Genomic DNA, 72,089 nt, shown 5'->3' with positions numbered 1-72,089 from the left:
GTAATAACGTAAAAGCGTGAAACTCCGAATACGATACGATGAAACTGGGTAAGCTGAGATGAATACCTAGTTGAATTTTTTATCTCTGAACAGTTATTCAAACTGATCATTTGATCTAATGCCCTAGTGCACAGAATCTTCTTCAACCTAGTTGAATCAACGTTGGAATCTTAGCCGATAATTTAACCAAATAAGCGTTATTTAAACTAAATCAACGTTGAACTTCTTCAGTTCCGCTGGCACCGCTTGTTTTGCTTCCAGCCATCATTATAACAATCATATTCGCAAGCAGCGAGTGGAATCCATAGATATATTGAGAAGATAGTTAGGTTCAGTGACTACAGATATAGCACAAGTGGATGAGATGAAGAGTGGCCTCATATAAAGCACCAACAGATGTGAGGGGCTCTATATCGGACAGAGCTAGCCAGAGAAGCAGCGCTTGGCAATTATTTCAAATCTTAATAATGTACACTCACTTGCCGTCAACACACGGTCTTTGTCTGTCCATGCTCCCTACGCCCGATAATGATGCTGTAGTGCTAGTACAGTGCTCTAGTGGAAACTGTATGAAGAGGAGTGAAACAGGTCAGCGGCTGGTTGCAAAAATGAATTGAATATTTGGTTTAACGTGAAGACACATCTCGTAGAAACGTATAAATCGTGAGCTGAAATCTAACTGTAACTCTTGAAATTCACGAGAAGAGAAAAACCTTATACTTGAGAATCAGGAAAACTGAAAAATATTTTCAAGTTTTAGAGCTTATCAAGGAAAGTGGTACGAGAAACTCGAATGAATTTGAGAGACTCAGTGGATTTAAACGGTTAACACATTCAGCCAATGAAATCCTGGTAGTGTTTTCAGTGCTGAGGTTCTCATACCAATGGAGTATGATTATGAGCTAGAGTAGTAGGAGTTGAGCTATCGTGCCATAAGAGATGGCATGAATATCTAAGATTATCCATTATGGGCCGTGTTTATAAACGGCTTGTAAGAACGAAATCAACCAAAAGCCCATAAAAGGATATAAGTCCATAGCCCACAAATGCATGTACCTAAATGTATTCTAGGTACCTTGCATAAGAGTAGTTTGAGACTTGAGATGACTATTATGATTACTCTGTTAAAATGATTTTCATGGATTCACAAATATATCATTCTGAAATATACTCTTTCATATTATCCATAAAATAACATCAGGAGCCAGAGTATTGAGGATAATTTAAATATTCTCGTGAATTCACAAAAACATCTAAACTAATACCCTTATTATCATCATATCAAGTCCTCATCTACTTTTATGGATTGCATTAATTCAAATCTATTGCATCACTTCAAACTTTTTCGAAATATTCAATTACAGAATATAAAATACTTATATTCTAAAGTGTACTTTATTCTTATCACATTTGAAATAAAAGTCAAATACTAAATCTTGAATCTTCTTCCATTACATCAGATATCACAACCAGATTTTACCAAGCCTAGGTTTAGACTCCAGATCAAGTGTGGGTTCACAATAAGTGTTGGACACACGTAGTCTTTCATCTGTCCTGCGCTCAATAAGAACTTAATTTATATTTGATAAGTTACATCCTGGTGTGCTGTTGACAGTGTGAATACATCGGAGGCAGCTCCATACAACACAATGACCATATCCTCTGTGGAAAATGTTGAATTTTGCCTTAGGCCTTAATAACATGGTCGCGTGTTACATGACAAACATGAGAGAATGAGTAAGAGGGACAGAGAGTGAGGCACAGTTGAAGAGAGAGAGGGGTTGAGAGAGTAGGAACGATGAAGGGTCAGAAGAATGAACAGCTTTCACGTGTCTTCCACAAATATTTGCTCTTGTGAGAACTAGACAGGGAACGTAGAGATACTTTGCACTACTTTTTATTACAATCCTGCTCTCAGCACATGACGGCGCATGCTCGCACGTGTACAGAATAAGTCATTCCCTTGTGCTGGTCAGCTGAGCATACATTGAGCGACTGCTTGCAGAAATTGAGTTTCGCAAAGTTATGAATCGACATTTTAAAATAATAAGAATAGTTTTGTTTCGTTTGGGTTTGAATCCATTGATCCCATTGTAATAGAATAGATGATCAGTTATCAATACTTTTATGCATTTCAACTTCTCCTCACTCCCCAAAACTCTTCCATTTCATTTGTATCTTCATATTTGTTTTCAAATCAAATAAAATTTATTGTTCCCTTTCCATGGAATATACAATATGAAAATTATGAAACAATAGACATAAACATTTACTATAATGGAAATGGGAGTCACCATCAGCAAAAGTAGAACTTGATCGCTGATGGGAGTCTATCCTAATACTAAATTTAAAAATAAATCCAATATTTAGCAAAAAAGAAAGAGAAAATGAACCATAAGTTAAAAAATAACTAAAAATGAGTTTGACACATGTATTAATTTTACTAATACTATATTATGCAATAAATTACGATATGATCCTGATAAGGAATATAATATGTCAGTATACAATTAAAGACGAAAAAAAATAGAGAGCTGCTTAAATTATGAAAATATTCATCATCTCACCATAAATTATACAATCAACAAAATAAAGATAATTTTAATTATCATTGTCACGTGTGTATTTACGCAATATTAATATTACTGTGCAGGATATAATGTGAAATTAATTTGAAAAAATTGCAGAAAGCTCAATTCTTGGAAAAAATGATCTAAGATCCATTCATTCAGAGTTTCACCTCCCTGATAATTTGCTAGAAGGTCATCAGGTATTATGTTGATCAATTTAGAGCTAACATAAACAAGCTGTCTCTGGATCACACTCAAATTGCTGATAATATTTTGTGTTTTCTTATGATGTGTTTTCTAGGTCCAACTAAATGTATAAGAAGGTCTCACAGCTCCCTCGAAGTAATGTCTGTAGTATCGATGTATTTTATCAATATTTTTATGTACAATTATTGCATCATAGCACCGAAATCGTTGAATACTTGCTGACTAGGATAATCTCTGGGTTTCCGAAGTATACTCTTGATTTATCATGCTTTTTTAGATTTAATAAATATTTATACAGAAATAATGGGTGTTCGTATTTCTACACATCGACTTCCTTTAGTATACATAATATATCCTTTATGAGTAAATTTATATAATTCAACCTGTCATATGGGTTGATCAAATAATCAGCTGATTCGCTCAATATTGATTCTAATAATTATCGATTTATCCAAGATCGACTAATTCTTTTCAAAATGTAAACAAGTAACTCTAACCTCAATGTTCATGCATTTTATTTTTTATAATCCGCCAATAATAAGTAAGCCGCTTATAATTTTTTGATCTTACCAATGGTTCTCATAATTATTAAATCACAATTAAACATGTTTTCTTATCATTGTTGATAATGCTATTACTCCTAATCGCTAATAATACTTGATTTGAGTTGATTTATCCTTTGACTAGGTCTAACCTTCTTTCCAATTTTATAGTTCTATTATATTTCATTGGTTCATTTTAAAATATTTGGTGGTATTAATTTACCACGTGACAAGGTACCTTGCATAAGAGTAGTTTAAGACTTGAGATGACTATTATGATTTCTTTCAAATATATCATTCTGAAATATACTGTGTTATATTATCCATAAACCAACATCAGGAGCCAGAGTATTTGAGAATAATTAAAATATTCTCGTGAATTCACAAAAACATCCAAACTAATACCCTTATTATCATCATATCAAGTCCTCATCTACTTTTATGGATTGCATTAATTCAAATCCAAGTCTATTGCATCACTTCAAACTTTTTCGAAGTATTCCATTACAGAATATAAAATACTTATATTCTAAAGTAGTGTGCTTTATTCTTATCACATTTGAAATACAAGTCGAATACTAAATCTTGAATCTTCTTCCATTACATCAGATATCACAACCAGATTCTACCAAGCCTAGGTCTAGGCTCCAGATCTACACTAGGCTACACTCCAGATAAAGTGTGGGTTCACAATAAGTGTTGGACACACGTAGTCTTTCGTCTGTCCTGCGCTCAATAAGAGCTTAATTTATTTTTGATAAGTTACATCCTGGTGTGCTGTTGACAGTGTGAATACATCTGCCTAGGTCTAGGCTCCAGATCTACACTAGGCTACACTCCAGATCAAGTATGGGTTCACAATAAGTGTTGGACACACGTAGTCTTTCGTCTGTCCTGCGCTCAATAAGAACTTAATTTATATTTGATAAGTTACATCCTGGTGTGCTGTTGACAGTGTGAATACATCGGAGGCAGCTCCATACAACACAATGACCATATCCTCTGTGGAAAATGTTGAATTTTGCCTTAGGCCTTAATAACATGGTCGCGTGTTACATGACAAACATGAGAGAATGAGTAAGAGGGACAGAGAGTGAGGCACAGTTGAAGAGAGAGAGGGGTTGAGAGAGTAGGAACGATGAAGGGTCAGAAGAATGAACAGCTTTCACGTGTCTTCCACAAATATTTGCTCTTGTGAGAACTAGACAGGGAACGTAGAGATACTTTGCACTACTTTTTATTACAATCCTGCTCTCAGCACATGACGGCGCATGCTCGCACGTGTACAGAATAAGTCATTCCCTTGTGCTGGTCAGCTGAGCATACATTGAGCGACTGCTTGCAGAAATTGAGTTTCGCGAAGTTATGAATCGACATTTTAAAATAATAAGAATAGTTTTGTTTCGTTTGGGTTTGAATCCATTGATCCCATTGTAATAGAATAGATGATCAGTTATCAATACTTTTATGCATTTCAACTTCTCCTCACTCCCCAAAACTCTTCCATTTCATTTGTATCTTCATATTTGTTTTCAAATCAAATAAAATTTATTGTTCCCTTCCATGGAATATACAATATGAAAATTATGAAACAATAGACATAAACATTTACTATAATGGAAATGGGAGTCACCATCAGCAAAAGTAGAACTTGATCGCTGGTGGGAATCTATCCTAATACTAAATTTAAAAATAAATCCAATATTTAGCAAAAAAGAAAGAGAAAATGAACCATAAGTTAAAAAATAACTAAAAATGAGTTTGACACATGTATTAATTTTACTAATACTATATTATGCAATAAATTACGATATGATCCTGATAAGGAATATAATATGTCAGTATACAATTAAAGACGAAAAAAAATAGAGAGCTGCTTAAATTATGAAAATATTCATCATCTCACCATAAATTATACAATCAACAAAATAAAGATAATTTTAATTATCATTGTCACGTGTGTATTTACGCAATATTAATATTACTGTGCAGGATATAATGTGAAATTTAATTTGAAAAAATTGCAGAAAGCTCAATTCTTGGAAAAAATGATCTAAGATCCATTCATTCAGAGTTTCACCTCCCTGATAATTTGCTAGAAGGTCATCAGGTATTATGTTGATCAATTTAGAGCTAACATAAACAAGCTGTCTCTGGATCACACTCAAATTGCTGATAATATTTTGTGTTTTCTTATGATGTGTTTTCTAGGTCCAACTAAATGTATAAGAAGGTCTCACAGCTCCCTCGAAGTAATGTCTGTAGTATCGATGTATTTTATCAATATTTTTATGTACAATTATTGCATCATAGCACCGAAATCGTTGAATACTTGCTGACTAGGATAATCTCTGGGTTTCCGAAGAATAGTTTTGATTATAGCTTTTTATGTAATGAATAACTCATTCAAGTGAGAGTCATATGTCCCTCGCCATACTGTGATCCCATATTATGAAATCGATTCAACTAGAGCAAAATAAACAGCTTTATTGGTTTTCTATTGAGTATTTTATTGATTTTATAAAATTTAAAGTTTATAAATTTCAATTTCCCCACTAATGAAATTAAATGTTCTGTCTTGGTAATTCATGGCAAACAAATTTGATTTAATTCAATCAATCAGGGTTCTGTATAGTATTCATGCAAGTCGATTAAAATAAAATTCTGATTTCATAGAATACGGAGTAATCGAATACTTCTACAAAGGCTCGGCTCTGATCAAAGACGAAAGGACCGGGAATTTTCATTGACATGATTTTATAGGCTTCTATGCCTGTGCAACTTCTAAACGGTAAGTTCGGAGGCAACTCTTTGTTCTTTGTAGACGGTGTAGAAGTTACCGAAAATCAAGTCAAATCAGTGCACCAAAGAAATACAACCAAACCGATTGACCAATCATTCGGAAGACCAACTGGTCTCTCAGGCCAACTGCTTTGTGTCAAATTTCTTCTGCTGCGATCATTCGCCGAAAGTCCGGTTTGTATAGTCTTTTACGGTGAGATTCAATGTAAAGTGTCAGCATCACTTGAAATATAACATCATTGCTCCATATTAAAATAATACTGATAGTTTGAATCTGAGAATCTCACTTGAGGCAGCACTCCAAAAATGATTATTTCCGAAGAATGTGATAAAAAAAGTAATCCTTAGACATATTTCGGACAAACCTGGCTGGATAGAATTACGAATAATTTTTGTGAAAGGCCGGCCGGCCGGCCACGGAATAAATTATTGGGAAAGCATTGAATTTCATGAACTGATCAGATTTGGTTGATTAGTGTGACAAAGCGACCGCCTCCAGATCACGTGTGACAGCTGTGACGTCACGTGTCGAGTCACGTGACACACACGTGGCAGGTCCATGATGGCGAGCCCTTAATCCGTTCAAAATGCCCTTTGCCCACCGGCAAGGCTCATTGACATTTATTAAAAACAACAACCTTAGGGCACCGTTGGCGCGTCCCATGGGGAATGAGACCGCTGTTAAGATGAATGGATGCTCATATTAAAGACGACAGTCTCCCCATTTGATCAGTATACTAGATTGTCGGTGATGTACAGTACTATGACCAGTATCTAGATTGCTCCTACAAGCTAAGTTGTACCCTCTAAAGCGTTTTTAATTCGATCACGCATAACGTTAACAATGAATGACATAATTTTTTTTAACACATATTTCATTATCAATGCTAAATCTTCTAAATCTTGTGGCATGAGCACATGAACAGTTACTAGAAGTTGGAGAACGCTGGCCAATTCAAAACGGCAACATTGCGCATCTGTATCCCTCCCGCTGTATGATTTCTCTGCTGCGCATGTCCATCCCAAGTATGGACTTATTCTGTACAAAGTATAATACTTCACTTTATGTTTAATGCAATATAATATCATTGGTCAAACTCTATTTTTCTACTCAACAACTTGCACATTTATTAATTCAACTCTTGTTTCCTATTCAAATGTTTTTATAGCATTATTTTTTATGAAAATGAGTAGAAAGACTATTTATTGGAATAAAACCTTGTGAAAACTACTGACTATTCAACCACTAGTTGAAACTCTCACGCTCCTGTCACTGTCATGCGAATCGCAGCGGTTTGCACGAGGTTCTAGATGAATTTTGAAGTACAGTATTCTGAATTCACTACAAGATATTGTAGAAATACTGCGATTTGAATGAATAAGCTTGTGTAGCTTGTCCTACTTAAAAGATAACATCTATCATAATTCTGAACTGATCCTGATGTTTTTTGAAACTGGAACATCTCAAACGTAAATGAATATTCCACGTCACATGAATTGCATACTCATGAAATGATGAATGATTGATTGAAATAAAGTCAAGACTATAAGTTCAATATCATGGTGGAGTTATGCAAGATTAAAAAGGGTGAATGGGAGTAATCATTGATCAGAACAATGAAACTGGATATTATTGAAAATTCCTATCTTCAATACCTCCCCTCTTGCCACAAGAGATAATCCAGAGGACCCCTCTCATAAACTGGACCGACTGGAACCCTCATATAAAATGGAGAAGAACGAATGGAGCCAGAGAGTTGAGTTGAAAGAGAACGAAAAGGAGGAAGAGAAAAGGTATTTTAAATTTTAGCTGAGTTAGCTTCCATGGGAAATGATGAGAACCCTCGAAAGATATTGAATCTTGATTTAAAGCCATGTAATATGGGAACCGGGAGAGGACCAGGAAGGCGAAGGATATCCTGGTTACACAACCTTAGGGAATGGACCGGGAAGACATCTGTTGAACTTTTCCTAATTGCTGTGAACAGAGTCAGACTTGCCCTGCTGGTCGCCAACGTCCGAAAAGGATAGCGCACTACAGGAAGAAGAATATGGAAAAGGCAGTGATGAGGTGTGACAGAATGAAAAGGAACGGTAGGAGGCTAGGAAAAGAAGAAGATGATGTGAGGAAGAGGAGAAGTAGGATTATGAGAGGTTAGGAGGAGGAGGAGGAGGATGAGGTTGTAGGGAAGGAAGAGGAGGAATTGTAATGAAGGGAGGACAAGAAGAATATAAAAAGGAAGGAAGAAGAGGAGGAAGGAAAGATGATGAGTTGAAAGATGAGGAGAAGTATATAGATGAGTGGAAATAGGATAATTAGGAGAAGAGCAGTAGAATGTGAAGATGTATGAGCTGGAAGATATTGACTGGGAAAAAGGATATGATAAAGAAAAGAATGTTGTAGAGAAGGTGGGTGAGGAGAGAGAGTTGGTTAAGAAAGAAAGTAGAGAGTGAATAAGGGAATGAGAAATGAAAACATGAGAAAGGAAAAGCAGATTGAGAAAAACTAGAAGAAGATGAGTGAACGAGGGGACAAGATGATTAAATAGCTAGGCGCAATTGTAGATTGCAGTTGGCCAATATTACTTGCTGTTAATATTGGCGACGGCCCTGAGTCTCCCCTCTGGCTTTGTGTAGACCGCCTATATTGGTTTGAGAGGGTGGTGACGCTCCACGCTTATTTGCATAGATGGTGTTCACCATCATTGGCAGGTCCAGTAACAACTTGACAACGTCCTGTGACGTCACACAATTGCAAATGCTCTGTTTGTTTAGTCTTACAATGCAGAAGGAGCTCTGGTTCTCCAATACATAGTGCTTCACATTGATCCAATATAGTGAGATTCCCTTCAAACTGAACTGAGAATGAAGCAGTTGGCTTCGTGGTCGCGGTGATAGAAAAACAAAGAAATATAATTACAGTATTTAATATAGAAATAGAAATTCAATGATTGACATGGGACATTTTCTACAATCAACGTTATTCATTTATTTGAAAATATACATATTTGAGGCTCCAGGAACTAAATCCCATTGGCCTCATAACGCACACTGAGCAGTACAATTTGAGAAAAAATACATGGAAAGGGAAATAAAATAACTAATACGATTGAGTTTCAGGATAAAACCGAAAACAAAATAATAGAAAACCTTGCAAACATGAAACTTATAGTAGCAGATGGAAAAAAGATAGAAGTATGTAACTAATACTAATGAATTCAAGAAAAAATTCTAAGAACGACGATGAGATATTGATTTTATCGATGAGATATTGAAAATGCCTGTTACTTTTGACCACTTGAAGAGTCGACTTCTCTAAATCTGCACCCTTCAGTCGGCTAGCTCCAAGGATAGTGTATAACTATATACTATTCTTGGGCTAGCTCTACCGAGTTCGAATCCCGTCGGTAGGCATGCAAGTTTGATCACCTTACAAATCACCCTCACACTCGCTATTACCCTCACACAAGCAAAAATCACATGTCGGAATCATTCGCGATAAAAAAAAATGATTAGAAAAATCGCTTCCTGGTGGTTCGGAATGCACCTTCAGCTGTAGGTTCACTCATCTCTCATCATCATCCACACAAGCCTTAAAGCTCATGTTGTGGTCATCACCCTCAGAAAAGAAAACTGTCAGCATCCCCATTAAATATAACATCGATTCTACCCATTCAATCAATGGTGACAGTTTGAAGTGGAAGTCACCATAGCAAACTATGCAGCCGTAGCTAGTAAGTGTTATCAGTCAATCAAATAGTAATTGAAATATCACTGAAAGAAATGGATGTCTATATAATAAGAGAGAGTAGGGTTGTGTTTGTTCGTGTGTTCGTTTGTTCGCATCAAAACATGTCAACTTGTGGATTGCATACCGGAAAAATCTGGTGTGGTACACTCACACAACTTTCCTTGCTCATTCTCAAACGAGAATAATTTAGGGGAATAAAATCATGACAATATTATTGGCGGCAACATATTATTTGCAACTACGATCAGACTACTGTATATGTGTATATATAATTATTGTTTTCAGAGTACTTTTTCCTTCGTGTAAATTGTGAAATTCGATGATTTTTTTAAAAGTCGTCAAAACAGCTGTTCTACAGATGAAATATCTTGACTATGACTGTGTACTTTTTATAAACTGCTCTACCTACCTACCTACCTACCTCATGCACGAGATGGAGGTTACAAAGTCCATTTCTCAAGGATAGGGTGGACCCCCCATTAGTTTCCCAGGAAAAAGACTCATGCCAGTTGATAGATCTGATAAATAACTATACAGGGTATGAATTTGAAAAAAATCGTTAGAGCCGTTTTTGAGAAAATCGTGAAAAACATGGTTTTTAGTCATTATCCGCCATTTTTCTCAATAATATTACGGAGCTCCTGAAATTTCCCCAGAAATGAGACTCATGCCAGTTGATAGGGCTTATAGATAGCTATCTATGATATAAATTTGAAGAAAATCGTTAGAGCCGTTTTCGAGAAAACAGTGAAAACATGGTTTTTTCGTCATTATCCGCCATTTTTCTCAAAAATATTACAGAGCTCCTGAAATTTTCCCAGAAATGAGACTCATGCCAGTTGATAGGGCTTATAAATAGCTATGGTATGAATTTGAAGAAAATCGTTAGAGCCGTTTTCGAAAAAAACGTGAAAAACATGGTTTTTTAGTAATTATCCGCCATTTTTCCCGCCATCTTGAATTGAATTTTATTGAATTTCTTATTGTCGGATCCTCATGGTATAAGGACCTTAAGTTTAAAATTTCAAGTCAATCGGTTGATTAGGAATGGAGTTATCGTGTTCACAGACATACACACACACACACACACACAACACACACACACACACCACACACACACACACACACACACACAACACACACACACACACACACACACACACACACACACACACACACACTCACACACACACACACACACACACACACACACACACACATACACACACACAGACCAACACCCAAAAATCATGTTTTTGGACTCAGGGGGACTTGAAACGTATAGAAAACTTGAAATCAGGGTACCTTAATTTTTTTTTTGGAAAGCAATACTTTCCTTACCTATGGTAATAGGGCAAGGAAAGTAAAAACGGGAATGATTTATATCTCCATATTTTGCACATAGATTCTAAAAATATCAATCTCGTGCACATGGAAGCCCAAATTTTAATTTTTCTTCTACATTTTTCAGAATTAATGTTTAAATTTCATTAATGGTATATTCGATTTCATTAATAAATCACCAAATCATATGGTCGAAATTGAAAAAGGAAAATCTGTTTCTATATTGCTTTCTACCTGAAAAACATAGTTTTGAAACTTCGTTTTCCTGATGCGATGTTTGGGCCTACACGTGGCATGGATTATTAATTTTTCAGCTATAACAATTTTTGAGACAAAGTGCTAAATAAACGTCTACAGTTTCATCAATGCTGTATCGGCAATATGAAAACGCATGCAGTTAATAATTTGTCTTTGAATGAAGGTGTTGTTATTTACATAAAGAAATTATATTCTTCCATTTTTATTTAAATAAAATTTCAAAATTATTCGAGCCCTGATAGAATGACTGACTCATTGTACAGTCAGTCGAAAATTTTAATATTGGAATGAGGGGTATTTTGGCAAGCTGAGAAAAAAAATAAGGTCATATGCACCTTTTCGTTATACTATCTTCAAATTTAAAATGAGTTTTGTGGGTTGTCAAAACTCCCTCTAAAATGGAAACTATTCAATATATTCTTTCTTTTAGTAAAAAAGGAATGATCATCCATCCATGTATCATCTTCTATACTATAATAAAGGAAAGAACGGGATTATAAACGTAGCCTATACAGGTGTAAAGTATAGGAAAATTATGTTTGACGCATTATCACGTCAGAACTACTGGACTGATTAACTTGAAATTTTGCATATAGATTCTTGCTTAACCGTGGATGGTTATAGACCAATTTTAAATTCTTCAAAATTTGATTACATCAAGTTTTCAATAATTTGTCATGCTTCCAGTTTGTATGGAAGCAGCAGAAGATTTCTCTTAAAAGGGAAATTAGAAGATAGGTATGATTGGGGATCCTTTTCGAATGATAAAAACAGGTTTTCCGTCACACCCAAATTTTTTCCACCATTTTGAATCCAATTTCTTTTTACAATTGAAAGGTGGTCATACTGATTTACTTGAAATGCAGCATATAAATTCTTAATCAACCGAGGATTCTTATAGGCCTATTTTGAATTCTTTTAGATTTCATTACGTCAAGTTTTAAGAAAGACCCTTGCGAAGCACGGGTTACCTGCTAGTGGATCAATAAGAGGCAAAAGGTTTGTTTTTACTTGAATGAAAACACAAAAAGGTTTGTATTTACGACTCCAGAGTAGAATTACGAAGAGTAACCATCATGACAGGGATTAGGGATGGAATGCTAATTCATGTATTTCAATCGCATGGTATGAATCAAGACTAGTGAATGTAGTACCTATACATACATATACAATACCTACAGTTCCTATATATTATCCTTGGATATGAACATTGTGATTTGTGAAAAAGTGGATTGTTGATTATGACAGTTCACTGAGGAAGCCAAAATATTCTTCCATTTTTATTTAAATAAAATTTCAAAATTATTCGAGCCCTGATAGAATGACTGACTCATTGTACAGTCAGTCGAAAATTTTAATATTGGAATGAGGGGTATTTTGGCAAGCTGAGAAAAAAAATAAGGTCATATGCACCTTTTCGTTATACTATCTTCAAATTTAAAATGAGTTTTGTGGGTTGTCAAAACTCCCTCTGAAATGGAAACTATTCAATATATTCTTTCTTTTAGTAAAAAAGGAATGATCATCCATCCATGTATCATCTTCTATACTATAATAAAGGAAAGAACGGGATTATAAACGTAGCCTATACAGGTGTAAAGTATAGGAAAATTATGTTTGACGCATTATCACGTCAGAACTACTGGACTGATTAACTTGAAATTTTGCATATAGATTCTTGCTTAACCGTGGATGGTTATAGACCAATTTTAAATTCTTCAAAATTTGATTACATCAAGTTTTCAATAATTTGTCATGCTTCCAGTTTGTATGGAAGCAGCAGAAGATTTCTCTTAAAAGGGAAATTAGAAGATAGGTATGATTGGGGATCCTTTTCGAATGATAAAGACAGGTTTTCCGTCACACCCAAATTTTTCCCGCCATTTTGAATCCAACTTCTTTTTTTAATTGAAAAGTGGTCAAACTGATTTACTTGAAATGCAGCATATAAATTCTTAATCAACCGAGGATTCTTATAGGCCTATTTTGAATTCTTCTAGATTTCATTACGTCAAGTTTTAAGAAAGACCCTTGCGAAGCACGGGTTACCTGCTAGTAGATCAATAAGAGGCAAAAGGTATGTTTTTTACTTGAATGAAAACACAAAAAGGTTTGTATTTACGACTCCAGAGTAGAATTACGAAGAGTACGGTAACCATCATGACAGGGATTAGGGGGTGGAATGCTAATTCATGTATTTCAAGCGCATGGTATGAATCAAGACTAGTGAATGTAGTACCTATACATACATATACAATACCTACAGTTCCTATATACTATCCTTGGATATGTACATTGTGATTTGTGAAAAAGTGGATTGTTGATTATGACAGTTCACTGAGGAAGCCAAAAGAATCTTTCACTGTGATAATACATCCAACTCTATCTAGCGGCTGTAGCAAGAACTAGAAGAGAGTGAAACTTGGATGAGCAAGACAGCACTGAGGCTCGTTCAGCCAAAGAAGAAGGGAATAACGAATAACCTCTACTCAGTTGACATGAACTGTATTAAGTGAAAGTGATGCTTGGTTTCTAATTTTCCAAAACAAGAAAGAAAATATGAGATTTCCAAAGGCTTGATTCATTTACAATTTACAAGAGAAAGAAAACACTTGCATATTGTTCAATTCCTACATAAGAGAAATTCGTTCTGTACAGTCTATTTCAATTTCATAAGATAGACCTTATATAGTTCCTATTACAAAACTTAACGGGTCATTCGATTTTGAAAACTCCTCTAGTTCATTTCCATTGCATTCAAATTCTATAAATCACCACACGTCATAAGTCCGCAAAAATTGCATAAAAATATCGATGTACTCTTCAATGTCAAGCATACCGCAAACGAGTAATCTCCTTTACATAATTTGACTAGTTGTTTGAACAGTATTATAATAATGGACATATTGAAGATATACTCAATAAGTTATATTTTGCATTAATTCTTATTCCATAGATCTCATACATTGACTGTTACACACTGACCACGACTGATATGGAACACAGAGAACACGCTTACGATTATATTCTCCATTTCAATTCTCTAGTTTATTACACCTAATTCTAATGATTTGAAATGCTGGCTTGAGAAATGGATTTCGAAAAAATATGTAATTTTTAAAACTGCTAATAAGAAAAACGGATGAGGTGAAAATTAGGAGTCAATTTTGTTTCTGATTGCAATGTATGTTGTAACATATTAAAATCTGATGGGCAAGCAAAATCCCTATTTGAAAGAATTTTATAGGTCTGAAGTAAAATAGCTAGTCTATTATCGCCAAATGCGATAACAACTATTAAAAGATTATATAATAATGGGTACCATGGCTAAAATTAGAACAGCCGAATAGAAAAGAAAGTTATTTGCTACTTATATTATATTATATAAAGTATTGGAAAATTTGAGGTTAGGCTTAAAACACCTACTGATCGGCGACCTAATAATCGATCAAGTCGCATAATGTGAAATCTAGCCAGACACCTTGGCAAAAATTTATTGTAAACAAATGGTATGCAACTGGAGGACTTTGGAAAGCACATGGCTAATTGTTGTAAAGGGAGAAACAACTTATAAACCCCATAAAAAACTATTATCTGTAATGAATATACTTAAACCACCAAATAAAATTAAATTAGAATATTAAGGAAGTAGGATGTTCCTAGGCGCATGGATAAAGTAGTGAATTTGCATGAACAATCAAATTGCAGTAGTCGATGGGCGGCAATAGAGAGTGCTTGTTGCTCTTTACGTTTCCACATTTATCTGGTTTTTAATATTTATTCGTGCAATATATGTATCAAATATTTTATGGTGTATCCTTTATTTAATTCCCCAATACCATGCATGACAAATCTCATATCTATTTATCAAATTATCAGTATTGAATTATTAAGGAAGTTACCATCCGATTTTATCATTAATGGAATAACCTGGTTTACTCAGCAATATATTGCATTGTTAATCAAATCTCTGGAAATAATACATTCTAAAGATTTCTATAAATTGTCCAAGAGCAATAAACTGCAGGAGCTCCTGAGCGAGCCTATAAGGATTTTATCGAAGTTGTGTTCTAAAAAACTACAACCAGACTTATATATTTTTGCACTCATGCTTTACCGATTGCAGCCAAGCCAGGCAAATCGTTATTCATAAAAAATAACATCAGAATGTATATTGACTTCAAATTGAATTTGCATACTTTGATACTAATAAAGTATATTGACTCCGTTTCCAGAAAATTCTAGTGCAAAAATCCAAAGCAAAACATTCATTTTGAAAATTGCAACATATCACACTACCATTAATTGAGACATGGAATTAGTGGACCGACTACCCAGAATGAAGCTATAACAGCTTATCGACTTCGTTACAGCAAATTATGAAAATGAGCATACGTTCAGCGGTTGTTTGAAGGGAAACCCCTCTTCGATTGAAAAGATGAGGCATATCATTGACTAAGTTGACTCAAAATATATGACTATGATCTGCCACCATAATATATATGTTGATGTGTTGACTATGTGCAAGGTGATGGTGCATCTGGTACCAGGTGTGGATGGCACAGGTGTAACATATACGGATACACATGGCACATGCCTCAGTGGCACATGGCTTAGTCTGCAACTGACACATTGATCTGTTTAATTTCCCTGCTGCTGCTATATTTTTGTCTTCTTCCGGTTCCTCATTTGCCACTGTGACTGTTACCAACGAGCTTTCATAAATAAGTTGTATTGTCGTTTATGAGTCGGCCAAGATAAGTCATATTATTAGCTACTATGAATGGGGATTATTTTGGAAATATATCTTTCTTTACAATAGCTTACTTCTTAATATATTGGACTGGACTATTTGACATGAAATGATTCAATGTACATAATATAAACAATCAAGAATACTGTGATACTTATTGAATTCAGTGGAATTCTTCTTGTATTCATTCACATCATATTCATACTGACTACCATTTATGAGAAAGCTTATGAAGAAATTATAATACAGATAACCACTAAACCACATAATATTCCTAATGGCTTATCTCCCATTATAAAAACATTTTACAAAATTGGCAAATATTGCAAAATTGTGTTTCACCAATTATTATTCTTCTTATCAAACATTTTCAATTCACATACAAATTTATAATCCAAAATTGTGAATATTGGCAAAATTGTAATTCATTCACTCTACTTGTGGTTGATATGTACAAGTACTGAAATCATTGCCTATCTTATTGCACTGGAAATTGTACTGTAAGAATAATTCTTAGTAAATTAGTAGACTAAATTATAATTATTATAATTTACTGCTGAGGTTATAGACAGCGCAGTTGTAATGCAGTTGTATTGCTGCATTAGCGAATGTAAATTTTATTGAAACATCTTTGGCTACAAAAAAATTCAATAAAGATTGTACTGTACTGACGTGGATATAAAAGAGTATATAAGATATAGAGACTCACAAGAAGGAACTACAAAATTAAGACGTTTATTGGGATGTCTTAAACATTGGGAACTGGGTAAACTGATTTATGGCTATTCTGACGATTAAATGAAGTTAATCCACGAAATCGGTTAGCTGAACGGATAGCTCGTAAAAACTCTACTCTTTAAACTGTCAGTATTGGTTGAATGAGAAGCACTACCAAAGTATTTATAAGAAATGCTGACACTTTGGAGTGAATAGCAGAAGGTAAAACCCATCACTCTTCACGGAAATTACCCCGGTTTTCAGTCCGCTTATTGAACCGGTCCAAAATCGTAACTCTCCAGTTATGATATTAGGAAAAAATGGCCTGAAAAATCTCTGAGCCATAACGTTGAATCGATTTATAAATAGCTGAAGGAGCTGAGTCTTGATAGCTGAAGATCATCATTCAAGGATCATAATTCAAGATCCTGGAAGATACGGCGATTAGTGCGAGTATCGGGATTTATACTCGAATACTCCACATGTACTACTTTTTAGTACTAATGCACTACTTAAAAAAAAAAACAGTTGATCGACACTCTGATTCATTCAGAAGAATAGCAAACTATTACGTATCCTATCATGGTAATATTCTATAAGTATGGAAATTTGGAACAGAATATAATTATATGAAAAATTTGAATGAATTGTAGAATTACAGTACAATTATTCATCATATTTGATACAGGATCACGTTATGGAAAGATTACATATGAAGTTATCCACTTAGTAAATCAATCATGTTGGATGTGAAAGTCTGTGAAAACCGATCTTCAAATTCATTACACTACATTAATCAAAATACGTTTGAAATTGATAATCTCATGCGTCAGCGAGTTGAGGCTTAGTTTACATTCTTAAGATGGACTATCATTTTGTAGTGCTTTCAGATTTTGATTCTGATAAGTTTCAAATTCATTATAAAATAATTGATTATTGAGAAAAATATTTATAATGAATTTGGTATTTCTTAGGATCAATCCATTTTTAGAATCATCATTTGTCAAGAGAACAATACAAATTATCGATGTCTACGCCAGAAACTAGCTCTCATTGGCTGATGCATTTACATAATTGCATAGACTTCATTTTGTTATACGATACCAATCAGATCAATGTAATGCTATCTCACTAAATTTCCTATCTGTGAAATATGAGGAATTGTGATTATTACCACTAACAATTATTACGGAATTTGTTACTTAATTTTCTAGTTCAAATCTCTTATTTAGTATGCTTCTTACTCCTACTGAAGTGTGTAAGGACTTTGTATACTACTCAGAGCTAGACGAAATTTCTCTATTGGTAGATGTTGACATAGGCGATAACATTTCATTAAATTAAAAGTTATCTTCAAACCCCAATCTGTGAGAGATGAATGATATCGTGTCATTCATGGAGGAAATCAGAGTAATTGAAGTGTATCAGATTGTGTAATCGTGAATGTACTCATGACAACTACTCTAGTCACATTCAACTGGTTTCATCCCATAAAAAAGAATTCCACAGCTATTGAATTTGTAATTGGTAAGCCAATCATACTTATTTTATCATACTTTTTTCACTGTGTTCAATTGAATTGCAATTGTAGTTCTAGTTTCTACACTGATAAAAAAAAAATCATGCACCCAATTCATACATTTATTATCTTAAAATGTATGAATTCAGGGCTACTTTCTTTTATCTATAAATATCATAGTACCCTTTGAAATTAATAAAATAATAGAATACGAATACAATACATTTATTAATTCATACATTTAAATGTATTATCAACAGCCAAAAATCATAATACTGATTGAGAGAGCTCAAAAATGTCTCACTTTCAGCTAATCAATCGAATTCCACAGCTATTAGTTTCATTAACCAGCTATCATCTAATGCAAGCTGCTCATTTCAGTTCCAGCTTTCCAATCATTCTTGTGTTCCGGCCCAAAGAGTACTCACTCTTCAAACTGTCAGCGTTGGTAGAATGTGAAACGTGGATGCTATGAATGGGGAATGCTGACAGTGTTAGGCAAATCTCACCAGATGAATCGTCGCAGATCCAGGTGATTTGCTGGATAAAAGCTGGACGTTTTGTCCAGCTGCCGACAGATGACGCTTCCAGCCTTAGTTTAGACCAGAGTAGACCAAAGTAGATGAAAACTGCACCTGTAGACGCCGCTGCAATTGGGGTAAGCAAAGCAGCCAGCGTCTGTTAACCAAATTCCGTTCACCTGTATTGTCAGATCCACTTTAATCTGTCAGCATCGGTCCAGAGGGAAGCATAGATCCAATTCATAACGAATGCTGGCGGTTGTAAGTGTAACTGACTGTAGCATTTTACGCGGAACCAGATGGAGACCACGAAAGATGGTCACTGGATGACTTTTGAATGGTGTGTGGGTCTAATTAGACCGGTGTACCTTTGCTACACCACCTGTCATAAGAACTACCCCTTATCACCTGTGATGTTAAAAGGTGTGCTAAACATACTGCATCGTATCAATTTGGTTTGCAGCTTGAGTGATGTCTTCTCATTTCTAATTGGAGTGTTTGCTACTCATTGTTCAATTGCTCTGGAGTTATTAATTCTCACTAGATAATTCACTGATCAATTACTATGTAGAATTGTATAAAACATTTTCACATATTGACTGAGGATTCTCTCATTGTTGAATTCAATTTGTTCACAATCACAACACCCAAAAAATATAATGTGAAAAACAATATAGCATGGAAATAGTTACACCCAATGGGCCCTATCAATTGAACGGTTTTTATTCATTCATTGCCTCAATATAATATTCAAATACTATGGATTGTCTCTCAAATAATTGATTCTTATGACATTAGAAAGTTTGTAAGGTGGATCACCTCATGTCCTGTTTCAATATGAAAATCATATCCTTATGGCATAATGATAATATTCTATCAAATAGCAAATAATTTTCTCCTGCTGAATCATGGAAAATGTGTCGTATCGGTGTGTCGCCTGCTTTGAAAGAAGTCGAATTAAAACTTGAAATAAATATTATTTAACTCCCTTTGAATTGAAGGTTTAATAAGTTTCCTGCTTTCCTTAAGTATAAATTCATTACTGAAAAATCTTAGTTTAACACTGATTGGATTGATAAAAATGTTTTGGATAGAAAATACGTGATGAGGATGAGAATATGATTATGCTTACTCGATATAAAAGATCAAAGCATACTCGATCGACGGTTTTGAATCTTTAAAATTGGTTTTGCTCTTTTTTCGTTTGGACAATCTAGTTGATTTACTGACTAGTATCATACATACATATTCCAAATAATACCTACTTTAACACTATCATGAAATGATTACATTTTAATCAACATGATTAAAATACAACTATTGAATAGTTCAAATTTTACTCAAATGTATCGTTAATATTCCATATAATACTTTCACACCAATATTCAATCAACATGATCAAAATAAAACTATTGAATGTTTTAAATTCATCACAACCATTTTCGAACAATAAAAATTTAGCAACTCAATCTCCCTTAACAAGAATGTTAACAAAGATTCGAAAATAAAATATAAATATTTTTTTCAAAAACCACGCACAGGGCAGCATTCCTATGACGATAATGAGCATGACAGGTTGGGTGGTTCCCCGTTTATGGGGTAGAAAGGAGCCCACACATTGATTAGGGGAACTCGCTAAACACGTAACGTGTGATTTGATGCGTGTCAATGCTTGAAAAGCCGTTGACTACTGAAACTGAAGCAGCTTTCCGCCCCATAAAAAAGCTCTTTTAACGATCATTTCACGACTCTGCTTGCTACAAATTGATTTGTCCGCGATTGGGCTCTGAAATTCGAAAAAATAACAAGTCAGTAGGCCTGAAGACTAATTTGTCAATTTCTGTATAGTAGAAAGTGTGCAAATGAAATACTATTTCTCTATGAAAAGCGATACATTTTGTTTGTATGGAATAAGTCTACATCTCTGACAATAGTGTTGGAGATATTGAAGTTGAATTATGCTAAATTCTGTTCTTTTTAAAGTGTATGAATGTTGGAGTAGTATTTGAAAATTGGAGCTATCACTTGATGAATAACTGAATAACTTCAATTGATTTGCTGCTGTATTGGATTGTATCAGGTCTATCAATTTCACCTTAAATTAATTTATTCTATTCATGAAATAACATTATAGTACCCTTTTTGGAATAATTATAAAATAGTAGATAAAAAACACAAATTAAAACTACTAGTTTCGATGTTCAAAAAAATTTGAAATAGAACGTACATTTGAATTTTATTTAGAAAATGAATTTTCATTTCAAAAAATGGTACTATATATAATAATGCTATTTTATAAATAGAAATAAGTAGCCCTGAATACATACATTTCAATTGCTTCTAATTGATATTTCATTAAATTGAAACAGCTTCATTGATTCAGAAAACATAAATATTTTCGCCAACGTTGCTTATCTCTTCAGTTGTTCTCTCACAATCCTTTCCATTTCTGGTCAAACTCTGACAATATAGACGTTTTACTTGGAAAGCTCGTATATTTCTAGAACAAGTGTATAGAAAATATGTCTTACAAGTCTACAGTCAAGGTTAACAGTATTCAGTATCTCTATCCTGAATCATTGACAATTTTCTTCTTTGTTATTTAATGAAAACTCTGAGATTGAATTCAGTAATTTTTTTGGAGAATTTCAAACTAACTCAAAGTTACTCCTAAATAATCAAAAAGGAAACAACTACAGCAACTCGTTTGCAGCCGGAATGAATTCCTGGTTATTCTAGATGACCAAACGAATCGTGAGCTAATTTCGGATATCCACACGTGCCCACGTATAGCAAAATCACCGAGAACCGACCATATTCGTCCGAAAAACAAGCCTATTTCTGTAACAGGTTAAACTGAGGAAAAGTTTCGCTAATGATAATATTCACGAATTTGACCGAACCCGATCATTACGCCGATTGAATCTGCCTGAATGACTGCGTCTTTGCTCAACAATATTTATGGAGTGATCGTGATGTACTATTAAAAACCCGTATAGAAGATGAATGGTATTTGGCGGACGTGAATTCACTGAATCCGTCATGGTTCATTATGGTAGTAATTTATCTCCTTATAAGAGTGGAAAAATAAAAATTGTGATACCAAAACATTAGCATGAAGAATTTTTCGACTTTCAATATAATGAAATCTACCTCTACAGTAACTGTTGCTATTTGACTTTGACATAAAATAATGTTTATATTGACTTCTCTACTAAATACTGATTTCAGTAATTGTGCATTGATCTATTTCTACAAACTAAGGATTTATCACCTCCTCACTCCCTATCTCTATTAGCATCACATTACATGAATTGATATAATATATAATATAGTTTGAATGTATATACAGTTTTCAATTTTTTTATAATTTTAATTTGTGCATTTATGTTTTGTTCATCAAGTACTTGGATTATTGATAAAATTCAACATCCAAAGATTATCATCCATCAACAGAATTGTTCCATTTCTACTGCTGTTATTAGATTAAAAAATGTATTTCTTATTTTTAGAACTAGTGGCTGAAGCTCAAGGCTGCTTTTTCCAGTCATGCCAGAAACTATTGTATTTTAAGGATTATTTTTATTCGTAAAAATATTTCTTGTATTTGGCAATAAATTCATTATTCATATAAATGTAGTAAACAATATAAGCGAATTAATAAAAAACAATATAAAAATCTTGCAGCACCCTTTATTTTTTAAAAAAACTTTAAAATAGTTCAACAACTAGTTTCGGTGATCACACCATCGTCAGGTTATAAAATAAAATGAATTTCCAATGAATAAGGGTGCTTCAAGATTTTTATATTGTTTCTATTAATTTAAAAAGTAGCCCATGTGAGTGAAGTGTTTTTACAATATAAGCGCCTTCTTTCAACTGTACTCGCATTACTCTATTACTATATTCGGATTCTTTGGGAAAGATTGTTGGTATGAGATTCAAAAATGCATCTCACTATTTTCTGTAGCTCTCCTATGCACGTGAGGTTGACTATTATGATGATGAAAATCCTATACGTTATAATGGCAGTGGATAAAGATAGAAGAATAGCGATTCCCATTCTCTTCATTAATTAATTTTATTTCTAAACTGTCAAAAACATAATTGTCATCGTTGTGGACCTAGAAAAGGATAGTAGCACCGGCTTTGTGGAATAATAGACAAGGATAGCAAAACCAAAGTTGATCAAATACTGTCATTATAACATGGACCTCACTATAGAAGACAGGGGAAAAATGAGAGTTCCATGTAGCGCTTTTTGATAAAAACAAAAGGAAGAAGTAGTAGCAAGGAGGGCCAGAAAAATAGGAATCACGGACCGGAGGTCAAGGGTGAAGAGAAGTCGCGGATGCACTGCAAAGGGACAACACCTGTTTCGTGAAGAAGGAGGAGGAGGATGAGAAAGAGGAGGAGAAGGAGAAGAAGAGCGTGAAGAGTTGAAGACAGGAGCGGCTAGAAATCACGTAGCGCAGTTCCCGAACATAGCACACCTGTGGACACCTGCAAGGAATCACGGACGCTCCCCCCCTGCCACAACGGACCCCCCTTCCCGGGAAACTACTATCATTTCCTCCTTCTCCTCCCCAGACAGCTGGCCGGTAGAGAACATCCTCTCTTCTAGCTGGTATGCGCGCAATCGTAGGTAATCTTTACTTCTTTAGTCAAGTTGAAAGGGTGTGGTCATTGAAAGTGGAAAATAAAGTAGCATCACAGAGTAGCTAAATCATCATTATAGTTTAATCTTTGATAATATGAAGATCTTATAAAATAATAGGTAGAAAATGTGAATGAGAATAACGTAGATAAAATACTGTAATACAATCGATTCTTTACATGATCATGTGAAAGCTATGGAATTAAAATCTTTTTGTGTAGTTGAGAAGTTGATATTGTGCTGATATTTATATATTATTCATATAAAATAAGAAGACTGAGAAATTGTCAAAAACCACAGATTTATTGGAAGTTAGAAAGACGGTTTCGGTCGTTACACCATTGTGATAAAAGTTTTATCGGAGAGTGACAATAGTGTAACAACCGAAACCGGTCTTTCTAACTTTCAATAAATCAGTGGTTTTTGATAATTTCTTAGTCTTCTTATTTGATAGAACTAGAATCTATTCATATGGATTTTCGCTTATTATAGAAGCTATTAAAGTATTGTCAATTCTCCGTAGATTACATCATGTCCTATATGATAGAAGTGAATTCCTCTGTTGATGATGTCATTTTTACTAATTTGATGAGATCAATTTATCGATTGCAGATCTCTCTTCTCACTTGAGAGAGTAATAACTTCAGGTGATTCTCGGTTTATAATGAATTAGATAAGGTAATTTGTCCATTGATGACATTATAAATTCAACATTATAGATTTTTAAATTATCGAATACGTTATAAATCGACTTTTACTATCGATATTCGATTCTCCTAAAAGAAAATGTCCTAATGTATTCTTCAACCATGCTTTTAGTAATGATTGAATATTGGTAACATAATTTATAATCATGAAAGGAAGTTTATCAAATAATGAGATGGAGAAGGAATTATTACTCATACTATTGAGAGAGATGATACTCAAACTGAACCAAATTTATTTTATCATTCATTACTCATTTTTCGCCTTATATTTACTAGGACGGAGGAACATAAATTTAATAGCTTTGTTGTAGTCTAGACACTGAGATACACAACAAAGCTATTTTATAGTGTTTCGTCACGGAGAACAGTATCAATAAATTCAATAATATATTTGACTCAATTTGAATGATTCAAGGAGAATGATTGATGTAAATGCGAACCTCCGATTAAAGTATTCTAACTGATCTGAATCTGTTTCTGACTTCTCTCAATACGATGCGAGACCAAGTACAAATAATTTCTTCAGTCTATGAAAAAATGTGAATGTATCAAATACTTCAGGTCAACATTAATTTGATGTTCAAAAACAGAACTTCAATGACTGCTGTGATTCGAAAAATTATTCATTGAAAGAATAACTACAGTGAGCTATAGAAATAGCTTATTCTTTTACATTTTCTGTATACATATTCATCTATATGGGGATGAATAGTGTCGTACATCATATCATGTTCAATCTTTATGGTACTCCTGCACATTGAGAATCGTTTCACACTCCAGATAGAAAATACTGGTCAATAAAAAGCCGCAAATCGTTGCATAAACAAAGGAAAGCAATCAGGTGCGCCCTCATGCCATTCCATCTTGTCTGCAACGAGTTCCTAAGGAAATAAGGTCACTGGAGCATCTGATCGTCTTTTTTCGAAAAAATATCTTAAAAATACAAGGACGTCTGTCCCGCATCTTAGGTTTAGTGCAGCGGTGGTGAGATTCTGACAGCATTGGATAAATGGGTTAAAATAGAAGTAATTTATTAAGAATGCTGTTAGTTTGTAGTGAATCTCACTATAGCATCTGTGGACCGGTGTTGTTAAGTGCTTGTAATGCTGCATGATCGCAAGGAGACCTACATTTTCAATCGTCTAACGGTTCAAAGAAAAGAATAACCAACAATGACAGTCTGATGAGTGTCCTCGGTTAACTGCATGCACATACGGGTTCTCAATTATTGGTCAGGTGCATGTCTCACTGCAAAAATAAGCTGTGGAGGTGTCTACTGCAGTAAAGTCGTCTGGCAGGAAAAAAGATGCCTGCCCATGATTGAAACTTGTCAATGGCCGTGAGCATTCTTTGCCGATTGTTAAGGCCTTACTCATATGAATTCAGATGAGGAAGACTTTATTTCTGGCTCTTGTTGCACTCTTGGTAATAATGAATCACCTTTTATCGCACTGCTGGATATCTATAGTAAGCTTCATTGCACTTCGATATATTATTCGAAATACTTTTTGTGTAGTTGAGAAGTTGATATTGTGGTAGTTATTCATATTGAATGAAAAAGACTAAGAAATTGTCAAAAAACCACTGATTTATTGATAATTAGAAAGACCGGTTTCGGTTATTACACCATTGTCAATCTCTGAAAAACTAAAACCGAATTGTATTATTCGAATACACTGAAGTATTAAAAATTCACTAAAAACTACAAACAGTATTATAATTATCATAAATCAATATTGCAAATTGATAATGTATTGTTATTCTGTTATAATGCTTAGCCGCAGAAGGAGAAGAAGAACAAGAAAAAGAAGAATAAGAGTATAGATCCTATTTATTAAAGTGATAGAGAAGTATGGATTAAACTTGCGCACGCCAGTGCAAATACCATGATTGCAACGGAAACGGGAGAATTTTTAAGCGGTAGCTAAATGGTTCGAGGTTGAGTGGTAGAGAGGACTTGAGAGCCCTAACTCCGCCAATTAAAGAATTTTTATCTTCATTTTGAATGGTTCAGATTGCTGTCGTCATGCGATTCGCACTGGGATACGGATTTGCCTTCTCATCTAGATCCATCTCACTGCGTTTTGTATGCGGACGATGTCAGTATTCTACTAAAAATGATAGTCAATCTAATATGGACTTACAATGCCAGGAAGCTCTTCTCAAATTGGATAATTGGCTAGCTGCAAATATGCTGAGCTTAAATTATAGTAAAACCAAAGAAATCCCTTTCAGGACGTCAAGAGGGGCTAATTAAGGATTGGGAACCGCGACATAGAGTGTGTTAGAGACATAAAATACTTGGATAGTTGTAGATTCAGATATTTCAGGAAACCACATTTGGAACACTTAAAAGGTAAACTTAGCTCTGCAATTTTTGCTATCAGAAATTTAAAATCATTGCTTAAAAAAGAAACGCTCAGACAGGTTTACGTTTCATTATTTCACTCCCTTTTGACATTTGGCATAGTTTTCTGGGGAAATTCAAGTGATGTTATTCAAATATTCAGACTACAGAAATGGGCACTGAGAGTAATGTCGGGAGAAACAAGACGAACTAGTTGCAGGCCTATTTTTAAGGAATTAAAAATCCTTCCCTTGCCTAGTTTGTACATTTTTGAAACTATATGTTTTATTAAGAGACACCAACACGAGTTTAATACAGGAGAGGCATTTCATAGCTATGAAACTCGATATAGGCACAATTTAAGAGATGGAGTTCATCGAACAAATCTTTACCAACGGGGAGTGAGAAGCGCTGGTATAAGATTGTTCAACACGTTACCAACACGTATAAAAGAACTGAACGGTAAATTTTTTAAAACTAAACTAAAAATGAGTTGTTGACTATTTCCGCCTATTCAACTGCGGAATTTACGGCTCACTATGAGCAATAATACTTAGGATATAGTGACTATTCTATTCTATTGACTTATTATTTTGACGATTCTACATACCCCTTTTATAGGTGGTCAAAAGATGAATAATAATAATAATAATATAATAATAATATAATAATAATATAATAATAATAATAATAATAATAATAATAATAATAATAGTCTTCATTCTTGCCGCCACCCTAAAAATGATCTAAAATTCATGATGCTGATTGAATTCTGAATTCTGATTGCTAGTGAAATTTTCTTGTACAATTCACAAGATATGTAACTCCTAGAAACTCATTACCTCATTCATGTTGGCAGACTGGTTCAGGCTAGAATTCTAGTATGTGATATGCTTGTTGGAAATCTTAGATAGGTTTGTTCAGTGAACATAAGATCCGGGGCCCTGTAGTCAGAAACCATGAAGCATTGCCGGTGTACGTATTTAACGGTAGTAACGTACTTCTAGGGAAACGGATTTCTTGAGAATTCTCACATTGTAGCACCTTGTGTTTTGAATAATAAGTTGGATGCACCTGTTGTAAGTGCAGACCATATAGGACATGCGCTATTAGTATTCAGATTCCTAGTTCGAATTAACGGAGGCAGCCATTACAAGAAAGGGAGAAATGGTTTAACATTTGGAAAATTCAAGGAATTGATGGAATTGCATGGGTTTTCCGCGGAGTGAATCAGTTATTTGTATTATTTCTCAGATTCAATTACAATCTAAAGGAAAATGAAAATGAAAATCAAATATATAGTGTTGTGAAATTCAGTAGACAAGTTTTCAGTGTATGTTGATACAGTAATATGAATTTAAAAAAGTATATGAAGAAAATAATATCAAGCAATAATCATAAACATCTCTCTATAAATCGTAGATTTGTTAACATCGATTATCCAAGCTAAATATATAATTTTTTCAAATGATTTTTCTCGAAGATTTGCTCAAAACCTTTCAAGATAAATACTGAGATAAGAAAAGAGCTTAAAGTATTTTCTATAAACGAAAAGATATCTCAGAGTAGATTGGAATGGTACCAATATTTAAAGCAGAATGGATAAAGTCAGGCTACCAGAATTGGTGCTCAACCCAATAGGCAAGAGAGGCCGAGGGCGTCCAAGAAAAAGACGGGCAAATTTGACTCTCGGAACAGATGCCTAAACCCTGAAAGGTAGAAGAAGAAAAGAAGAAAAAGATTTGCTCAGAATGGAATTAACAATCCAATTCCTACACACAATATAAACAGATTAATGCTCAACAATACTAAATAGTGCTCATTTTCAAACTCCACAAAAATTCAGAACGACAACTTGACCATTTATACTCTTTGAACTGTTTCCTCGTATTAATAGTGATTTTGCTTCTATTTATTTGAATCCCTTAATAGATCAAATAATCTGTGCTAACTTTAAAATATCGGTGCACCGAGCTTCGCTTGTTATTTATTTATTGACTTTTGATAAACCGAACACAATTCTTTAAAATGATTGGGGAAGTACTAACAGCACAGCCCAAAACTGTTTCTTTCCCGAATTTTGATTTATACACTATAAAGAGTCCAGAAAGTAGGTTATGTTCCATACACTTGAATTCAGGTTCAATTTTCTGTTCAAACATTTGAAAACAAAAAATATATAATTTAGATTATATACAAACCAAATTAAATATCAAAATAACACTCACTAATCACGCACGTAAAATTGTAAAATAATGATCAACTTTGAAAATATTATGATATACTCTAGTTTAGGAGGATTATCATGTCATGTCAAAAAATCATATCTATATTGATCAAATCGATTAAATTGTGTAGATAGATAAAATTTCTCGCTGATTGATTATGATTACACAGCTGGAAATAATTCTGTCTCTCTCCCATACAGGCACACGCATCTTCTGTTATCGAGAGACGACGAAATTATCATCTGTTTTCAAGGATGAATTATCCTTTTAATGTCGTTCAGCGAGTTTTCCAAAGAATGAGACCTAGTGCAATCGAATCTTTATATCATGAACCTACTATGTTCAAAATTTCGTGAAAATCGTTACAGCCATTTTGGAGATCCGTAAAACATAAATAACCAGATATAAAAATAACCAGATATATACAGAAATTGCTCGCTTAATATAATAGGATTGGTAATCTATTATTTAAATCTGTGTTAACGTCAAACTAAAACGAAACCAATGCTTCTTTAATGACATAACACATCTAACATATAGATAATAATAATGTAGATCAGTTTACTTAGTCTATGATGACATCTAGCTCAATAGTGCTGCAACTGTATTTCATCGGAAAACTCAGGCCTTCAACTTAACTAAACAAATGATTTTCAAACAATACCAAGAAAAGCTCACTTTAAATTTTCACGATAAACTCAGACCTACAACCTACAACTAATCAATGTTTTTTGAACAACACACATTCTTGTTTTCAATAAATTAATAAATTTTCAATTTCCACAAAAAACTCAGTCGGACAACTGCCATCTATGATTCACCTGCATGTTAGGCCTATCTATGCAGATGTTCGTTTGGCAAATGTGTGTCAAGCCCTGATCAAGAGGCAGGCGGAAGTAGGCCTAGTTGTCTCAATGATGATGATAGCCACCGACCAACAAATGGCTCATTTTGTGTGTGGATAATGTGTAACATCCTAGTGAAATTCACTTCACGCTGTCAGCATGGGTTAAATGGAAGCATTGAAGTTATATTCATAGGGAACGTTGACAGTTGAAGCAAATCTCACTGAATCAGATGTTGCGTCACACTGTCAGAATTCGTTGTAAATATGATCAATGCCTCCCTTTCAACAAATGCTGACATTTTGAAGTGGATCCGAATAGATCAGACGCTGCGTCACACTGTCAGCATTCCTTGACAATTTTCTCACTGTTTCGCATTGTACCATTGCTGACGGTGTGAAGTGAACTTGAGAGACCAGCTGTGGCACGTGCTGCTCCCGCATCATCTGCCTGCCGCTTTCCTTGCAGCTTGCTCCGTACTTCGACAGCATCTGTCCGAGGGTCCGTCGTTACAACCCTTGCCGCAGACGACCCTCCCCTGCCGGCACAAAAAATTAAAATTGAAATCGGCCGACACAGAAATCAATTACGCCCCGTCAACTCGAGACTGCCTGTTGCTTGGTTTTTGATAAGAAATCAATATTGATTTACAGGTAATCGTAGCAGGTAGACAATTAACAGAAAAAACTGTGCAATAAAATATTACTGATTACCTGTAATGAATTATATATAGCAGGTAAAACGAATAAACATCATCAAATATAATTAATAGTACAACTTATGGCTACTAATTATCATAATACTTTTATGATATCCATATTAACATTAATATCATCACTAATATGTATTATATAATACAGAATGTCTGATAAGTCACTCCCCATTTTTATACAACTATAATTTCCTTATTCATGAACCAATTTGATTAGAACTACATTTGTTAGATAGAGCACTCCTTGAGGTTGTGTTTCAAACCAATTTTCATTTGTTCCAATTTAGAAATGCCCCCTCTCTTGACTGTGGAAAAACGAGCCAAAATAGCAGCTCGTTATGAGGTCTGGGGATCTGTGGTGCGAGTAAAAATGTGGTGGAGGACTGAACGAGGGATCCATGCTACACTGGATGCAAAAACTGTTAAAAATTGCCATTCAAAATCTCTTACAACAGGGAGTGTCGCAGACGATCAGGTGCAAGACGATCAGGAAGACCATCAACGTCAAGGACAGCAGAGAATGTTGGCAAAGTTCGTGGAATGTTCATGATGAGTCCTAAGAAATTACTGCATCAAGGATCTCGTGAAAGTGGTCTTTTACGTTACTCTGTTACAACGATTCTTGAGAAAGATCTCAGTTTTTAAACCATGGAAGCCACGAGATCCTTGATGCAGTGATTTCTTAGGGCTCCTCATGAACATTTCACGAACTCTGTCAACATTCTCTGCTGTCCTCAGTTCAACCTCATTAGAGTTTGTGGACTTGAGGAGAAACGAGTTTAAAACAGGTGTGATATAATTGTTATTGACTTATTGGAGCTTGTGAGATTATTACAAATACATTTATAATCTTTGATATTAATTTAATATGAGTGACAGTTCAACTTACTGATTACCTTGACATTGCTTGTTCTACCGTCGTATTATGAGTGAATTAAGTTTGAATTGAGATATTTCATTCAGCTCTGGCGAGTTTCACTTCAAACTGTCAGCATTCCTTCATAATAAGATCGATGCTTCTAATATCCAACCAACACTGATAATGTAAAGTAGATGATGATTATTTCAGGAAAATAAGGGTGTGATATTCAATAGCATGACTTTATGGTAATAATTAGTAGCTTGCTGGCAATTTTCGACCAATAATCAGCCTCTACATATCATATTACGGTAAGTGATGTGGAAAAAATAGGTAGCCTTTCAATTTGTGCCATTAGATTCAGCTATAAGTTAGTGAAGTGTTTTCACAAGTAAAGTGCTTCGCCCAAATATTCTGTGTAGGATCTATTCTCTCTAAGTACCGTCTCCATTTCGGAGGTTGGCAATCATCATGGCGATTTTTACCTTGTTCACAGCCGCTCTAAATAGGTCATTGGTTGTGCAATTAAATGCTTCCCTCAGGTTTCTCAACCAAGACATTCTCCTGCGTCCCACCGAGCGCTTACCAACTATTTTACCTTGGATTATGAGGTGCAGAATCATGTACTTGGGTCCTCTCATAATGTGTCCAAGGTAAGTCAACTTTCGTATTTTAATGTCACGCACAATATCTAGTTGCTTACCCATTCTTCTGAGAACTTCTATGTTCGTGACTCTATCTGTCCACGATATACGGAGTATCCGCCGGTAGCTCCACATTTCAAATGCTTGAAGTCTGGTCTCACATTCCCTATTTAGTGTCCATGCTTCCAACCCATACAAGAGAACAGGGAACACATAGCACCTCAAGAGACGGGTCCTAACCTCAATAGACAAGTCACGAGCCGACAGAAGTGTTCTCATTTTTACAAAGGCAGCTCTGGCCTTTTCAATTCTCATTTTTATTTCTGGCATGTGACTTGCATTGCAGGTGACGCGGGTTCCCAGATAGTTATATGCCTCTACCCGTTCTATCATATCCTGTCCAGCAAAAAGGTGCTCTTGTGGAATTTCATGCTTTGTAATGACCATATACTTTGTTTTTTTGGCATTTAATGTGAGCCCATATTCCTCACTTGTCCTTATCAAATTGCTTAGCATTCTTTGCAGGTTTTCTATGCTTTCAGCCAGGAGTACAGTGTCATCTGCATAGCGGATGTTGTTGATATGGGTACCATTGATGACAATGCCCGCTGCTTCTTCTTCAAGAGCTTTTGCTATGATATTTTCCGAGTATAAATTGAACAAGAGTGGGGAGAGTACACATCCTTGACGGACACCACGCTTTATTGCAAGTTCTCGACTAGTTTTTGATTGGACTCGAACTTCTGCTGTTTGAAGGAAGTATAAATTTTTGATTATCTGAATGTCCCTAGTATCAATGCATGCTTCTTCCAAAATTTCCATCAGTGGGTTGTGACATACTTTGTCAAATGCTTTATTGTAATCAATGAAGCATGCATAGGCATTGTTATTCACATCCAGACATCGTTGAATTATCACATTATAAGCAAAGAGCGCCTCTCTTGTTCCAAATCCACTTCTGAATCCAAACTGTGTGCTTGATAGCTTCTCTTCCAGTTTTGTGTTAATTCTTTTATGAATTATTTTCAGAAATAATTTGAGAATGTGGCTCATAAGGCTGATTGTGCAGTGTTCTTCACATTTCTTTGCATTATGTTTTTTGGGAAGTGTGATAAATGTAGATTTTAGCCAATCTTCCAGAAGTTTTCCACTCTTGTATATCATATTGAACAAATCCGTCAACTTGGCAACATGCCTCTCATCTAACAGCTGTAAAACATCTCCAGGGAGTTCATCCGGTCCCGCTGCTTTGCCCTTTTTGATATTATGGATTGCATAGACAACTTCCTCCTTCAAAATATCTGGACCCGTTGTTTCTTCTATATTTGCCATTTCCTCTCTTTCATCAGCAAACAACCTCTCTATGTACTCCTCCCACAGTTTAAGTTGTTCATCTGTGTCTATGACTATCTTACCCACATCATTCAGGAGATAATGTGTCCTCTGGTCTCTCCTCCCAGTGAGTTCACTGATCTTCTTGTGAATGTTGTGGGTATCATGCAATGCCTGTAGATGTTCCATCTCTACACACTTCTGTCTTAACCACTGTTCCTTGGCCTGCCTGCACTCATACCGAATCCTGTTCTGAATCTTTCTCATCTCACCTTCCCCACATCTGAAGCCTTGAGCCTCTGACGTGTTTCCATGAGATTCAAGATGTCTTCTGTCATCCAGTCTTCCCCTTTCTTATGTTTCATTCTTTTCAAATGCTTTTTACATGGCTCCAGAATTGCTGTTTTAATGCTCTGCCATGCCGCTTCAATTCCCTGGTTATCTTTGTTGACTGTGACATTATCAAGTTTCTCATTTAGATCATGGACAACTTTAATCCTGGTAGATGCATCTTTTAATCTGTTGACATCTATTCGGTCTGGCAACTTTGGTTGGATGAGCTTCTTCAACCTGATGCAAACTTCTGCAACCAAAATATTGTGGTCTGATCCAATATAGGCTCCAGGGTATGTTTTAGCACTCTTAACTGAGTTTCTTAACCTGTGGTTAATTGTGATGTAATCAATCTGATTACGCATTATTGCACCTGGCCTATCCCTAGGTGAAGTCCAGGTGTAGAGACGTCTTTTTGGCAGCTTGAAAAAGGTGTTGGCAAGAACCATCTTGTTTTCTTGACAGAATGTTAGTAATCTGTCACCACGGTCATTTCTTACTCCAAGTCCAATAGGATCTATTGTGTGTGAGTAAAATTTTAAACATCTCTTAAAAACAGTAAGAAGTGAATAATTGTCTAATGCCCGTTTTCATCAAGCTCGGTCAAGACATTTGAACGAGGTCAAATCAGGTATGGTTCTCAAGGAGTGTACTGGAACATTTTCATATTTTCTTTGTCAATAGTTGAGTTACTATCGATATATTCGAGTGCGCACTAAGCAAATCGTACCCGGGTGACCATGTTCATGTCACTTGACCGAGCTTAAAGGAACAGGGCATAATTTTTTTTCAAGATTTCTAATTACTGATTCTTATAGCGTAGTCGTAGCTAGAACCGATAGTACTAAGATAGCTCATTTTGAGAATATTAATTCACAATCATATTCTTATTTTGGAGTAGGTTTTTTGGTTTTGTATTTCACCTCTGATGCTTGTTCCTTGTTATGAATTGTATCGCCGATAAATTGTTATGTTCTTCCCAAACTGAGTGGAACATAATATGTTATTGTAAAAATTTCGATCAAATGCAATTCAAGATGGCGGCTGAAATGGCGAAAATGTTGTCAAAAACAGGGTTTTTCGCGATTTTCTCAAAAACGGCTTCAACGATTTCGATTAAATTTATGCCAAAGATAGAAATTGATAAGCTCATCAACTGCCACAAGTCTCATATCTGTAGAAATTCCAGGAGCTCCGCCCCATCTATGCAAAGTTCGATTTTAGATTCCCAATTATCAGGCTTAACATAAAATTTAAGCATGAAAATCTCTACAATAAATGTTTAGTAACATTTTCACCTAAAATTGAAAATAAGCACGAAATTCGAGAAAATGTTATTATTTCAATTGCAAACTGTTGGCAACCGTTGATTCTATTAAATGATTCACTATGAAGAGATAGCAGACCTCGTATGTCTCCAGCGTTATTGTCCTGTCACCAGCTGGCTCAGATCTTTGTTTATAAGTAGACTTGAGATGCGCGTGCACACTAGCGGCTGGTGATCAATTTTCATAACGGCAAGGAAAGTTGTGTGAGTGCGCCACACCAGATTTTTTTTTATTCAAGGAAATTCAGTTTTATTGTACAGTACCTATACCGTAGCCTGAAAATTATAGTGCAATAGATACTATTACTTATTACTATAATAATTAAATTAATTTGTTCTGAAAAGTACATCAAACTCATAGTAAAATAATGAATTATATTGAGCAAATCCTCTATTTTTAAAAAATAAATTCAATTTTATATTTTTAGGTTCCCTTGGAATAACGGCTGACGTGTTTCGATTAAGAATGTTAAAGGTGATGAATCTGTTAATCCTTACTTTATCGATGAATATACTCATGTCTATTTCATCAAAAAATGCGGTAAGTAGTAAATCACTTATGTAACTCTTGTCTAGTCTTCTCCACAGTCCAGTGACCGGGGAATTATCAATGAATGTCATATCGCGGACCACATAATATGTCAATTCAAGTCATATATAACCGGGGTTCATTCAAGTCATAGAAAAAAACCATTATTTTTTTTTAAATCGAGAGGTGGCACCCTTTTATTAGTATTCTATGTACTCTTTATTTGCTTCTCAAGAACATGAAAACTTCTGACTCTACCAGTAATTGAATGATTCGAATTATTCTAAGGATATGGTTGCAAAGAGGGAGAAATTTTCAATAAGATTCATAATTTCCTTTCTTTGGCGTTTTTCAAATTTTTATGAGCGTTCAAACTATTTGAAATTTGGCTTTGAACTCGACGAATGAACTGATGAGCTGATGTACTTGGTCTTGAATTGTAGAAACAAATCTGCTCTTTGATTTGCAGTGAAAATATGTTTGTATGTTCGACTCATTCGTTTCAAGAATTCAAGATATTGGCGGTATTCCCCTTATTTTTACGGTCTTGGCAGTTTTTCAAAACAAAACAATGATTGAAGATAGATTTAAGGCAAATAATGTGATTGAATAATGAACAATAATTGACCACTGGCTAAATTTTATCATAGAGAAAAGATAGCATAAGAAGATATCCTATGGTATCGGTATAGGGCGTTTATGTTCCATATTTCATTGTTAACTCAAGCTGATAGTCCTAGAAGTATTTTTTCGTGGACCTATGTGACGTTGATAGTCTTGAGGTGCGTACAGATATACGCGCCGCGAACATGAGCAATTCACTTCTAATCAGCTGACTATATCTGTATTTTTACAGAAACGGTAAGATATAAAAAGCTTGTCATCAGCTGATTAAAAGTGAATTGCTCATGTTCGCGGCGCGTAAATCTGTACGCACCTTTACATACTGTGACGTTTCTTAAACTATCTACCCGCCAAAACAGTAATAATTGTCAGTAAGCGACCGTAATCGGCTTGAGTTAATATAATATAATCAGCTTCAAATTTGGAACATAAAATAACTATACCATGAGATATCTTCTTGTGCTATCTATCCTCTATGTTATCTATCTGTATCTATATGTGCTATATGTATCTATCCTCTATTTTATCTCTATCACAGTTGATATGACAATCAAAACAATCTGCTTAATCGGTTCTGCCGCACCTGCATTTTCTTTATTTCTTTTGATGTCTAGTTAATAATATACAGACATTCAATATCGACTGATAACATTCTTTATATCTATTGATAACATCCTAAGAAATAATACAATTTTAATGAATTCAACATATTTTTGGTTTTTTAAAAGCAGTAAGGAATATTCTCACACATTTAATTCTTCTAAATCATCTATCTAAGTGTCATTCCGTTCTTCTTCGTCCTGGGAATAATAATTGTTGTAAAGTCTCAATTCAATATCAAGTAATAGATTATTCCAACCAGACTCAGAATGCAGAAACCGTTGAGCTGGGTTTACACCAAAGCTATTAACAAAATGTTAATCCTTATAGATTCTATCAGATTGAACGGAGCTTGACAAACACATATGTTCATCATGTGTATGATAAGTTATACTCAATCTAATAGAATCCATATAACATTTTGTTAATAACTTTGGTGTAAACGCAGCTTAAGTCAATCCAAGTAATCCTCCGCATGTGTCTGAAAAAAGAAAATCTCAAGTTTATAAATGTGTGAGGAATAGTTTAGTAAGCCAAGAAATAAATGGTACATCATACACATCATACATAATGCTTTTTTTGTTGTTGTTGAAGATGTGGGAGCTTCTTGGTTAGAAGCCATCAATGTAGAAATTATATTATGTTCTAGTGCACTCCTTGTAGATAGTACATGTTTTGACCTTTTTCAAATGTCTTTACCAAACTTGGTGGAACCGGACATGAGACTTCACTTTAAACAGAGATGATATGTTGATCAGTATTATTGATCGGTTTGATGAAAATATTCTACCACTATGTGGTGGAATGTTTTTGAGAAGCTTGATGTGTATTTATATTACGCTATTCTGTCCTTATGCACAGTAGCGTCCCACAAAAAGAGATAAAGGAAGAAATTGTCAAAAACCTCAGATTGGTCAAGGGCATGAACGCCTGCCATTGGCCCAGCTAGATAGTCTCCTCCCACTCAACGGTGTGACAAAATGGCGGCTTAAGCAACAGAATCGCCATGATAACAAAATTTACTTTCAGTACAAAATAAGAACCAAGAAAACAAATGTGAAAGGTAATGTGAAGTCAAAAATGTAGCTAGTATTGCTTCTTTTAAATCTAGATTAAGATTGTGGTTGATGAATCGTTCACCGGGAGAGATTGAGGATCTTTTTGGAATTTTAATCTGAACTTTATTCACTCGTTCTTCTTTTTTTTTTTTTTTTTGATACACCATTGGAAGGTGTAAGCTATGATTTAACAAAATCAGCTCCATGTTGTATGAGTGTGTGTGTGTGTGTGTGTGTGTGTGTGTGTGTGTGTGGTGTGTGTGTGTGTGTGGTTTTAATTATTTATTATATTTACTATTTGGTATCATTCATGTTCATTGTAATTATTATTTTATTCCCATTATTTTCAGTTTATAATATCTCATGTGTGTACGCTAAGCGAATTCCCTATTTTATTTTCAATTGTGAGATATGCTCCTGTTTGCAGACAAAGTTCACTCTTTAGCAAACAGTATTGTATTCTTTGACTGTACACTAAGCATTTTTGTTGAATTCAATATTTGATTATTGTTATTCTGCAATGTACTTGTCATAGAATAAAGATTTATTTATTCATTTATTTATTATTTAATCAAACAAATATGTAAATGGAAAAACTATCGACTAATGTATGCTTACAATTTTATGATAAAACTAAATTCGTAGTGTGGTATTGGTTAGAATGAATCTGGTCATTATACTGGGAATTTCCTCAATTACTCTGTTACTTCTAAAGCCTCTAGAATATTCAATGATCTGCCTTTGTTATTAATATTCAGAAACTCAACATTCTCCTTAACTGTGAACTTGTGATTATTTGTTATGAAATGTTCTGCAAAGTTAGATTTCCCATTTTGTTTATTCCAATCTCTGATGTGTTCTTTAATTCTACTTCTGAAACTTCTACCAGTTTGACCCACATAACAAGCATTACAATCACCACATTTAACTTTGTACACCCCACTTTTATCCCAAATATCAATTTTGTCCAGCTAAATAGACTATTTAAAATCGGTTTGGTCTTCAAAGCAACATAAAATCCATTCCTCTTCAATTCCCTACCTATCTTATCAGATACAAGGCCTAAATAAGGGATTGTTATCCAAGTCTTCTCCTCACAGTTTGAGCCTACAAAGCTGGAATTGATTGAAATTTGTCTATTAATTTTACTCAATAATCTGTCCACCATACTTTCTTCAAACCCATTTGTGACAGCTATCTGTTCAATTTTAGTAATCTCAATATCAAAATCATGATGGCTCATAGGTATTGTTAGTGCTCTATAGACCATGCTATTGAAAGCAGCAAGTTTGTGAGAAATAGGATGACAAGAATGAAGAGGAATGATATAACATCAGTATGGGTTGGTTTTCTGAGAATAGAAAACTTGAGAAAACCAGTGCTATTATCTATTCTTAAATCTAGAAAATTCAATACACAATCCTGTTCTTCCTCTACAGTGAATTGCAGTGAAAATATGTTTGTATGTTCGACTCATTCGTTTCAAGAATTCAAGATATTGGCGGTATTCCCCTTATTTTTACGGTCTTGGCAGTTTTTCAAAACAAAACAATGATTGAAGATAGATTTAAGGCAAATAATGTGATTGAATAATGAACAATAATTGACCACTGGCTAAATTTTATCATAGAGAAAAGATAGCATAAGAAGATATCCTATGGTATCGGTATAGGGCGTTTATGTTCCATATTTCATTGTTAACTCAAGCTGATAGTCCTAGAAGTATTTTTTCGTGGACCTATGTGACGTTGATAGTCTTGAGGTGCGTACAGATATACGCGCCGCGAACATGAGCAATTCACTTCTAATCAGCTGACTATATCTGTATTTTTACAGAAACGGTAAGATATAAAAAGCTTGTCATCAGCTGATTAAAAGTGAATTGCTCATGTTCGCGGCGCGTAAATCTGTACGCACCTTTACATACTGTGACGTTTCTTAAACTATCTACCCGTCAAAACAGTAATAATTGTCAGTAAGCGACCGTAATCGGCTTGAGTTAATATAATATAATCAGCTTCAAATTTGGAACATAAAATAACTATACCATGAGATATCTTCTTGTGCTATCTATCCTCTATGTTATCTATCTGTATCTATATGTGCTATATGTATCTATCCTCTATTTTATCTCTATCACAGTTGATATGACAATCAAAACAATCTGCTTAATCGGTTCTGCCGCACCTGCATTTTCTTTATTTCTTTTGATGTCTAGTTAATAATATACAGACATTCAATATCGACTGATAACATTCTTTATATCTATTGATAACATCCTAAGAAATAATACAATTTTAATGAATTCAACATATTTTTGGTTTTTTAAAAGCAGTAAGGAATATTCTCACACATTTAATTCTTCTAAATCATCTATCTAAGTGTCATTCCGTTCTTCTTCGTCCTGGGAATAATAATTGTTGTAAAGTCTCAATTCAATATCAAGTAATAGATTATTCCAACCAGACTCAGAATGCAGAAACCGTTGAGCTGGGTTTACACCAAAGCTATTAACAAAATGTTAATCCTTATAGATTCTATCAGATTGAACGGAGCTTGACAAACACATATGTTCATCATGTGTATGATAAGTTATACTCAATCTAATAGAATCCATATAACATTTTGTTAATAACTTTGGTGTAAACGCAGCTTAAGTCAATCCAAGTAATCCTCCGCATGTGTCTGAAAAAAGAAAATCTCAAGTTTATAAATGTGTGAGGAATAGTTTAGTAAGCCAAGAAATAAATGGTACATCATACACATCATACATAATGCTTTTTTTGTTGTTGTTGAAGATGTGGGAGCTTCTTGGTTAGAAGCCATCAATGTAGAAATTATATTATGTTCTAGTGCACTCCTTGTAGATAGTACATGTTTTGACCTTTTTCAAATGTCTTTACCAAACTTGGTGGAACCGGACATGAGACTTCACTTTAAACAGAGATGATATGTTGATCAGTATTATTGATCGGTTTGATGAAAATATTCTACCACTATGTGGTGGAATGTTTTTTGAGAAGCTTGATGTGTATTTATATTACGCTATTCTGTCCTTATGCACAGTAGCGTCCCACAAAAAGAGATAAAGGAAGAAATTGTCAAAAACCTCAGATTGGTCAAGGGCATGAACGCCTGCCATTGGCCCAGCTAGATAGTCTCCTCCCACTCAACGGTGTGACAAAATGGCGGCTTAAGCAACAGAATCGCCATGATAACAAAATTTACTTTCAGTACAAAATAAGAACCAAGAAAACAAATGTGAAAGGTAATGTGAAGTCAAAAATGTAGCTAGTATTGCTTCTTTTAAATCTAGATTAAGATTGTGGTTGATGAATCGTTCACCGGGAGAGATTGAGGATCTTTTTGGAATTTTAATCTGAACTTTATTCACTCGTTCTTCTTTTTTTTTTTTTTTGATACACCATTGGAAGGTGTAAGCTATGATTTAACAAAATCAGCTCCATGTTGTATGAGTGTGTGTGTGTGTGTGGTGTGTGTGTGTGTGTGTGTGGTGTGTGGTGTGTGTGTGTGGTTTTAATTATTTATTATATTTACTATTTGGTATCATTCATGTTCATTGTAATTATTATTTTATTCCCATTATTTTCAGTTTATAATATCTCATGTGTGTACGCTAAGCGAATTCCCTATTTTATTTTCAATTGTGAGATATGCTCCTGTTTGCAGACAAAGTTCACTCTTTAGCAAACAGTATTGTATTCTTTGACTGTACACTAAGCATTTTTGTTGAATTCAATATTTGATTATTGTTATTCTGCAATGTACTTGTCATAGAATAAAGATTTATTTATTCATTTATTTATTATTTAATCAAACAAATATGTAAATGGAAAAACTATCGACTAATGTATGCTTACAATTTTATGATAAAACTAAATTCGTAGTGTGGTATTGGTTAGAATGAATCTGGTCATTATACTGGGAATTTTCCTCAATTACTCTTGTTACTTCTAAAGCCTCTAGAATATTCAATGATCTGCCTTTGTTATTAATATTCAGAAACTCAACATTCTCCTTAACTGTGAACTTGTGATTATTTGTTATGAAATGTTCTGCAAAGTTAGATTTCCCATTTTGTTTATTCCAATCTCTGATGTGTTCTTTAATTCTACTTCTGAAACTTCTACCAGTTTGACCCACATAACAAGCATTACAATCACCACATTTAACTTTGTACACCCCACTTTTATCCCAAATATCAATTTTGTCCAGCTAAATAGACTATTTAAAATCGGTTTGGTCTTCAAAGCAACATAAAATCCATTCCTCTTCAATTCCCTACCTATCTTATCAGATACAAGGCCTAAATAAGGGATTGTTATCCAAGTCTTCTCCTCACAGTTTGAGCCTACAAAGCTGGAATTGATTGAAATTTGTCTATTAATTTTACTCAATAATCTGTCCACCATACGTTCTTCAAACCCATTTGTGACAGCTATCTGTTCAATTTTAGTAATCTCAATATCAAAATCATGATGGCTCATAGGTATTGTTAGTGCTCTATAGACCATGCTATTGAAAGCAGCAAGTTTGTGAGAAATAGGATGACAAGAATGAAGAGGAATGATATAACATCAGTATGGGTTGGTTTTCTGAGAATAGAAAACTTGAGAAAACCAGTGCTATTATCTATTCTTAAATCTAGAAAATTCAATACACAATCCTGTTCTTCCTCTACAGTGAATTTTATACTCTGATGGAATCCATTCAGATAGGAAAGAAAATTGTCTAGTTGTCTGTTACTTCCTTTCCATAAGCAAATAATATCATCTACATATCGAAACCAGTAAACAATTTTATCTTTGAAATGACCATTTTCAATAATTCTACTTTCTAACATATCCATAAATAATTCAACTAGGAGTGGTGAGAGCTAACCCCATTGCCAACCCCTCTCTTAGACTCGAATCCATATCTCCCTAGACTTTTCGGTCAACCTGAATTACACAAAACTAATGTTCCTATAAGACCAGTGGTATCTTTTGTTAATTCCCCCTGCTCTAAATTAGCTCACAAACTGAAAAGCACCTTTCGGTCATTAACGGGTTTTCAACCAAAATTTAGTATTAGAAATTCATTGGAGTTGGTCAACAATATAAAGCATATTCCTGTACTATCATCTCATAAACTTGTGTCATTTGATGTTACTAATCTATTCACTAACATTCCGGTGGGAGAAAGTCTTGAAAGAGCTGAGGAAATAATGAAAGCCTCTATCAATTATCAGAGAAAAACTGATAGGATCGATGAAGTTATGCACTCAGCATAATTATTTCAAATTTAACAATAGATTTTTTGAACAAAGAGAGGGGTTGGCAATGGGGTCACCCCTCTCACCACTCCTAGCTGAATTATTTATGGATAAGTTAGAAAGTAGAATTATTGAAAATAATCACACTTATAGAATTCGGTCAATTTAAAAAAAGGATTTGAAATCAGCCATCCGTACATCTTTTGTTCAAATGTTTGTTGATACATATTACAAATATGAAGAGGCAGTTTATTGAACAGTTTCTGCCCTGTGATTTCAAAACTGTTGAGAGACTTTGACAATCTTTGGTGCTGTATATCGATACGACCACTATGCCTAGTGTTAAAAGAATGGACGTCACTTCTAAACTGCAGACTACTCATATTTTTCCGGGCATGTATGAGGACATAATATATATATATATATATATATATATATATATAATATATATATATATATATATATATATATATATAAATTAATCACAGTTGGAATTTTTCCAGTAATGAACAATGGTCTGCAATGCTCAGGATAAGATGAACCTTTAATGATTCTCAGAGCTTTCTTTTGAAGAAGTAGAACATCATTTATATGAGAGGCATTACCCCATAAGATCAGACCGTAAGACATAATACTATGGAAAAATGAAAAGTAAGCCGTTCTCAAATACTATTTTGGCACAAGACCAGAGAGACTTTTAAGCAAATATATTACTCTGCTAAGTTCTAAGCTGGCATACTTCAAGTGTGGCTCCCATGAATTTAGGACCAAGTACAATTTTTTTATCATCATGGGTTTTTCAAATAAGCAACTTTGAATATGGAAATTAGCCATTTTTTTAATGAAAATATAAGTTGAAGTGCAATCAACTTAACCAAATTCGGCTTATGAAACGTGATTTTGAACCGCTGTGACGAGATGAGGAGAATGAGGTGTAGTTATGAGATGAAAAAATTCTTCATTAGGCGGAGTTAGGACTTTTAAGCCCTCTCTATCATTCAATCTCAAGAGAGGTACGAGAAGATCCGATGATTGGGTATTTGAGTATTATTGAGTATTTTAAATGTATATTTCAAATTTACATTTGAGTATTTGAAATTTGAATTTGGGTATGATTGAGTATTCAAAATTTTATCTCACGGGTGATTCTGATAGTACATGATTTCAGAAACCAAGATCATTGTGTAAAATCTCAATGTGAGAAAAATGGAGTCAATAGTGATGACTGAAGCTAAATTGGGTGTTTTCAAAATACAAGGAATAGAACATTGTCATCAGGTGTACCTGCAACTATTTCTGAAAAAGAACGGTCTGCCTGGTATTAGATAGTACAGCTCAAGATTTGCAAGTCTCTGGAACAACAATATTGGAAAATTACCGTTATCTTCTATACTTTGTTTGTTTAGCAAATTGAAGGTGCAAAAATGCAAATAATCCAATTTGAGCGAGCAGATGATACCGGCGTCACTTTGTTGCCACGTGCGCCCGAGGGGCGGACATCCATCCAGCTGCATCCAGCTGTTATCCAGCTGAATGCCCGGTGTCACATCAGCTGGTCGATCTGCCTCCAATACTTCATCGGCGGCGAAAATTATTATTTTATTCGTGAAACAATTATAAAATTTAAAGAACAACATGTGTGCGTTTTGGGAACATCTGAATGTACGGGGAGGAAGATGGTTAAACAAGGGCGTAACGAGAGGAAAGAGGAGAAATGAAAAGACACCTGCACCGGTGGCTTCCTTACTTCCTTCCGACTTTTACCCGCTTTCCATATCCTCTCTTCCTGTTCATCTGGCGCTTCTGTTCTTCAATTTTCTTCTTGTTCTTGTTCTCTTTCTTCTTTTTCCAATCCACTCATCATCCAACTCTAGCTTCTTACGGATAAGGAGAAAACAATTAATTTTTGTTCACATCATGTTGCAAACATCGAGCTCAAAATGAGATCTGGAGGAGATACTAATGATTGAGTTTAGTTTGTCAATCGATCCTCACTTTCCTGTCATCCTAAACAAGGCAGTAAACTTCTTTCAGGTATTCTTTGAAAGAATTTTTGCCACTTCAATTCAAATCAATGAGTTGAGGAAAAATTAAGATATTATCCAGTACCCTTTGATATTTTATCATTATATTAGTTTTATACCATGTTTCAACTCATGAAAACTATCTTCAAATTTATAGCTCCTATGTATTTCATTTCTCATTAATTGAAAAATCCTACGCACCAATCGAATATAAAATATGAAATATGGTACTGTTAGTTTTATCTATTACAACATACGAATTTGAATTGAAATGGCACCAAATACTCAAAATGTAGGTACTGCAATACCATCATTGTATAGGTTGGCTGGAAGTTGAGCCTCCTCAATAAAACTATCCGTAACTTAATTGCTAACGGCAACCATAAGAGTGTTTATGTCCTGTGTTACTTCATGTCAATGATTGCAAAATGCAACCATTATGGTTGTAAAGTTCAAAGAGTATTATCATTATTGCAAGGCGCAAACATCTGCCCTACTTGCTGACCAATAATCTTTCATAGATGTTGCGCCTTGTAAAGTAAGATGCAACCCGCTTTACTTGTGTGCTATGCTTTTAGCTGTACAGCGCCTTCCATTGTGGATTCTCTTTCAAACAATATCTTTGTACCTCATATTTGTTTTCTTTATCAAATTTTAGAACTCCATTCTATACCAAAAGATTATAGCATTTAAGCTGTTTCCCTAAAATATAAAGCACATACAAATATAATTTATATAGAAAGGTATAGAATGAATGTAGTTTCACCTACCAATAGAATTTTTTTCCAACTAATCATAAGTAAAACAACTGAAGAGTATCGATACTCTCTAGATGGTTTATACTTCATATCTTTTGCATTATTAACGCCATTATATAGACAAAGCATATAGTGAAGAATAAACAAGATCTCTTTAAAAATGTTAATTTGAAACTCAGATAGATTGTACAGTATTTAGTTTAAGAAACTGTGAATTTATATGATATTGAGATGAATATAAATTCCAATATTATATAATTCTCTAGTTTTAAATATAGTTTTCTCAAGAATTCACATTGACTGTTGATTTTCAATCGCAGTACAGTTCCATTACTTGAGATCAAGTATTTATCATGTAGAAAATTTAGTGGTCTACAAAACTTCTGTTTACAAAATTTAATAATTGTGTTTTTATGGGTTTATGTAAAATAACAAGATCTCCACTTGAGATGCTCCAGATGTACTGTGTACTAGACGTCTGAAATTGAAACAAAAGTCACTGCAGACTAAAAGTTCTTCCTTATTGAATGATTAGATCTCAATAATGATTCTTGAAGTCATGGGCGTGGTTGCAGGTACAGCTTTTAAATAAACCACGATTAATGACGTCATCGCATAGTTAGACGACAATTTTGGATAGATGACATCACTTAATCACGGTAAAATTTAATAGACGTAAGATGTTATTGTTTGTTAAATGACGTCAATTATTAATCACGATTGAATATAAACGAGCAACTGGAACAGCTTTTAAATAAACCACGATTAATGACGTCATCGCATAGTTAGACGACAATTTTGGATAGATGACATCACTTAATCACGGTAAAATTTAATAGACGTAAGATGTTATTGTTTGTTAAATGACGTCAATTATTAATCACGGTTGAATATAAACGAGCAACTGGAATAAGGAGTTTGTACTATTGAAAAATATTGAGTTGAAGGTTAGTCAATATGGGAAAAAATTTTTGGTTTAGACCAATCTTGGACTTCATCACGAACTGCAATTATTTATTCACTTAAACTGGAATACATTAAATTAACAATAAATAGCACTCTATTTTTGAGACTGTCACTGGAATATTTAGAGTTCCAACGAGATTTCTCAAATGGTTAGCCATCTTCTGGCGGAAAATTTTATCAATTTGCCTAGTTTTGATTTGATCAAAAGCCTAAACCTTCGGTTTAGGTTAAACCAAAGGGCTCAGCCCTTGAGAATAGCAAGCCCTAGTCACCAATGGGCCCAATGGGCCACAGCCATCAGATAATTGGTTGCCTCACGAATGAAGTGTGAACTCTCTTGGGGCCAGAGTTGTTTCGTAGGAAAACTGGTAAACACTTGGTTTCACCAGTATATTTTTGGATATTGATGTTTCATCCGCTGAAAAAGCTTCAGACACTTAAAATTATGAAACAATAAGAATTAGAAATAGAAAATGCGGGGTAAAACCTATCTGGATGGGGGCATGGAACGGTCAAGAGAGAACAATACCCCTCCTTCAACGCTGGTTGAATGGGAAACAATAACTGTCAACCCATGTCGATACTCAACCAATATTAAACAATAGATCTCTTAATGCTCCCATCCAGATAGGTTTAGCAGCATAAAATATATTTTCATAACCTACTCTAAAATACACCACTCTGGTCCGAAACTGACAACTCGACACGTATGTCGTTTAAAAAATATCAATTAGCAAAAGGAAATTAGTTCTTTGATAATCAGACACACCATTTAATTGCAGGATTTTTTGTTTTTACCACACGACGAACATATTAATATCCTTAGATTAGCAATTCGATTGTACATCAATAAAAACTGGTATATGCCTTCACGGTTTAGATCTTTGTCGCATCTTGATAAGCTCTGCAAGAACTCCATGTTACACCAAGAGCTACAGAGTATAGACTGTCTAATACTGTAGTTGGAAATTATAACTTTGATGGACCTGTACAGAACACGGAAATGGGAATCCCGCAGTAGAAGTCTAAGTGTGGAATAACGTCACTAAACTTAACAGGATGGGGGCATACGATTCATTGCACAAGGGTTGAAAATGTGCTTAATCTACCTGCCAAAGGGTCTCGCAGTTGTATTGTTCTAGCTTGACCGTCTCAGGCCCCCACTGAGATAGGTTTTACCCAAAATGCGTTTACTGCCTAAATCATGGAAATGTATTTTCTACTAGTTCATATTACAATACGAACACATTATTCGAGTAGGCCGAGTATTAACTAAGAACATAGCTGCCCTTAATTCTATGAATTATTGTTAAATTCCATTGATTGTCATTCTCACCATAGTTCAAAACTCTCCTAGTTGATTCAATCCTTATCAGGTTCTCACATAATTCGTTTTCACACTTTTTGAAGTTTGCTTATTGCTCAACCCAACGTTGCAGTCAATTACTGTATTACTTTATGACCAGTTGTACCATAAGCCGCAAAGTAGGCTTATCGTCATTATCCACAATATCTACAGAAGAACAATAGTTACATCCACCATTGTTTTGTGGCATAGAAATTAATTCAGCTGCTGAAAATCAGCAAAAGGCATCAGCGATTGTGTCAGAATTTTTCTCTCGCTTTAATTTACTACAATGCTGATATGCAGTCAGTTTTCAGTGGAGACATTCTAATGCACTCAATGTAGGCTCCTATTGTACTTATGTACTTACATTTTGCGTTGCAAAACTGTGTGAGAAACAGTACGCTACGAACTGTGTCTGATTATGATTGTTTAGAATCTTAATTCCATTCAGCAAAATGATAAATACTTGAGATAGTGTTGCGTGACAAGGCAGGTATGTATGATAGCGGAGTAATTATTTAGATAAACATAAGATAATGAATTTGTTCCACTGCAGTTCATTGTACCATGGTATATAAGTTTAAATATAGAACAGGTTCATTTGACTCTAAGGAGGAGCTTGTATTCAAAATTGAACAATGAAATTAGATTATGTTTGAAACAAAGAAAGAGTTTACCGGAACTCAAATAGAAGAATCTTCCCTACTCTACGCTTGTCATGAAGTTTCAGATTTGAAAAAACTCATATACAGACATAAAAAAACTCATAACAGTATTACAAGAAATGGATCGATGCATTTGGATTGATGATTACCGTAAGAATGTATAAATTGTTTTGTAAATGTAGAATGCTTTTTGATGAACCTGATTCTCGAAAAAAAGGTTATAATTGCACGGTATATCACAGCATAGTCCTTGAATCAGAATTCAAGTAGTGAGAGTATTTTGAGTGGTATTGAATACTTGTAGAATTCTATCGGTACTCTGTGTTACACATCTATGACATAACTTACGAATGGCAAATTGGAATGGCAAGAGAATAATAATTGTTAACCCCCGACCCAAATGGATAACTTTCATTGGCAAAATTAGCAGGAGAAAAGTCAATAGATCATGAAAATAATTTCGATCTTTCAATCGTATGAGTATAATTGTGAGTAAAACATATAGAAATATAAAATATTATTCAATATTTTATTAAAAGCTTCGAATTCAGATTAATATATTCTATGTAGTACAGTATGATGAGTTTCATTGCAAATTGCAAGCATTGTTTGGTTGGTAAGCTTGTAGTGAATCTCACTGAAGATGCTTCAGAAGACTTCGCGTGTTGCACCAACAAATTTTAAACAAATAGTCACATCTCACTCGTTCTTTGCCTCTCTCTTGCATTTCCAAAGTGATCCACAAAAGATCTTTGTTTCAGAGTTTTCTCTGCAGCATGCGATCCGCGTTTAACTGCCATTACACGGAGCTTGAAGATGTAGAAAATGAGCAAGAAGATAAAGAAAAACTAGGCCAAAAATGCATTACTTTCATGCTTCGTATCCCATTTTTCATCGGAGAGAGAAACCTAATCTTCTAACAATAAACGTGAAAAGCAGCCAGCTTTGTCGTGACATGTAGAAGAACTAGATTTGAATTGAATTGTGTGTGTGTGTGTGTGTGTGTGTGTGTGTGTGTGTGTGTGTGTGTGTCATTGTGAATGTGCTCTTAGCGTGGGAGTGAGTGAGTGAGTGGGTAATCGTATGTGTGTTGGAGCGAAGGAATCACTAAACGAAACTCATGGAAAGTTAGAATGGGAAAGTGGTACCGTATTAATTTGAATTTCAGGAATAAGTATGGTCATGTCTGACAGTCTCACTTTAACATCAACTGACTGCTACTCAATGAATCTTTTAATAAAATGAATGGGTCCATGAAGCTATTTAAAACAGAAACATTGTATTACAGTTATGTTGTGTGTAATGTCGTAGTTTTTAATTTGTGTTTTTCTTCATAAACATTGAATTTTTATGGAAGTAAGAAAATGGTAAAATTCAATCCACTTTAAATCCAGTCAATTATATGAATATAATTGGTCTCCAACTTTTGGAATAGCTTGGAACTTCTCAAATATAGCATCATTTGACCTCGGAAAAAATATTGAATTTATAAAAAAATATTACCAAGGAAACTAAATCTGCTGAATCTGAGAGGTGATACATTAATTCAGAGCGCTATTTCGCAGAAAAAACATGGAGGGTTTCTCTCAAATGGTAGGAATTAACGTTAATATTCATTGGAGATAACTCAATGAAGAGACATGTTGATTTATCACAGTTGAAATATTTTCAAAATTAATCCATTTATCTTGTGCATAATCGTCAAGTTCATACTTCAGCAGGATCTTTATTGTTTGTTGAGGAAGCCTTTGAGAGTGCCGGTAATTACCTACATAGTGAGATATTGTGTAACGTATGTAACTTACGCAATAGCGACTAGACTGCACAATTATCTGACTCCTGGAGAGCAATGACTCTATTTACAATGATTAGAGTGCAGGAGTGAAGCAGTATTACATTGAGTAGTAAAAGTGGAGAATAGGAAGAAGTCCCTAAAACTATTCACTTTAAAGGTACTACACTATAAGTAAGTATTTAGAACAATTTTTTAATGTAGACTATAAGTAAGTATTGAGAAATGGTTATTTGTATAATCTAGAGTGAAAAGTGCTGTTTTTCTCCCTGAGGGAAAAGTTTGAAGCCCGAGGCGAAGACGAGGGCAACAATTTTCCTGAGGGAGAAAAAACATTATTTCACTGCAAACAAAATAATTTTTAAAAAATTACGTGACCAGTAAAATGTGTTACAACATAACTTAAAAATTAAACAGCTGGCTTGTAATCACACAGTTTACCGCCGACAGCGCTATCTGTCGGCAAAAGTTGTAACAACAATAGCCGCCGATTCGACTACAACACTATGATGAAGTTCCCGTTTTGAATTTGTTTAGTTAATGAGCAATATTCGTTGGTTGGTATTTTGAATAACATGGAATATGAAAAAATACATTTATACATTTTTATAGTATACTGATATGAAGTTTGTGATAATTTTAGCATGAAACACATATTTCATATAATGATAAAATCTCTGGTTGAGGTATTGAATTTAGTTGGTTTAAAGACTACTCTATATGCTTCCTCATCTGAGCTTAGACCTTCCAACCTATTTCAAATGTGAGTTGTTGAAATAGGGATGCTTCCCATGTTATTTAAATGGAGTTACTTTTCCGATCTCTAGGAAGTTTTTCTGTTTTTTCCTACCAAGAGCGAAAAAGTGACACTTTAGTATTATGTTTCAGGGAGTAAAGTAGGCACTTTAGACAGTATAGGTAGAGGAAAAAAAATTTCCCTCCAGCTACTGTCTAAAGTGCTTACTCACTGCCTGGAACATAATATTAAAGTGCCACTTTTTCGCTCTTGGGCCGAAAAAAGAGAAAATACTTTTTCTCCCTCAGGAAAATATTGTTGCCCTCGGCTTCACCTCGGGCTTCAAACTTTCTCCCACAGGGAGGAAAAGTCGTACTTTTCACTCTAGATATACAAATAACTATTATTCGAATTACAATTTTTTCATAAAATCAGGACTTCCTATTGGTAGTATATAGGAGGTCCTGATAAGATGCAATCATATTATAATAAAGATTCAAAATTCTTTCTTACTCAAATTAATCCCCTATAACCTTGATTTGGAAAAATATATAGATCATATATGTTATTAAACAATAATATGTTACGAGTTGAAAGTATAGGCGTACATTGTTGAAAAAAAATAATTATGTTGTCTAGCATTTTGCAAATTAATATCAAGCTATAATTTGGACAATAATTTAGCAATTTTGTTTCAGTTCCCAATATTTCATTACACCTTTGACCATATATACAGGAATATATACATGTTTTGCATTATATGAAAAAGAAGTTAAAAGTAACTTACGGTTTTAATATTGCTCATTACAAACTGAAAAGTTAGTGAAATTAAATGAGAGATTGTATTTGTTCATTAATTTATAAATAGGTTACATTACCATCAGCCAAGCATAGTATACAGAGTATGTGATTAATAAATATGAATAAACATTATTTTAAATCATCATAGGAAACTAGCTGATAACTAAGCTGACAAAAAGAGAAGTAGGCCTACGGTACCATACGTTACTAGTCTATCTAGGCATTATAAAGGATTGTAATCAAAACAGTTTGCTTCACCCAATGAGCATGATACATGAATCTTATTGGTGAAAAACTTAAAATTACATTATTATTTTACCTGAGTATTATTACCTTATTATTTTACATTATTATTTAAAATTTCAAATTAATACAATTGATACAAGCTAATTCTGAAAAAAACAGGTCAGTAATATGCACGCGAGATTCTCTTTCTCTAGAACAATGAAGTAGATAGTCTGTCACGGCAGGTGCTCAGACACTTTCCTCACTCAACATTTATTTCACTGGCTGGAGCTCACCAAAACAAAAAGCAAATAATTTAATTGCCTAGGAATTGAATTGAATTAAATCGCTGCCTTTATTAAAAACCTAGGAGGTCGAAGTTAGGGCGCAGCCCTAGGACTGAGAATGTATGCTGCAAAAATGATAGAAGTTTTAAGTTTAGGAAGATTTTATCAGAAATTGCCGTTTAACCAGCTGCTGGAATTTTATTAGGTACAGTACTGTAAAATAATTACTTGGAATATCCAGTGAAAACCATATAGATAGAACTAAAGACTTCTGCTACTAGTCCGGGCGCAAATGTTATGAATAAGGCACTCCGTGGTTATTTTTGAGTAACAGCCGTGGAAGATGTCTCAAATTCTTCGTTAGGTCTAGCATAATAAGGATCGTGATGATGATAAGTCGAAATCACAGGCAAACACCTCGGAAACAAGATGGCCGCCAAAATTTTCAGGATTTTGCTATATCGCAGAACTAGATTTGAATTGTGTGTGTGTGTGTGTGTGTGTGTGTGTGTGTGTGTGTGTGTGTCATTGTGAATGTGCTCTTAGCGTGGGAGTGAGTGAGTGAGTGGGTAATCGTATGTGTGTTGGAGCGAAGGAATCACTAAACGAAACTCATGGAAAGTTAGAATGGGAAAGTGGTACCGTATTAATTTGAATTTCAGGAATAAGTATGGTCATGTCTGACAGTCTCACTTGAACATCAACTGACTGCTACTCAATGAATCTTTTAATAAAATGAATGGGTCCATGAAGCTATTTAAAACAAAAACATTGTATTACAGTTATGTTGTGTGTAATGTCGTAGTTTTCAATTTGTGTTTTTCTTCATAAACATTGAATCTTTATGTAAGTAGGAAAAATGGTAAAATTCAATCCACTTTAAATCTAGTCAATTATAATGAATATAATTGGTCTCAAACTTTTGGAATAGCTTGGAACTTCTCAAATATAGCATCATTTGACCTCGGAAAAAATATTGAATGTTTAAAAAAATATTACCAAGGAAACTAAATCTGCTGACTCGGCTGAATCTGAGAGGTGATACATTAATTCAGAGCGCTATTTCGCAGAAAAAACATGGAGGGTTTCTCTCAAATGGTAGGAATTAACGTATATATTCATTGGAGATAGCTCAATGAAGAGACATGTTGATTTATCACAGTTGAAATATTTTCAAAATTAATCCATTTATCTTGTGCATAATCGTCATGTTCATACTTCAGCAAGATTTTTATTGTTTGTTGAGGAAGCCTTTGAGAGTGCCGGTAATTACCTACATAGTGAGATATTGTGTAATATGTAACTTACGCAATAGCGACTAGACTGCACAATTATCTGACTCCTGGAGAGCAATGACTCTATTTACAATGCTTAGAGTGCAGGAGTGAAGCAGTATTACATTGAGTAGTAAAAGTGGAGAATAGGAAGAAGTCCCTAAAACTATTCACTTTAAAGGTACTACACTATAAGTAAGTATTTAGAACAATTTTTTAAGGTACACTATAAGTAAGTATTAAGAAATAGTTATTTGTATAATCTAGAGTGAAAAGTGCTGTTTTTTCTCCCTGAGGGAAAAATTTGAAGCCCGAGGCGAAGCCGAGGGCAACAATTTTCTTGAGGGAGAAAAAACATTTTTCACTCGTGATGTGTACATTTTTCCTCCACCTACATTTTTATAAAAACTGCAAATAAAATAATTTTTAAAAAATTACGTGACCAGTAAAATGTGTTACAACATAACTTAAAAATTAAACATCTGGCTTGTAATCACACAGTTTACCGCCGACAGCGCTATCTGTCGGCAAAAGTTGTAACAACAATAGCCGCCGATTCGACTACAACACTATGATGAAGTTCCCGTTTTGAATTTGTTTAGTTAATGAGGAATATTCGTTGGTTGGTATTTTGAATAACATGGAATATAAAAAAACATATTTATACATTTTTATAGTATACTGATATGAAGTTTGTGATAATTTTAGCATGAAACATATATTTCATATGATGATAAAATCTCTGGATGAGGTATTGAATTTAGTTGGTTTAAAGACTACTCTATATGCTTCCTCATCTGAGCTTAGACCTTCCAACCTATTTCAAATGTAAGTTTTTAAAATAGAGATGCTTCTCATATTATTTAAATGGAGTTACTTTTACGATCTCTAGGAAGTTTCTCTGTTTTTTCCTACCAAGAGCGAAAAAGTGACACTTTACTATTATGTTTCAGGGAGTAAAGTAGGCACTTTAGACAGTATAGGTAGAGGAAAAAAATGCCCTCCAGCTACTGTCTGAAGTGCTTACTTTACTCCCTGGAACATAATACTAAAGTGCCACTTTTTCGCTCTCGGGCCGAAAAAAGAGAAAATACTTTTTCTCCCTCAGGAAAATTGTTACCCTCGGCTTCGCCTCGGGCTTCAAACTTTTTCCCACAAGAAGAAAAAGTCGTACTTTTCACTCTAGATATACAAATAACTATTATTCGAATTACAATTTTTCCATAAAATCAGTACTTCCTATTGGTAGTATATAGCAGGTCCTGATAAGATGCAATCATATTATAATAAAGATTCAAAATTCTTTCTTACTCAAATTAATCCCCTATAACCTTGATTTGGAGAAATATATATATCATATGTTATTAAACAATAATATGTTACGAGTTGAAAGTATAGGCGTACATTGTTGAAAAAAAATAATTATGTTGTCTAGCATTTTGCAAATAATATCAAGCTATAATTTGGACAATAATTTAGCAATTTTGTTTCAGTTCCCAATATTTCATTACACCTTTGACCATATATACAGGAATATATACATGTTTTGCATTATATGAAAAAGAAGTTAAAAGTAACTTACGGTTTTAATATTGCTCATTACAAACTGAAAAGTTAGTGAAATTAAATGAGAGATTGTATTTGTTCATTAATTTATGAATAGGTTACATTACAATCATAGCCAAGCATAGTATACAGAGTATGTGATTAATAAATATGAATAAACATTATTTTAAATCATCATAGGAAACTAGCTGATAACTAAGCTGACAAAAAGAGAAGTACGGTACCATACGTTACTAGTCTATCTAGGCATTATAAAGGATTGTAATCAAAACAGTTTGCTTTACCCAATGAGCATGATACATGAATCTTATTGGTGAAAAACTTAAAATTACATTATTATTTTACCTGAGTATTTAAATTTAAAATTAATACAATTGATACAAGCTAATTCTGAAAAAAAACAGGTCAGTAATATGCACGCGAGATTCTCTTTCTCTAGAACAATGAAGTAGATAGTCTGTCACGGCAGGTGCTCAGACACTTTCCTCACTCAACATTTGTTTCACTGGCTGGAGCTCACCAAAACAAAAAGCAAATAATTTAATTGCCTAGGAATTGAATTGAATTAAATCGCTGCCTTTATTAAAAACCTAGGAGGTCGAAGTTAGGGCGCAGCCCTAGTACTGAGAATGTATGCTGCAAAAATGATAGAAGTTTTAAGTTTAGGAAGATTTTATCAGAAATAGCCGTTTAACCAGCTGCTGGAATTTTATTAGGTACAGTACTGTAAAATAATTACTTGCAATATCCTGTGAAAACTATATAGATAGAACTAAGGACTTCTGCTACTAGTCCGGGCGCAAATGTCATGAATAAGGCAGTCCGTGGTCATTTTTGAGTAACAGTCATGGAAGATGTCTCAAATTCTTCGTTAGGTCTAGCATAATAAGGATCGTGATGATGATAAGTCGAAATCACAGGCAAACACCTCGGAAACAAGATGGCCGCCAAAATTTTCAGGATTTTGCTACATCGCTTGTATTTCAATAACCGTTCAAGTTATTCAACCGTTTTTTCAGACGAAAATATTTTTAAAATGTTCCTCTACAATTTTTTTCTATAAAATTTTCCTCTAAAACGCATATTTTCTTAGCTATAACCTTCAGAAGCCCAAAAAAACTTTTTTTTCTAAATTTGTTCTAATTTCATACAATTATAACTTTTTTTGTGCAAGAGATACAGAGGAATTTTAAACCTATGGAATTTAGTACGTTTCTTAAACTTTGGAACGATATATCTTCATTCGCTGTACGGCAAAAAATGAGTTCTCCAGCACCCTCCAAAAAAAACCCTGCATGATTTCTGGTGCGTTTTTCCACAGGCATGAGGTAACAAGCTAGAACTATAGAATCGATTTTTTCATAACTACTTCAAGATAGAGACTTGCAAATGGTCTCAATCTCTTCGCTACAAGATGAATGAGAATATTTATGATGGAAACAATGAAAATATTCGACATCATTGAAAAATACAAGATGGCGGTCATTATTGACAGAAATTTTTATATTGCTTGTTACTCAGTTATTGTGACAGATATCGGATTGAATTCACCATCAGTGTTTAGAATTAACCAAACAATAATGTTTGAGACAATCAACTCATTTCGACCACTCTTTCCATTATTTATTAAACTTCAAAAACTTGAAACATACATTTTTCGGGGACAATATTTTACTTTCCATCCTGTATATGTATTCGCAGTGGACAAACACTATAATTATTGGCACAGTGTTGTAGAATATTTCCAAAGCTTAAAAATGACATCTGGTTGGAGGCTGTAAGTCCATATTTTACGGCTGGAGCGTTATTGGAAAAAGAATAAAAAGTACTGTTTGCAGCGGAAAACACGCTTTTACCACCAAATGCCAATCCCAACAATTAGAAAACCGTGTAACTCATGACGCCTTGAAGGTACAGACTTGGGAATGGTATCAATCTCTTTATAATCATGTGTAGAAAGAGATTATCCATGATGGAAATCTAAAAAATCTGGTGTGGCGCACTCACACAACTTTCCTTGCCGTTATGAAAATTTATAACCTGACGCTAGTGTAGGCCTACACGCTGTGATGAATTTTTTGAGTAAATCTCATGACAGGAGAGAATTAACTAGGAAATTATAACTACCCTTATAAAATAAAAGGTTTGCCAAACGAACAGTTAGCACCCGAGCGATAAGGCTTCCTTATCAACAGCTGAGTATAAGATAAGAGTACCGTTTTGTACTATGCATTTTTTCAAAGAATTATTTAATAAAATTATAATTATTTTGCAAATTAAGTACAAATCATTTATGAATTGCTCATTGAACTTTTGGAGGTTATACTTTTGTTTACAATTGATCAGATGTCTTGTAACAGATCAGACACAGCTGACTGACTCAATATATTATAAATGTCATGCCAAGTTTTCATCCAAGCTATAATATTATTTCTAAAATTAAGAACTATTGAAAAAGGATAAAGAATTTCAAATAGAAAAATAAATTGTATGTATTATTTTTAAAATTATTTATTACTCACGAAATTACATTATAATGTCAAATGTTGTTATAACGAACTAGGTCATAGCATGCATATTGTATCACTGATAAGAGCAGCAAAAATTAATTATAACAGTTTCAAATATAATAAGAATTGTATAGAAATATTAAACTATAAATTATTGATTCAACTGAGTCACATGGTGAATGAATCTCTTTGGCAAGTCTAAGCCAATCATATGTCATAGAAATAGCACCAAAAGGGATGATCGTTTGAAAACATCATATATGTTAATCTGTTATCAGCTAGCAAACTTGCCTTATCGTATATGCTAGTGCATGTACACTGTATAGGGGAACTGTATCTAGAGAATTAAGCAATTTAAAAAATTATACAAATTAAGTTATTATTGTAATTAAAGGAATTATATTTTACTGCTTTACCTTAATTTTTTTTGGAAAGCAATACTTTCCTTACCTATGGTAATAGGGCAAGGAAAGTAAAAATGTTTGTCATCATGAAAAAAACTAGATTGCGGCAAAAACATGCAAGAAATCGTCTGTAATTCTAAAAATGTCGAGGATATCAGATCAATTCAGCCATCTGGAAGCTCCAAAATTGTTCGTGTCGGATCCTTATTGGGGAAGGACCTTAAGTTCCAAATTTCAAGTCATTCCGTTAATTGGGAGATGAGATATCGAGTACACAGACGCACACACACACACACACACACACACACACACACACACACACACACAACACACACACACACACACACACACACACACACAAAACACTTTTTTGGACTCAGGGGACCTTGAAACGTATAGAAATTTATAAATTTGGGTACCTTAATTTTTTTCGGAAAGCAATACTTCCCTTACCTAGGGCAAGGAAAGTAAAAATGTTTGTCATCATGAAAAAAACAAGATTGCGGCAAAAACATGCAAGAAATCGTCTGTAATTCTAAAAATGTCGAGGATATCAGATCAATTCAGCCATCTGGAAGCTCCAAAATAATCATACTACAATATCCGAAAGATTTATTCAATTCCATCAACTTTTACTTTGGTGAATATAACTTCAAATTATAATATTTATGTATAATATTTACCCAAACGAGTTTCTATTTCTTTTCAATTTATTCCTAGCACATAGGTTTCATATTTCAAGCAATTCTCCTTGATTTGAAAAAGCATATTATGAGGTTGAAATATTTATTTATATATTTACAAAGCAAATGACACTAATGTAATAATATTGAAAGATAAAATAATTTAATATGAAAATTATTGATGACTTTCCATGAATTGATTTATTAATATCAAAAACTTTCAATCAACCATCTTTTTCAAGAAACCCTTGCGTTTCTTGTCTTCCTCCCGACTTCCAGTCTGAAACGCAGCTACGAATGTGGAAGAGAGAAAAAACATACGTAGCTGCATGTAAGTTGGTGGGAAGAATGATATGGAGAAGTACTTCAAAGAAAATTTGTAGAAGGAAAAGCAGCAGATGGAGGTGAAAGTGATCTCTGGAGGGAGTTTACTTGCATCGTCGATGTGTAGAATGTTCTGGTAGGAAGAAGAATTGAAGAGAAAGGGAAGAAGAGGGAAAGGGTCAGAGAGAGAAAGAGTGATAAACTACCTATCCAACGCGTGGGAGACTCTGAAATTGTCAGGGAACTCTTCCACACTGATTTTCCGCCGCTTCAGTTTCCATAGAAGCATCGCGGTGTTAGAACGTGTTGCTTTGAGTTCTGAAAAGTGTTTAACAAAACCATAAACTGCAGGAGTTAGAGCAGAGGTAAGAAGCATTTTATCGGATCTACAGTTTCAACTAATTCGAATATTTTTCTTTCAATAGTTGTTATAGAAATTGGGAATGACTGTGTAGAGAGGTGAGGCTTCTGTCTTAATTCTTCAGTTTTTTCCCTTTTATTTTTATGTTAGGCTTATTCAATAGAATGTGGGAATAAATAGGTGACACTTCTTTCTCAATTCTTCAGATTTATTCAATGTAATTTGTATAAAAAGTCCATTTTAATGTTTATCTGTGACCACAGAATACAAATACAGCATGTTGTATTCTGTGCTATGGATTATAATTAGTTAATGACAAGGAGAGGGATTATAGCTTCCAATATTGATGTCATAGCATGAAATAATTAACGGTTTTGTTGAGAAGATGTCAGATAGAATGGAATAGACCTAAAAACTTGAGCTGAAACTATGGTTGCATCAAGGAATAACAAATTTAACATGCATATTTCATGTCATAGCATGAAATATTAAACGGTTTTGTTGAGAAGATGTCAGATAGAATGGAATATACCTAAATACCGTACTTGAGTTGAGACTATGGTTGCATCAAGGAATAACAAATTTAACATGCGGTATATGGGATATGAGTAGTATTCAATTTACATTACATATGCTTCATTTTTCATTTTACATAAATATTTCTTCAACAACCACTAAAAAAGAGGATGGAATGGAAAGGTTTGAGTGAACATCATTGGTAGATCAATCACATAGCATCCATACACGTGACAACTAAAACGCATTAGTCATGAGTCCTACGCCCAGCCATGGATGCTCTTAGATCAATAAAAGGAACAGGAGTCACAAGTCACAAGGATGTAAGAATGCGTTTGAACCAGTCCATCTATAGTTACCAATTTCAGTTCGGTACATCAATAGTAGCCCTGTACAGTATCTACGATTTTAATTATTTATATTGTGTATGATTCAATCAAAAAATGAATGGATTGATTCAACAACCTAGGAGATTATAATAAAGACTTATGTTATGTTATATGTAGCATTCAATTGATCAAACTATATTTTTATACTTCACTTACAAAAGAACAGAGAAGTTTACATGTTTACATTTATTCCAATTTACAAATCAAGTGATTCGTTTACTGAACATTCTGGGTTTCATTCGTTTTAAACGTTCTCAGTCAACAGTCAAGACTGTTGGCCACTGATGAGTCTGATAGATGGGGTGGAAAGAGTCCTATACGTTAGGTTCCTTATCAACAATGAAACTTATTTTGTTTAGAATAGGGAGACGAGAGAATGGATAACTATTCATATTGGATATAAAAAATTGGAGTACCGGTAACTCATTGTTAGTAAGGTGAGGTGCATGGTCATTTGGGATGAATAATAGTAATCAATAAATTAAATTGGGAAATGAGGTTATTATAAGAAAAATTAGAATAAATGCGAAATACCTTGATACTGTTCCAAATCACATACATTTCGGTGAGTGTGCGCACACGTTGAGTCAAGCAAACTTATTGGCTTTATAGTGATAAATGAATTGATGAATTTATTGTCATATGAATGAACTGAATGTAAAATACGAAAAGTTCATGGAATTAATAAAATAGACATAGAGGAAGCATTATTAAATGTTAAAGGTGAATATTGAAAAGAGGGGAAATCTCAAATAATTTGATGTCAGAAGTAAAGTGGTTTATCATTGTTCAATTATCTTATGTATTCTACGACCAATTACCGTATATTCTAATAGGAATTGATACAGTACGAGAAGTGTCACTAGAATATAATTGATTTAAAAATATACATTATAGCAAGATTTATATTTTCTAGTGGGCTACATATTTCACAGTTGAAAACAGCTAAGAGATAAAGATAATATAATTATGTTGAATCAATCATTATTATTTCCATTTCCATATGAAAATTCTTCCCTGTTGATTCATTCAAACATAGATGAATGAATATAAAATAGTTATTGTGATATTTTCATCCTACTTATAATAAATATTGAAAAACCAATAATCCCTGAACTGACCACCGATCATACTTTCAACATTATTAGATGAATTCCATATTTCCTCTTTTGAAATCTTCATAGTTGATAAATTATCTCAGTATTTTTCAGTTCGTCATTAAATCCTTTTCAAAAACATTTGTATTTGACCCTCTCTCAAATAATCATAGCCTACTTGAGAGGTCATTCCTGGACATTACTCAGTTTGCTTGCCGGTATTTCGCACTTTGATTGAAATCAGACAAAGATCGCAGCAGCTCAGAACAACTCAAATGATAAAACACTGAAAAATCCACTGAAACAAAAAACAACCTTCAACTGCTCCAAAATAGTTGAAAAGCAGTCAATCGTTCTAATAATAGGCCGTTCAACTGACTTCACATGGAAGTGATCACTTTTTGCCATTAGCATTTGGTTCTAACTGATGAGTATAAAAGTATATACACACTCATTGGTGCTGCTGACCTGATCTGACACATATATGCAGACCTAGAACACGCACCAGTAAAGCCTTGCGTAATGCTTCCGCATTAGAAGATAAATCACTGGCTGAACATTGTGCGCTGGAGATTGGGGAAACAATGTAGCTTCTCTGGCGATTTCCTAGATTGGAAATTATAGGGGTTTCTGGTCAGATGAATAGGTCAAACTTGAGGAAGCATTGTTGTATAGGCTACTACTTGTGAGCATCTGGGACAGGGGGCTGATCCTTGAATGCTCGGTATAGAGTTTTGTACTTGATAATTTCGCACAACGTTTATTTGTCTACGTATTTGACCTAATTCTTTATAAACGCAAACATCAGTCATCACGCAGAGATTAACTTTGCTAAAGTTGATAATGATTCAGATGTATTGATTATCAATGTTATTCTACCAAGTTCTAAAAATTTTAATAAAAATTGAGTGCTTGTTATAAGTAATGACAACTCAAATAAGCATTAATTGCTGTGTATAATGAATAATAGACGATTCACGGGAATTTTAGAGCCTTGGCTTCGATATCATTCTAATAGATTAGATACGGTAATCATTCTTCTTTTCAGGGCAACTGATTATCAAAACACATTAAAAAATTATCAGTACCCTTTATTTCATTAAAACTCTACTAGTAGTGTTGCAATAAAATAAAGAATACCGTGTACCAGGTAATTTTTTATTATGTTATAGATTGGATGGATATCTTTCAACTTGATATAATTGAAGAAAGAAAAGTAGCCGATTAAGATTATATCCGCCCTTTGAATAATAAATAATTTACCACTGGACTTCAATTAATTAATAGTCATAAATATTTTATTATTCCAATTTGAATGAATTTGATAATTGAATAAATAAACATGCTGCATCATACAAAGCTTTAAAATAAGATCTTTTGTCAAAGAAATGATTTTTTTAAATATAAGGTTGTATTTTGTAAGTAAGGATTAACTTATTCGAATCTCCTGCAATGTTGTCCACAGATGGAATTGCTATTCCCGATATTATTATTTTACAAAATATGAGTGAACTTATTCTTGTGAAATATCATACATTATTGCAGTTACACCCATTATAACATTATTTTATCACTATTGCCACATATATCTATTACCTATTACTATATTACACACATTCATCACCTATAACCCATCACCATAGAATAAAACAATCTTATAGCCTAAGTTTACATATATATCTATTACTACATATAGCCTATATCTATTACCTATTACTATATTACACATTAAACTTATCACCTATCACCATAGAATAAAACAATCGTATAAGTTTTCTCTGTCTTTTTTTCTTTAGGGCTACTCTTGAAAATAAAAAATTAGAAATGTAAGTAGGTACCCTTTTAAAATTGTTCAATCAAAATTGATAGAAAATTGTGATTGAACAATTTTAAAAGGGTAATTGGATTTCTAATTTTTATTTATATAATTTTTCTCTGCTATCACTATATCACACATTATTAGATGCCGGAGGTAAAATATACGATAAGAGACAGTGAGTGGACATATAGCCTACATCATAATATGAGAAGTAATAGGTACTGCTTAGAAGCATCCTATGAGATAAGTGTGTCGAAATTGACCTGAATGGAATAGTTGCTGGGGATGTGACAGTAGAATAGCAGGTAATAGTAATTACTTCCTGAGCCGATTCACGTCGGAATGTGTCGAACAGACGGCGCGAATTGAACGTCCATCAGGCGTGACTAACGGCCTAAATGGCCGAGACTCCCAAAGTATAAATAGGAAGGAAGAGAGTATAAGAACGGAGAAATGAGAGCAGAAGATAGTTTTACAAACAGGATGATACCTGTATTGGTGCTTAAATATTGTATGAATATTTTCTAATTGCAAATTTATATAAATATTTTTTGTATACAAATTTTGCAACATTTGATAGCTAGATGTGAGGCTATAGCCTAATCAAGAAGAAGAAGAAGAGAAGAAGAAGAAGAAGAAGAAGAAGAAGAAGAAGAAGAAGAAGAAGAAGAAGAAGAAGAAGAAGAAGAGAAGAAGAAGAAGAAGAAGAAAGAAGAAGAAGAAGAAGAAGAAGAAGAAGATATTTTTCATACAAACTGGTAGATAAAATGGAAGAAGGGAAGAAAAGACTCGACTGCAAAATTCGTTATATTCCAATAAATAAGCGCCAGATATATCCAAAAAAGTAAATACAATATTGTTTTCTGATTCTAATTTGTGTTCCGTAAAGGCTACCCTCGGCTGTGTGGAGACACTTGAATATAAATAATAAAATAGTAATATATAGATGTAAATCATGAAGGACATAATGCAATATTGAAATAAATCGATGTGTCAATTTAGCATAACACTACTACATAATAATAATACTGTATATTCTTCACACCTTAATAAATTACTCTGAGGAATGAAAGGAACGGATAGAGCAAGTGCACACTGAATCCTCCAAATATAAGAGAAATATTTCTATTTCTATAAATATTCTATTTCTCCAAATAGAAATATGAAACAGAAACGAATTAATATAAGAGAAAGAACAAAGAAAAGAGCAGGACAACCAAGTGTAAGTAAGTAGTATTATCTCCATTTATTCTCCATTTATTCTCTGAGGAAAGAAAGCATTGAATAACGAAGAGATCAGTGCATTGCATCGGGTTTGGTGAACTCCAGTGGGAAACAAAAGAGTTTTATTATTGCCTGGGATCTAATTTATAGTATAGGGAATTTATAATAAGCCTAATGGTATAATAAAATATTATATTATTGTAGCCTATATTGTTCTATGTACTAAAAATGTCCGCCTCACATAAACTTTCTGTGTTGTAGTGAGGGTTAAAGTGGGTATAGGCCTATTCTAGTTGGAATAAGTGCTTCTATTCAACTATACACAATATGCACATTATATCCTTCTGAGTAGCCTGTGTGGTTGGTTCAATAAATTATGATGTTTGGATTTTACTTGGAAAAAATACGATAATAATCTTCATTTGCTTTCAGATCATGGCCGGTCGAGTGTGGATACTGTTTCTGCTGGCAATATCATTACCCGATAAACTGCTGGCAATCACCAAAGTCAATGTCACCGAAAGTACATCAACAGGTAATACTTACATTATCAAACTATGAAGAAAATTAATTTCATAAATTAATAGTAATTTACTTGAAACAAATAAAATATTTACGATAGCACTTATTATATGAAACTGTAATCATTTTTCTATCAAATATATATTACCATAGAGTAAAGATACCGTTTAATAGAGATCCTGTGGTATAGGGATAGGGCAAATTGCCAAATACAAGAAATATTTCCACAAATAAAAATAATCATTAAAATACAATATAGTTTTGGCCTGACTGGAAAAAAAAGCCTTGAGCGCCAGCCACGAGTTCTAAAAGTAAGAAATACATTTTTTAATCTAATAACAGCAGTACAAATTAAACAATTTTGTTGATGGATGATAATCTATTATATGATATGATAAATATGTCCAAATTATGGCTGTTAACTCAAGCCGTAGCTCCACGTAGGTAGTTCAAACTAACCTTGTAGTACCGTAATCATTTAGTATCTGGTATTACTAACTGACTTCATTACTCCTTCACTCATCATTAGTTATTGTAACAAATGTATTAGTCTATACTAATATTATTATTACGTCGTAAACCTTAAAATATTCACGTCTGAACTACTGGACTGATTAACTTTGATTTTCGCATAGATAATCATTAAAATACAAATGTCACCGTCTAATGGCGGCTCCGTTCCATTTTAATAATCAAGTGATATTCTTTATTTACCGAGGATGGTTATAGGTATATTTTAATTTCTTCAATATTTCAATAGGTCGAGTTTTCAGTTTTTTAATTGGACCCTTGCGGAGCACGGGTCACCTCCTGATCTCAGATGAACTTCAGTAATCACTATAATTTTTATTGTAAATAATTACAGCATCTTTGATTTCCTACAGCATCACGCATTGTCAACCCTATCCCGTCACAAGTGTTGATCCCGCAGCCGACCCAATACCAATGCACTTCTCGGATGGAGTCAGCCCTCAGCTCCATGTCCGCCCGGAAGTCCTCCTCAGGTCACACCTCAACCCTCGAGCTGGCCGGCTATGCCCTTCATCAACCCTTGAAAGCAGCGCCCTACGACATGTATGTCACAGACATGAGGATCAAGATTCCTGGCCGGACCCACAATTGGGCGAAAGTCGATAGGTGCAGGTTTGATCCCAGCTTGCACACGTTGCAGAGTAGGATGGTGTTCAGGGATTTGGCCGTCACAGGTATAGTTATTATTTGTTTTTTCATTATCAATTGAGTAAAGCGGCACTCTAACTTGTTTTATCTCCAAATTCCAAACAAGTCAGATGCCCTACTGAAATTGATCAGGTGCGACCTGAAAATTCTTGACACCATCAGATACCGGAGCCAGGCGCAGGTCATAGGCAGGTTTATTTATTTCCAATTTTAATTAAGTAAAGCTGCGTTTTCACCAAAGTTATTGACAAAATGTTTGTTTTCTCCGTCCTTATAGCTTCTATTAAATTGAACATAACTTATCATACACATGATGAGCATATGTGTTTGTCAGGTTCCGTTCAATCTAATAGAATCTATAAGGAAGGATAAATAAACATTATTTTGTTAATAGCTTTGGTTTAAACGCAGCTTACGGTACTCAATTACAATACCTACCTTCATTATTAATTCACGTTTTGACATGTGAAAAATCTATTTTTCATTACTCAGAATTAGTATTTTTCCATTTTATAATGATTTCATTCTTCATTAATTTCACGTCTCTGTTATGAGCTGCTAGTTGAGATAATGAATCACTTTGATCACTTTTATAAGACAAAACAGTCTAAACTTCGAATTGTTAATAGTTACCATTCAAATGACGGTATCACACGATGGTAACATGTCCAAAAGCGGTTCACAAGACCCAATAGGTGATTTATAGTATCTACTATTATTCACTCAAAATTTAAACTTTAACATTATGAAAATAATCATGAGAAGAGAATTTTTTCTTATGAATTGATTATAAATAATTCATTAAAAGGTACCTACTACTATTTCACCCCACAGGAGAAAATAATACAAAAAAACTTTGAGTTGATAATTATTTCTTATTCAAGGTATACCTAAAGCTATGTCGTATTTATTTATTTCATTTCTTTATTTAAACCAAAAAAATCATATTCTAATTTGAATTCAAAACATTTTTTATTCCATAAAGATGCATTTCTTACAATGAATACGGCACAAAAATCAAGTGATCAAGTCATGAATCATTGCAATGATTAAATCATTTTGGAATCAAGCCAGAAATGTATCTCAATGTATAATTATTATAAATTGTTTATTGAAGAAGCTGGTAACCTTTGTCTAGACACATAACCATATAGTTACAATTCTATATTAATTTTGACACTTGAAAATGGCATAATCAGCCGAAATCGATCGTGTATTGAAATAGAAAGACAGGTACTAGTTGTTTCAATGTAAAAACCATCATGTACTGCATCCTTATGGAAATAGCTCAATTGTATAATTTGTTGATACAGGTATGGTGAAGCTGTACGACGAGGCGGCTCCGTTGAAACGACCGAGCGCGCCGATCACGGACAAATGTCGGATGACCATCCGACTCCGTCGGGCGGGTGTCGGCTTCACGACAGTCCCGCGTCGGTCCCGCAACGGTGTGCTAGCAGTCACGACAACGGCCACCTTCCTCGAGCCACAGTTCGTGAGTGTTCACGCCTACAGCTGTGACGCACCCGAGAACTCCAACAAACGGACCACCGACGGACCTGAAGCCAGGGACAGCAGTGCGGACGGCGAAAACGACCTCGGCCAGGAGATGGAGCAGGTCTTCCTCAAAGGGATTCGCTCCTTGATAACCAACTACATGGAGAAACAAATGGAGCAAGCTCTCAGAGATACCCTCATGACTAACTTGGGGTACAGTGTGTCATACGGAAGGTGATAGGTAGGATTAACATGAGTGAATAATCAAACTAAAGCTCATTACAAAGTAAGTTAGGAAGTAGCTCACCGTACGTTTATTTATCAAGCATCTATTATTTATTGGATCGGTCTAATGGTCTATGATGAATTATCTTAGAAGAAGCATACTTTTTGTTATAATTTATTTTATTGATTTGATGAGTTTCATAACGCGCATAGCAAATCAAGTGATAATTGTAAGAAATCGCATAATACAAATAGGGTACCTACATCAAATCTTGATTTTTCTTGAGCTTGATTTTTGAAGCTTGAGTAATGATTGAGTTTTCAATTTAAAGAGTAGAAATTTTTATTTAATTTTAGCGTAGTCGGTTCCTTACATTGGTCAAGTATAATGTAAGGAACTGACAACGCTAAAATTGAATAAAAATTATTCTCTTTAAATTGAACGTTTATTTAATAAAAGTTAATCATTAAGCCGCGTTTACACCAAAGTTATTAACAAAATGTTATAAAACTTGATCCTTATAGATTCTATTAGATTGAACGTAACTTATCATACACATGATGGACATATGTGTTTGTCAAGTTCCGTTCAATCAAATAGAATCTATAAGTATTAAGTTATTAACATTTTGTTAATACACCTAGTAAACCCTAGCATTCATAGCACATAGGCAAGTATATCGGTCACGTGATGATAAAGTATAATGTTTTCAATATGAACTGCAAAGTGGCAAAATGACTAGATGAAACTTCCATAAATTTGAAATGGTGAAGATTTCTCCAACAATGATTATTTAATTTTTAATTATGTAAGACATCAGAGGTGATTTATAAATTTTTGTTTTTTACCCATTAGTAAGTAGCCTACTAATAAGTGCTAATAAGGTAGCACTAATTAGTAGGCTACTAATACTGCAATGTTTGTAAGAACAAACATTACTATGTAAATATTAAATCACTACTCAGCAAATACTGTTCTAAGTAATCATCTGTAATGATTCCCAATACCTGGGAAAAACAAAGCTGGACAACGTTGTAGTAATTCTTGTTTCTTGTAAAAGCTCTTTGATTCTTGTTGTAAAAACAGTACATATTCTACAAACAATTAGAATAAGTAATTTATTTTAGATTTAAGCAAGCTTTAATTATTTACTGTATATAAGATAGAATACTGTATGAAATGTAAGTAATAAATTAGAGTAGATTAATTTATATTAAAGACCGTTATTACTCTGAATATTTTACAACCATCCAGCAAATATATTTTGTACCAGATCTGTAAAAAAATGTTTTATCCAATTACAGTATTTTCAAATGGGCCTATCAATACTCATGTAGCCTATCCGTGGGAATTGTAGTATCTTATATAATTCTACTAGGCCTATCAGTAGATTTTTCATAAAATTTACAGTTTTTTTATGTATTGTTTGATCAGCTCAATTATCGAGAGCAGTTCCGGCAATGTGTTATGATTAAATGTATTGATGATGTCTTATTCATCATATCGGTCCATTTATTAGCAATCAATATAAGATATAACAATAAAGTCTATCCTTCATATTTCTAATTTTGTATAACTTAATTTTTGCTTTAAACATCCATGAAACTTCAACAATTGTAAAGCATTGACAATTCAATTGAAAGACTAACAACCTATGCATTGTTTCCCGAAGCATAGCAATGAATGGAATTGGTTGAGCAACTAGCAAAATAGTTTTAGTTCACACTGAAGTACATAAAAAGCAAAAATGTAAACAATGTTTCAAAGAAGAATCAGGTGTAACAAGAAGAGTATAAACAAAAAGCATAACCGACGGCTTTCTACTTTCTCCTTTTAATTATGGTCAATAAGCGTGACACAAGCCTAACAGATAAATCTCTTCATTTTACTCTCATAAAAGGAAATTGAAAGTGCAGTTTCAGTGCATTTACTGTGCATTACTGGAGTATTACATCACATAATATTAACCACCGGTACTATTTACTCTGATAAGAAACTGAAGGTTTTTTTAATATTCGTTCATCAACAAAATATACGGTACGATAACTTTGTTGAAACTCTTATGCATGATAGAACTCAAGTGAATGGTGACACATTTTTAATGGTTATTAACACTTTAAATTTGATAGACAAATTATTTCTGATGAAAAACTAAGAATTTACAAATTAGAAAAATACTTTACGCATCGACGGAATATCGTTAAAATTTCCATTCTCATGCATCATAGAAACCAAGTAAAAATGTTGAGAAATTTTAATGGATGACAATAATTATCTTGTTTTCAATTACCAGACCAAAAATACATAAAACTATACTATATAGGGTTTGAAAGACCAATTCCAATCTTTGTATTATTTACAGTGTAAATCAATTAGTTACAATAGATACAGGAATCTGGTTGAAGTGTAAGTAATATAAGAAGTTGGTTGAGGAGGATTTGTTTAAAAGATTTATCATTTTTGAGATTTGCAGGTACTGTTTAATGTTTGTTTATAGCCTATATTCGTAGATTTGGGAATCAAATAGAATAAAGTTGAAGAAGATTGTGGATCTTGGGAAGAATTTTGATGAAAATTAAATAAGATTGCATAAAGATGATGAAAAATATACAAAAGAATAAAATTATCCATTACGAATAAATTGATGATTATTCCATAATTTATTATTTGTACTCTTACTTTTAACATCTTAATGGTTATGAATTTGATTAATTGAATTATGTACAAATAGTATTTTTTCCATTATTTTCAAGAAAATAGATCTCACACAGAATTGTGCAAAAACATTTATACATCTAAAAATACTAAGATTTATCATTCTGAAATAATCAGAAGTGTAACTCTACATAGAAATAATCATAAGTGGTATACTACTTCATATAATTATGTAGTGAGAACATGAAGAAAACACATTAAATTGTATAAATAATGTATTTTTTTCAAAACTTCATCGGGTTTGAATGCTTTTTAACCGATCTAATCCAACATCAAATACTATAGCCTACTGATACTAGAATGAGAAAACTAAACTCGAAAAAATAATACGGTACCCAATTTATGTAAATTGAGATTGAATAATATGGAAATTTGAATATTAGCAAATAATTTATTAGGAGCAGTATGTGAATTATTGAAATATTCTAAAATACTAGTTAGGCACTAGTGGTATTCTTGACTTCTATAATAATGTTCGGATTCACCTGGTGCAAAATTTTAAATATTTCAAAAATTGTACACAACTTGAGATTTGCTTTTATATTTTTGGAAGAATTGTATAATTAGAAAATCATTGAATGTTCGTTCACCAACTTGAGACTCATTTTCTATTTTTGGAAGAATTGTATAATTAGCAGATCACGACTCGTTCACCAACTTCTTGTAAAAAGTAGCGAGAAAAAGTATAGCAGCGCTCACTCTCACAGTGAGTGGTCTGTTCAATACTCGAATGGAATTTCAAGAGTGTTTCATCAAAATAGTCACTCATCTTTCAGCTTACAAAAAATGTTATGATACAAATGGACTATGTGCTCCAATAGTTTTTCAATTATCCTATATTATAATGCTGTTTATCAATTACTATGTTGTATCTTGATTTCATCTAAATAATAAAATAATTGATCTTTAAGCAAGTAGAGTATTTACTTCATTCCACATGTATATTATGTCTAATCTGGAAGATTAATCTGCACACACATTGAATGTATTATCATACAGGTCTTTAATGATCTCTCATTATTCAATGATTTTGAATATTTATTCATTGAGTTTTGCAAGAATCTTTGTTACAGAGATGTTGCAGATTGTTTCAGAATGCATCAATGGATATAAAAACCCA

The 72,089-nt window shown here is 33.8% G+C and overlaps 1 protein-coding gene across 4 annotated transcripts; it reads left to right on the top strand.

Annotated features, from left to right (window-relative positions):
- Positions 1-35,412: 35,412 nt before the first annotated feature.
- Positions 35,413-71,879, top strand: LOC111045284. 4 transcript variants are annotated; one of them, XM_039428699.1, is made up of 4 exons: positions 35,413-35,516; positions 65,263-65,365; positions 66,237-66,557; positions 67,845-71,879. In XM_039428699.1, exons 1-4 carry the CDS (start codon positions 35,442-35,444, stop codon positions 68,264-68,266), a joined length of 921 nt encoding a protein of 306 aa, XP_039284633.1. In that variant the 5' UTR covers positions 35,413-35,441; the 3' UTR covers positions 68,267-71,879. The 4 variants fall into 4 exon arrangements, with proteins under 4 accessions (XP_039284633.1, XP_039284635.1, XP_039284636.1 ...); XM_039428701.1 differs by lacking the exon at positions 35,413-35,516 and adding an exon at positions 48,551-48,650; XM_039428702.1 differs by lacking the exon at positions 35,413-35,516 and adding an exon at positions 54,083-54,132.
- Positions 71,880-72,089: the final 210 nt, after the last annotated feature.

The sequence above is a fragment of the Nilaparvata lugens genome, chromosome 5 (assembly GCF_014356525.2).
Source record: "Nilaparvata lugens isolate BPH chromosome 5, ASM1435652v1, whole genome shotgun sequence".
Lineage (NCBI taxonomy): Eukaryota > Metazoa > Arthropoda > Insecta > Hemiptera > Delphacidae > Nilaparvata > Nilaparvata lugens.
The sequence above is the reverse complement of the archived record's forward strand: the minus strand, read 5'-3'. Positions and strand labels throughout refer to the sequence as shown.

Coding starts and splice junctions, on each gene's coding strand:
- LOC111045284 (XM_039428699.1), top strand. CDS start 35,442: ATGTTAAAGGTGATGAATCTGTTAATCCTTACTTTATCGATGAATATA. Junction 35,517..65,262: donor CTATTTCATCAAAAAATGCG/GTAAGTAGTAAA, acceptor ATTTGCTTTCAG/ATCATGGCCGGTCGAGTGTG. Junction 65,366..66,236: donor CACCGAAAGTACATCAACAG/GTAATACTTACA, acceptor GATTTCCTACAG/CATCACGCATTGTCAACCCT.